This window comes from Molothrus ater, chromosome 1 (assembly GCF_012460135.2).
Source record: "Molothrus ater isolate BHLD 08-10-18 breed brown headed cowbird chromosome 1, BPBGC_Mater_1.1, whole genome shotgun sequence".
NCBI lineage: Eukaryota > Metazoa > Chordata > Aves > Passeriformes > Icteridae > Molothrus > Molothrus ater.
Genome location: NC_050478.2, coordinates 48,591,616 through 48,663,704, shown reverse-complemented (window position 1 = coordinate 48,663,704; position 72,089 = coordinate 48,591,616). Strand labels below are relative to the sequence as shown.

The 72,089-nt window shown below is 41.3% G+C and overlaps 1 protein-coding gene across 1 annotated transcript; it reads right to left on the bottom strand.

Annotated features, from left to right (window-relative positions):
* Window positions 1-37,928: 37,928 nt before the first annotated feature.
* On the bottom strand, window positions 37,929-68,245 carry DCLK3 (doublecortin like kinase 3). The gene is made up of 5 exons (XM_036406648.1): window positions 68,090-68,245; window positions 53,196-55,084; window positions 44,964-45,096; window positions 43,888-44,055; window positions 37,929-42,932 (listed from the first exon to the last, which is right to left on the bottom strand). The coding sequence occupies exons 1-5, from the start codon at window positions 68,148-68,150 to the stop codon at window positions 42,736-42,738; spliced, it is 2,448 nt and encodes an 815-aa protein (XP_036262541.1). The 5' UTR covers window positions 68,151-68,245; the 3' UTR covers window positions 37,929-42,735.
* Window positions 68,246-72,089: the final 3,844 nt, after the last annotated feature.

The following is a 72,089-nucleotide window of genomic DNA, read 5'->3' as shown; positions in this document are numbered from 1 at the left end:
GGATGTGAACACAGTCACCTGGACACAAACTCGACAAAGAAGCTGTGAATTCTGGGTGACAACAGCAAGCAGCCACATGAAGCTGAGAATCACAGAGTTGTAGAATCATTAGGGCTGCAAAAGACCTCTGAGATCATCAAGGCCAACCATTAACCCAGCACTGCCAAGTCCACCACTAAACCATGTCCCAAAGTGCCACAGACATTCACTAAACACTTTCAGGGACAGCATTTCTACCACTTCCCAGGGCAGCTTGTTCCAATGTCTGAGCACTTTCTCAGTGAAGAAATTTATCCTAATATCCAATCTTAACCTAAAGCAACTTGAGCCATTTCCTCAAGCTGCCTGTCCTGTCATGCAGTTGCTTGTTACTTGGGAGAAGAGACAGATCCTCACCTTGCTACTGCCTCAAGTATTTTCAGAGAGCAATAAGGTTGCCCTGAGTTTCCTTTTCTCCAGGCTAAACAACCCCAACTCTCTCACCTCTCTTTATTAGACTTTTTCTCCAGATTCGCCCCTGACTCTGTTGCACTTCTCCTGGCAGAGCTCCAGCACTTCAGCATCTTTCTTGTAGTGAGGCTCCAGAACTGGATACAGAATTCAAAGCCAGTTCTCACCAGTGCTGAGTGCAAGGGAATGATCACTGCCCTGGATCTGCTGTTCTTTTCCATTGGACAGCTTTCCGGACAGATTCTGCCCATATCTGAGGTTTGGAGAGCAAGGACACTGTCGTAGTGTACCACAGGAGTGAATTTATAAGTTTGATTGGAAAAAAAAAATTGTATTTGCAGGTTTAGGTAAAAGGAAAAAAAGGTTGATGAGGAAACAGAGCAAGTAGTACTCAAGGAGAAATACACATATTGGTCAGAATGAAAGCACAGGGATTTAGATCTGTTGCAGTCTACTTACCAGTTTACATTTCAATAAAATAACCTTTGCAAGGGGTGAATACCCTGACCTCAAGAGTGGGAATGAAACAGATTTCTTGACCAGGTTGTCTAGTTGTCTTTCCACAAAGAGAGACAACTAGACAACCTGGGGGACCACCTCAGGCCTGGAAGATGCACAGCCACACCCTGGTGGCAGGGGCTTGTGTCTGCCTCCTGCCCTGAGTTCTGTGCTCACAGGGGCACCTCCTGGTTTTCCAGGCCAACATCACACCTTCCTGCCATGCCTCACTGAGGTGTTTCTTGCCACCTCTGCTGTGCCTTCCCTCTCCATCAGCAGAGTTCCTCCATCAGGGTTAGGTCTGTGTGGGAAGGTTCACCCTCCTTCTTGCCCCAGGACATGCTTGCTGCAGGATGGGGGACAGGATGTGTTGCTGAGGGCAGGAGTGCCCCTGCTCCAGCTTCAGTTACTTCCCACCAAACTGGAATAAATAATTCTGGGGGCCCTTTCCACACCTCTCCACTGGAAGGGTAAGGAAAGGAAACAGAGAGAAGCAGAAATTAATTCCAGCTTGACTTCAGTGCACTTGTTAAGAGTGCTCCCTGCCTGCCAAATGAGAGCACCATGGAAACCGCAACAAGCAAATTAGTGAATTAGAAAACACTGATCTTTGCAAATTGTAGCTGTAGCCACAAAGCCCCATACAAGGAAAAAACACAAATTCAGAGGCACGCGACACAGATCTAATACAACTGCAGAGCTCCTTTGCCTGGCCAGAGAAGGATGTCTAATCACAGCTAAATGCAGGGATCTGAAGGACTGATTTCAGATAGGGGACTGGTGTTTTCTCCACTCTGATGTTGTGCTTTTGTTGCCATCAGATTCTTGCCATGGGAGGCTTTTGAAGAAAGAATTAAATCTCTTTCTCTCTAAACAGTTGTTGAATTTATAGTGAAAATCATAGAATTATTCTCCTTTCCAAATCACACTGCTTTTACAAGTGCCAGGTTCTTGCTTAAATAACAACACTAGCAAATTTTAGAAAAATAATCTGAATAATTTGAGCCTCAGCTTAGGAAAGCAAGCACAAGTCACTTTAGTTATTCATTAGGTTCTTGACTTTTTTTTTGTTGTTTCTTTGGTTTTTTGAGGTTTTTTTGGTTTCCTAACAAAAGATAGTTTTATTGGGAGATTCAACAAAAGATTAAATATCACTCTTCTGGATGCTTAAGAAGTATCTTCTAAATGTGAAGATGGAAAGACCAAGCAGAAAACTGAAAATATTTGGAAAAATACAAGACATGGGCAACCTACCAAACAGCAGAGCTGCCCTAAAAGAGATTGTTGATAACAGCTAAGAGTTGTGATGAAAGATGAACAGCTGAGTTTTAGCTTTCTTGAACTGGAGCCGGGGGTGACACATCGAGAGGAAATGCCAGACAGACAGGCTGAAATTTCATTTGGACACAAGCAGATGGGTCTGAAACAGAGAGATTGATCTGAGGCTTGTCCATATAAAGACAGTAATTAACTTTGTACTTACAGATGAGTCAGGTTGGTGAGCAAAGAGAAGGAAACCACAGGCGGACTGCTCTACAAGGCTCAAAGTGTGAGCTAATATTTTCCTTCCCTGTTTTCATGCCCATGAAATAATGTGTGCAGTTCAGATCACTTGCTTCAGTGATTTCTTAAGCAGAGAAATCAGATTTTCCACAAACCTGAGACTTCAGAAGAATCCTACAATACTAAAATAGGGTACTGACAACAGCACATATTGTCAGAAAAACAATATGTATTTCAATTTTTGGAACCTAAAGGGTTACTGGCATATGTACAAGCAGTGAGTTATGTATTAAATATTGCGTGTGAGTGAGAAACATTTTATATGACACTTTGAGAAGAGCAAAATAAGCCCCACTGATGCTGAGAGACCTGGAGACTGAAACAACTGATCTTCCTTTTCACTGACCAGATGTGGACTGCAAGTTATTTCTGGAGCCTGTCAAGAGAGCATCAGGTTGGTTTAGATGAGAGAGGGCAATTCCAACACAGGACTTGTGTGGGGCATGAAGAGTTTCTTTGACTCCTGAGATACTCAGAAAATGAGGATCCATCACAAGACAGGTTCTGAAGTGCTTTGTGGTCAGCTTATCTTCACAGAAACACAGCTTCTCCAGTGAAATTCCCAATAGGACATGAAAGGTGTGGGGCGATCCTTCATGCTAACAGTAAGACACCTTAACTAGAGCCAAAAAAAACAGCCTGATCTGGTTTCAACACCCCTCACTTGCCTCACTCACTGGCCAAAATCAGTCCTGCAAAAGTCCTTCTTGGACAACTTGGAGATAAGACTGTCTTGAGTCTGGTGCTTGAAGATGCAGACCAGCTGCAAAACCTCTAAAAATCTGTGCTTTATCAGGAACAGGCACATCCGTGTTTGCTCTCATCATCTCTGTCAGCATCTGTCTGCCTCATGCTTTTGCCAATACCCACCCACACGTAGCAGCCCTCAGCTGACTTTGACAGCTGCAGTCCTTAGCAGCCACCAGCTGGTCAACACCAATGAATGCTCTCATTGCTGTTGACTTCTACACATCCCCTTTGGAGCCTCTCCCACCTACAACACCTTTGGATGAAGGCAACACAGGTGCCCAGACTCCCTGGAGATGTGCACAGCACGTGTGCTCTGGCTGTTCTCCACAGGCATCACAGCACTCATAATGTCCAAGGGGACACCAAGGTTGTGAGATGGGTAAGGGTGTAGCTGTGCACCTGTACAGACAGCTAAAAAAGGGACATTCTGCTGCATGTGAATTTTTCCATGAAGGGCTGCATCTTTGGAAGACATCAATTTTAGCAGATCCAAATTAAGCATATACTGCTAATTTAGTTCGCCATTAAGCACATTTTGCAGCGATCTTAATTAGATATCTCTTGGCAAAATGTACTTTCACTCAAGTACCAGAATTTTCCTCAGCTTCTTTGTCTCCCTTTTTCTCTTCAGGTCATTTGATGATTGACAGCTCAATGTACTGCAGGAACATTGGAGGGTAAGAGATAACTGTGTGCTGCAGTCAGAAGGTCCATGCTGCATAAAAATGTATTCTCTTCATTATTACCTATTTGGCAGAGATTTAAGAGGGTTTTGCAGCTAAGGGCCACATATAAAAAGACTACAGATCATTTCCAAAAGACAAATTGCAAAAAGTCTGGCTAATTTACAGTGAGATATACTCACCTACTTTAAGGAGTAGATGAAAGCACATCTGCAGGGTGCACCTCCACATCATGGGAAGGAAATTGAAAATAGCAGACAGCAGTACAGCTGGTTACAAATTCTGGGAATTATATATGCTTCCACTGGAAAATGGTAAGTTGTTGAACTGAGGATCAGTAAAATCCCCAATGTTTGTTTGTTTCTCTGTTTTACAATTAATGAAAGGAAAGGCACACATATCTGCAGCCATGTGAAAAGGAAAATCTGCTGCTTTTGAGCTGCTGTGAGCACTGCTGGAGTTGGAGTTCATTTCCCCATTGCTCCCATTTTCCCCATGGATCAGACATCTCCAGAGCCACATCTTCCTTCCCAGAGACGCTGCTGAGCATCTCCCAGCAAGGCAAGTGAGAAAATGTGTCATTGGAGGCACAGCACATCTGCACCGGTGCCAGGAGCAAAACACAACCTTCTGTCCTGCTCTCCTCCTCTGTCCTCACCTTCCTGCCCTGGTGCTGGCCCAAACACTTGCAATTTCATGGTGGACATGATCCCACGTGGCACAGCCTGACAATCAGTGCTTGGCTAGAGAGCAGTACAGCAGGGAGGGGGGTCAGGGAGCTGGAGGTCCCATGAGGGTAGCTCAGGCAGATGGAAAAATTAATAACAGATCATAATGCACAAAGCACTCAGAGAAAGCCAGTTTTACATTCTTGCATGATGGTACAGATTATGGGAACCCCATTAAACTCCTATTTAATTCATGACTGCTCTGTAGCACCAGCCATCAGGAGCCTCATGTGCTCCCTGGCTCATCTACATAATCCAAAGGTGCTCGTAGGGGTTTTGATGACCTGAAAGGTCGAAGAGATACTAACCCACAATGCAGTAGATCAACTTATATGTTAAAGAAAATATAAAAGTTGTGAATGGTCAGATGACAGATGCAAGAAGGGGCTATCCACAAGCTTCTGAGTTCAAGCAGATCCCAGTGATATACATACCTTAGTCTGTGGGCTCCTTTGCAGAACTCCTAGAGATATTTAGATAAAACACAGCCAGCACTGCTTGAGTGCTCCATTAAACCAAGCTCACCTTTACAGGGAGCTGTGAAAGGCCTGTATTACTTTAGCCTGTAAATGCTTTGCTTTTAGTGTTTGTTTTTGAACAGCACTGAAAATATGTGCTTTGCCATTCTTTGCCACTCTGCAACACCAAAACAAAAATAACTACTATAAACAATATTATAAATAGATGCAGAAAAAAGTAGGCAAGTCATTAGGAAATTTCCCCTCTTGCTTAAATGGCAATGATTATACTCTAGAAATACTAGAAATAAAACTCATGAACAGTGTTTCCAGTGTCTCTTTACTTTTGTGACCCTCTGATGCCAATGTAGCACAAGCCTCTCCACTGTGAATGTACCCCTCTCCTCCACAAGACACTTTCATAAGACTTGTAGGACACTTTGAGACAAATACACTTCTGTCAGATATGACTGATGCTGGCAAAGAATTTGTAGGTAGGTGGACACATCCCCTGAGAGCGTGCTCACACAGGCTCATTTCCATAGGGACTAAATTGAAGAGGGCAAACCCTCTTCAATTTAGAGGGTGACAGGAGGCATTTGCAGCCAGACTGTGATGCCACCCCATCAACCTAGATACCTGAAAAAGCTTGGCCACTTGGGGAACCTACAAAATACAGAATAAAGGGGCAGAAAAAAAAACCCTGAGAAGTCTGGATGAGCAATGATTCTGTTATTTGCTTTGGCACATGCAAGGAAATCCAGAATCCTCCTCATTCACAGCTATCCCAGTGCCTGCATCAAAAACAATTTGCCACCTAGACCTCAGCTAACCCATGTTCAAGGCAGAAAAAGAGTCAGGTGGATTGGCTTCCTGATCCCATATCACAGCTCTCGCTGTTGTCCTCACTGGCCAGAGTCCATAGAGAAGAGGGGCAGGAATGGCTGTCAGAGATGACATCACTTGGCTCCCTCTCTGCTTTGCCATGCCAGTGACCTTTCCCCACCTCAGCCAGCAAACTGGAAAGGGAACATCTGTTGGGGGACTGGTGGTGAGAGCGGGACCAACACAGCACAGCTGTGAGGCCACTGAGCAGCAGAGAGGGTGAGCATGAGAGAGATGGGCTGTCAGAGGGCAGCTGAACAGATGGAGCGGCCTGGATGCAGCTCCTGGAGCAGCACAGGAGGCTGGGGGGCAGGGACTGCCTTGCACAAAGATGTGTGCAAGGGTTTACTTGCCTTGGACCTCCTGTTGTTCTGGTCATTTCTGAATGCAATAAGGGAAGCACATGAAAGAGGCAGGGAAAGAAGGGCATCTCTGGAACAAAGCTGTCACTGAGTAACTTGGGAGGCTTTGTCCTAAGACACAGGATCCAGTTCAGCTCCCTCTCAAATCACAGGAAAGGCTCTCATGCTCTGCTCCTTGCTTAGCAAACTACAGCTCTACAGCCTGGTTCCGAATATTTCCATTCCTCAGTTTTTAGAAAATTCTCTTTACGTTGAAGTCAAGTCATCAAGAGACATATTCAGGCCTTCTATAAGTTTTACCCCACAACTCTGTTGCCTCAGCACAGACAAACAGGGGTCCTACAGGGTCCACTAATCTGGTTTGTATCTCACTCACCTGGCCTGTGTCCTTCTGCCCAAGAATGGAATCCTGTCCTGCCCTTTCCTTCCCCAAAGACATCCAAGCAGAGAAAAACAGAGTAGTTGTTTTGTTGGTAGGACAAAAACACATGTTCTCTGTAAGCTACTAAGACAGATAAAGCTGTCTAAAAAATCCCAAACCCTCTAAATTTAATAAGTGTTAGAGCATTGCTGATGCAGTGCTCAGCTGATGGATGGGGTGCTGAGAGCAACCCAAAAGTCAATGCCACTCTGAATACCATCTGCAGAATAAACTACCCATGTCATGGACATCAATAGGCAGCTGCATTAATGACAGTACTTGGCCTTGTTTAAATCAGGGCCAAGCTTTAGTCAAGCAAGGGCAGAAAGGGAAATTAGAGACTGAAGCTGCTGCAGCTTGAGGACAGAGCATGACTCAAAGGCCATACAGTGCAATGAAGCAGCATGGAGATATCCTCCTACCTTCATCCCAGGCTCAGTAAAACTGAAATTATACGATCCCAAGCTAATTTTGATGGAACTATTTCACCCAGGCAAAGGACAGCACTAATGCAGCAGTATTTGCTCCATTATTGGAGCAAATAAAATAAGTGATTTGTGGAAACAACTTTGTCTTAAACAGGCTTGAGTACCCACTGGAACAGTGGGAAATTTGGAGTTTTCTCCATGCTCATATTACTTTGTCTGTCTTAACCTAGAATTTGGTAACAAAAGTAGAAAGTCATTGAGTTAGGTCTCATACAAAGGAAATGTGGAGACTCTGCTGAACATTCTTTCTCCATCATCTTTGCTGGATTTTTTTTCCATGAAGTGCTGTGGAGACAGTTACTTAATGGATGGCCTTTGATCAGTGTCCAGATTAGATCCCTGATTTGGTCTCCCAAGGGTTTTGAATGTTTCGCATTTGAGAGAAATTCTTTGGGTGTCTGGTAGGAATAAGTGAAACAGAAATTCTGTGTAAAACCACACCGGTTGGAAGGGTGAAAGAGAGTCTCATATGTTCTTAGAGCAACAACCAATGTGTTGCCTGGTTCTGGATTGTTGCACACTGTCACATACTCCTCTGGTTCTACAGCCCAAGTGGTTTTTGCTATCGCTACAAAACAAAGGGGAATCTTCAACTTTAGACTTTGCCTGCTATTAAGAGTAAAACCAGTGCTAAAGAAGAGTCCTACAGACAACCTCAGCAGAGGGTGGAGAGGACGAGTTTAAGTCAGTCAAGCAGTAAATTAGGATGCATTAATGGGAAAGCATAAGGAGTTCACACTACTGATGGTACCAAAATTATCAGAGCATGTATGTGCTTGACCCAAGATCCATCTCTAGGGTTTTCCTGGATTGTTCCATTCAAATACTAAAAAAAAAAAAAAAGGTTGGAATAAAATTAAATAAGTACCAGAAGATTCACTTAGGAGAGGAATAAAGAACACAAACACTAACAGATCAGTGCTCTCCATTGCCTAGATGACAGAAAAGTTTTGAGGAGTTATAAAATTATGTCAGAGAGTGTGAATGTCATGTTCTGCTTGTTAGAAGCCTTCAAGTTACATCACAAAACAGTTCATTAGAAATTCCTTCTCAGCTAGTACAACATGTCTGCATTGAATTACTCAAATATTCTTCAAACTTATTTAAAAACTCCAATATAAGCAGAGTGTGCCTATAGATGCAGTAGCAGACACAATAACAATTATTAAAGTGCAAGTAGGATCAGCTTCATGGCAATTATTATAATGTCAGTGTGGAGTGCTACTAGTAATGCAAGTCTGAGAGTGTGATAGTGTTGAGTATTTCATATTTTTAGAGAGCACTATATTCCACTTTTTGATAGACATCTGAGTTACCACCATCAAAAAAATATACCACATAAAAACATCACTGTATGTTAAATGGTAGATGTTTTAACCTTCTTTTTCTTGGTACCAATATCAAATTTTCTCACTCCAGTCTTTGACAGTACAAATCAGACCTTAACCTGATTTGTTATCCAGAGGAAGGATGTGGAGTGTCTAGCAGGCAGTCTAATAGTCCACACTCCAAAACACACAAGTGTCAGGCACATTGTACACCAGGAAGTTTGCTTTGCCAGCTCATCCTCTCACCCTTCTAGCTGTGGAGGGCACCCAGGCCTCATTGCCTAACATCTGGGTAACTACCTCCACAGAGCAGCTTTATTCCCTTCTCTAACTCTGCTGGCACCTGCCAGATGCCCCTGCTACATCACTGGCAAGCAATCTCTGCAACTGTGGCTGGCACAACTGCTGTCTTGTGCAGCTTTGACCTTCCCAGACAGTGCAGAGCAGATCTCTATTTCTTATTTGTCCTTGAGCAGTGAAAGTAATATGCAGCAACTTTCACTGGATGTCATTGATTTAATGCTTCTCCAGATTTACTTCTGCCTTATATAACTTCTGGGTTTTTTCCAATAAAATTCAGCAGGACTCAACATGCAGATATTTTCATGCATTAGAGCTTACAAAATCTGATCCTGTTGCCATTAATTTTATCTTTCCTTTTCAAAGGAAAAATACAAGCAATAATTAGCTATGGGTAATGGTAGAATGGATCACTGCTCCTTGTGAAGAGCACTTTTGACTCTATATTCAGAATTCTGGCTGCTGCAATTTCATTAAGGTTTGTAAATAGCTGTGTTTTCAATGGAGGTTCATCTCTGCCACGAGAAAGTTAAATGCCTGCTTACTGCTCAGAGTTACAGGTCATAGAGTCAAGCACCTTCTTTGCTCTAGCTAGCTGTCTGACAATCAGGAGCCACAGCATCCCACTGGAGACTAACACTTCTCTCAAACACCCAATGCTTATTTCCTCCCTGTAGACAGATCACAGGCAAGAGCAACACCACAGTCTGAGCAGCTTTCACTTGTTAAGGCTCCTTGACCAGAGTTCAACAAGCTCTGGAATATGTTGATGCCTGTGCAGTGAGGTATCAAACATCTACCTTTTTACTTCTTTTTTTTTTTTTTCTGGAAGCATACTCATCTTCCATTACAAATTATCTCTAAGATGTGAATGATGCATATTTTATGTTCATCACTCATCACTAGCCAATAAGATTAATAGAGATGGAGTATATCAAACATCATAGCCACAACCTCTGTGGACAGCATTGGATAAGTTTTTCTCCTAAAGTGTAAGCATTGGCACACCCAACACTGGAAAATCCAGAAAACAGAATAAAAGTCCTGTGAATGGCAGCTACCTGACAACTATTTAGGCCAAGACATGCAGAGGAAATTGGATACAGATGAAGTCCCAGGAAACATTAAATATGGATGGGATACCTTGAAAGAGGAAAGATAAGGTGATGTGTCTCAGCCTTAAAAAATGCAATGAGTGGAAAGATTCACTGCTAGGAAGATCCAGTATGATCAGAAACCTGCTGCATTACCTTGTGGAACATAGCTTGGCAGTCTTTTGATGTATTTCAGGGAAGACCTATTCATCTGAAAGGGTGAGGCCAAAAAGGAGAAAAGAGGGGGAAAAAATCCTGCCTGGAGACCTTTTTTTAGTGCTTGTATTTCAGAATGATGACAGCTAATTATAGCAACTGCTCTTGTTATGTGTGACCTGTGCTCACAGTGTGTGGTACCTTGTTACTGGAGCAAGCCAGGGAAATTAATTAAATCACCTCAGCTAAGTCCTCACATTTTCAAAGCATCTCAGAATCCGACCCCTGGTTAGCTATGCAGCCATCCTGTCCCCCCCAAATTTCCAGTAGAAAGCACTTACTGCTGTAAAGGCAAACTGCTGCAGCAGTTCATCTCTGTGTGGGCCATCTGAGCCTAGAAAGCTGCAAAAGAATCCCTAACAAAAAGGAAGAGGTAATCAACATACCTAAGACCTCACTTCAACTTACTGTCAGGGATAAACTCATGGTTGGCTTTCTGATAAAGCACTAATGCTTAAGGGAATGTCTGTATTCCTGACTTGTTCCTGTCTCCATGAATAAATTCATGTCACAGACTCATGTCACAGCTTGGTTAGCTGGCTACTCACAGACATCAAAGGAGACATGAAACTTCAAAGGGAGGGGCTGAGATATCACTGTGAAAGGTGGGCAAGAGAGATTTGTCTTGCATATTTGTTAAAAGGTCATAGGAAATTAATTAAAACAAGTTATCTTTTCTCTGGACAGAGGAGGAAAGTTGTGGCTACCTTTCAGTGAGCTAGAAAAATAGAATCCTATCACTCTTTGAGCACTCGAGCATTATGGAAGGAAAAAAAATCCTTTGAAACTCAAAATAAAATTTTTTTGAGAAATATTGAAAAGGTTATTTAGGCAATGTGATGTTTCTTGAGGGTTTTTTTCCAAACATAATGTTTTTGTCTCTGCTGCAATTTTTCTGCAGTCCAGTTTGACTTCCATTTTCATTCCATATGAATGAAACTGCATTAACCTCCAGGCTTTATTTTCTTATTCTAAGTCAAATTAATTTAATCATGTTTCAGACCTGTAGCTTTTTTGCAGAAAAACTGAGATAAAACTAAAGCAATTCGAATCCCAAGTTACTGTACACCAAATTACTCTGCTAGTAGAGAGAGGAGTCTGCTAGTAGAGAGGAGTTCAAAGTCTTTAAAAATACAGACTTCTTTTTCTTTTTTTTTTTTACAGTTTGTGAAATTGCTAAGAAGCTTAATGCACTGTTCAATATTTGTATTCAGTGATAAAACACTCAAATACGATGATGCACACAGACTTCAGAAGCAGTTTCAAAGCTTTGATGGAGCACTTAAGAGACTTTGAATGCAAGCAATACAAAGGGTTAAAAACTACCAATTTGACCCAAAAGGGGAACAAGTATGCTTTTGTATTTATTGTGCTTCACAACAAAGCAACATGTCTTTCCTTTTGGAAAAGCTGGGACTAATATGTTCAGAAAATGTTAGCAATGCTATCAACCCAGAAGGTTAAGAGAAGGATTTACTTATCTGTCATGATTTATTGGACTGACAAGACAGTGTACAAATGGGGCTAGGAAATGCATGCGCAGAAAATCTTAGAAGGAAATCATTGTGTCAGGGCCCTGAGCAGATAGATCCTTTCAGTAATGAAGCAAGTGTTCTAATTCATAAATCTTGTTTGTCAGGAATAAATAAAACCAGAAGCAAGGCTGGTACCTCCTTGTCTTTAGCACGCACAGAGCAAAAAGGTTCTCTCCCTGGAGCACAACAGAACATTATTTGTTGACCTACTCCAAGAAGGCATGTCTTTGTGTCTTTGTGCCATTTTGCACCTTTCCTGTTGAGTTTGTGCTGTATATTATCAATATTGGCCGTTGATGCCAAGGTCTCAGCTGTCACCTAAGTGCTCTGCTGTGACTTGGGTTTTAAGCAGCAAGTTGTCAATGTCCCTCCAAGAGATGGACACTGCAGTAAAACCTGTCATTTGCTTTAATGGCCCAGGTGTCAGACAGAAGTTTTCTCATAGCAGATGAGGCTGTCTTTTAATCCTCCCCCTCCACACCGAGACTGATGGGATTGCATTCTTACCCATCTAGCAGAGCTCCACACATAAATTAGCCAGAGCAATTTCCCAGGGGGTAATAAACAACCATCAGCCTCTCCCTGACGTTCACTGGATGGCATTACAGATGAGATATATCCAAGGACACTGTACTTCAGCTCAGCAAATTTCAACATTGGGGCAAGAGCAAGACATAACACAAGAACTAACCAGAAATACTTCTCAGATACACAAAGGATAAGCATGATTTGAGGCATACTCTTCGTCTTGTATCCATAACATGGTACAGTTTAGATCTTGGACCTGTGTTAGATCTTTCCCTGCCATTAAAAGTGAATAGCTGACAAACGTCACTACAAAAAAAGAATCTTCTCTCCTAAGTTTTACAATTTAAAATTTAGGCAGCTATTTTTAGGCAGCTGTCTGCTGGCCCTCCATAGCTGACAAAGAATCATCTCCATAATGCAATTCATGCCACTCCTTTTATGTATTTCTGCCAGAGTGTTCTTCAAAAATGCCTCCATTATACCTTTGGGAAGGAAGAAAATTCACCCACCCTGTTTGAGATGATTCAACATAATGCAACTGTGCTTTTGAGCAATAGATTAATTTTGTTTGCCTGAGACTGCTCACACTCTGCAAGTCTTCTTCAAACAAGAAGTGCAAACAATTATGCTGAAGCTATTAAATACAGAAGAGTGACGATAGTGGGTCAGACCAAAAGTCTAGCCAATACAATATCCTGAATCTAACAATTCCTCCAGGAGATGGCCAGGGTCATATATTAAAAAAAAAAAAAAAAACAGGATCACATAGTTTGATATTTCACTGATTTATCTAGTCACCATCTAGCATCATTTTATCCTCAGCACAGTCTTACCTCTTTATGTACCCTTTATTTCACCAGAATTAAATCAGTGATATTTTACTCCGAGTGTGTGCAGATTCTCTGTATATCTAACTCATCAATAGTACAATTTCTTGTCTATACAGGCAGTGTGCACCAGATCACCTATGCATTTGCACATTCAGGTAGATTTAAATCATGTAGGGATTTTTCCAAAAGTCTTTTTTTTTATGGAAGATGACATCATTCATTTGCATTTCTGACACAAAGAAAAGATTTAAAAGGCTCCCTATATACCAAACTACAGGGGTGTATCATGACCTCCATACACACAGTATAACAAGCAGTGTGAAAATGGGAAACCATTCCTGATGGAAAACACTCAAAAATGCAACTATCTTACATTGGAACTTGGTTGGGAGCAAATATACTCAAAAGCAAAGATGTTCACTGTGAGTCAGTGTGTCAGATGGGCTCAGATTAAAGAAAAAGAAGAAAAAAATGTAAGCCATAAGACACAAAGGAGAGAAGTTTGTGCCATCAGGAATAATCTTTTGTTTTGAACCTCCTGCCTTCACTGGACCTGCCACTCCTAGTAGGGGTGTGCCTTTAATACCATTATTTTACAGGTTTGGGGCTCTATTTCTTGCACTGCTGTGTAAGACGAGATTGAGAAAACAGAGTTCATCTTCCCTTTCACTGAAGAATAACTTCACAGTGATTCCTGTTAGCTTTGGAACAGATGTGAGTGAGGAGTCACAGAGAACACTGTGGGCATGTACAGATGCAGGAACGACTTGAGCTGAAGGTGTCAGTGCATTCTGTCTTTGCTCAGGACATGAATATGTAGAAAAGGTCCACAGCATCACAGTGATGGCAACAAATTTCAGGAGCTGAACAATGAGATCTACTGATGACTAGAACTTTTACGGGCAAGAGAGAGTAGACAGAAGAGAAATCAGCTCCTTGTAGAGGTAGATGTGTCCTTGGCCTAGAGAGGAAATGTTTGTAAAATCAGGGCACTGTCCATGTGCTGTTTCAGCTTGTTTCCTCCAGCAGCAGCAAGCCAGTTCACAGCCCCTGTGATGCTCCCACGGATGATTTACAGAGCTGTTGACAGGGAGTATCCAAGCACACACACTGCACTTGTCCATGCAGAGCTGTTAGGAGAGAGCTGTATCTGTCACCCTTCTGCAAGGCACACAGACACACTCAGCATCTGCTGTGAGCATGTGAGGGAAGTGAGACTTTTATTCATTTCCCTTTCTCCCTCAAGAACTTTCAGTATTTAGCCAGGCCTGTGAAAACTGACCAGGAATAATGCTAGGAAGCAGAAATATGTTCAGGGATGTACTGTGCTAGTCCTGTCACTAATGTTTCACTTCCATTCTTTCCAGCTGAGAAACCATGAGCCAGAAAACTTTTTTGACTATTCTAAGAAACTTTCGTTTCCCCAAGCACCCATTACTCCATACCACACATCACTGTCTGTCACTGGCCATTCTGTTCCAAAGAACACAGGTCAATTTGCAAGGGTGACTTAGCCCACTTAAAGATTTCACTCAGGTTGTTAGAGGCATTTTAGAGCAAAGTCAGTTGATTGAAGGGTTGAAAGAAAGCTTTTACTGAAGCACAATAGTGTTTCTTTTCTACTTTTCTTACATGTCCTACCACTCTTTGCATGTAGAGAACTTAAACTCCTTTCATATGTTAACAAATTATTTTTATTCATTCTAAATAATGTATCTTTCCCCATTTTGCAGAGGCATGAAAATATCAAATGAGTTATTCTGATTCCCCCCCTTCTGAAAGAGATGGGAACAAACTTGGACTATCCCAGTTCTCAATCCCTTCCTTGGGCCACATGGAAATATTTTTGAACCAGAGTTTGATAGAGGGTCAATCTATATTACACAAGATCAAAATGAATCCTTCTCTGCATGTGATGAGCAGGGTGGAAGATTCCTTTGTTCATTCTGGTCTATCTAACATGAAGAAATGAAGTAAGGATGGAAATTGCTCTGTCTTACCTCTAAGAAATAGTTCCAGCTTCTCAGGCTTAACCATGCTCAGACAAAAGTGGAACCAAAAACTCTCTACATCCAAGATATTCGTTGTATTTCCCCAGTTTTGCTCTTCCTCCTGTAGAGGTTTCTGAACCCTTCATCAGAGGAAGGATATATTGAATCAAGGTGGAAGACAATCATTGCCCATTTCCCCGCAGTATCTTTGTCATCCTCTGGCACATGCAAAGTTCTATATGTATATTTTTATGTATTATTTAAGGTAGTTTTCCACAAGTACTTCCATATAAAATCCCACTCATGGAGATGAGTTAAATTAACAAACCCACTAGCTGAAAAAAAAAATCAAACCTCAAATGAACAAACCAAACCAAAGAAAAAAACAATTTTAAAAAAGTCCCCTTTTATTTGCTTAAACTACCAACTGAAATACCAAGTAATGCCTAGGAGAAAGTGTGTTTTGGATGTTTTGCACCCTTATTTTTTCCCAGAGCCTGTGCTGGCTGGATCAAGCTACAGCTCCCAAGGTTCCCTACAGTATCTCTTGCTGCTCTAAAGGGACTTGAAGTGGTAGCAATTAGAGAGCAGCTTTGAGAGCCAGAGAATAACTGTGGCACTGGAGAGGGGTTTGGAGCTATGAGGGCTGTAATGTAGGGAAGAGTGGTGTTCCAGAAACGCTTTGAGTTCAGATTGAAGCATTTCAGTTTGGAAACAGGAAATGCTTGATTTTAACTTTCAGTTGCTCCCATTTTTTGAGTAAATAAAAGGTGCTGAAAGGCATACATGGCAGGTTTGAATCCAGCAGGGACAAAAACGTGCAACAAATCACTATTTTTTAATAATGTACTTTCCAGAAAAAAAGAAAGAGAAAGAAAAAGGGGATGGCAGGCTAGGAGTTCTTGACAGAACCCTTTCACAAAATGGCTTGTGCCCTTCCTACTCCCCACTGCATCCTGCTGCACCCGGAAACTTCAACTGCTGTCAGTCAGAGTGACACAACTATCAGGCTCCAGAAGGCAGAAGAGGAAGGTATTTTCCTGAGCCTGATCCCTTCAAAGCTACTGCCTGAGCAAGCACCCAGTGCTCCCATGGCTAATCCCTGAGGACACTAATCCTGCCTGTGAAGTTTCAGACCAGAGTTTGTTGATGGGGGATGTTGCAACTGGACAGGCAGTGCCATCACACTGCCCTCCACACACTGCTAAACTCACCTTCTGATCTTCTAGAGGGATGTTGTACCAGTAACACATCCATCTGTTATTGCTGCACAGTTATGAGGCAAGCTTACAAGCAATCCATCAAATTACTAGCTCTCATGCCAAACTCTTATTAAATTATTAGTTACTGACATTTAGTAACAGTCTTTTCTATGAAATCATAAAAACACCTGATGGACACAAGATTTATCTGTGAGAATTCTTGAAATTCTGATTTTGGAAAAATGAGGCTGTCATTCTCAGGCTTTGGTATTTAAAAATAGTTCATTCAAAGAATATTAAATTGAAATTTGGCTTATTTTAGCCAATTCAATGGCCCTTCTATCCTTCCAATATGTTAATGAGAGCTGATGCTAACTGAGAAACTTATTGCAAAGGAAGAGGAAATACTTCAAATGAGCAAAAATTTGCAGCAGTTTACAAAGCATGGTCCTCAAATAAGGTTTTGAACAGTAATGCCACCATCTCACATTTTTCCAACTGGTTAGGGCATGAGGGTTTCAAAACATTTCTAACCATTAAGATCTACAGCAAAATTAAAACTGAACGGTCAGGAAATATCTAGGACACTGTAGGGAAAGCTGTGTTTAAAGCAAGTTGCTGTGCTCTCCCTGAGATTCCTGTGAGGGCAGAAAAGCCATTACACAGAACAAAGAAAAATAATAAAGTGGCACAGCCCAGATTTAACAGAGCAGAGATGATACTCTTATATATTATTCTCATATATTATTCTTGTATTATTCTTCACAGTATCTGTTGACTGCAGATATTACCAGTAGAGCAAATCATCCTCCTTTAGAAAGCCATGGCTTTTTGGCCATGGGTGGCATCACTGGACCAATGTTGCACCTCAAGAACTTTGCCTCCACCATGCTTCACCCTGGGCGGTGGAAGAAGGCTGCAGCACACTCTCAATTACCAAAGCTCCTTTAGTCTTCCTTCTTGACCCATTTTTTCTCCCTTCTTTCCTTTTTTGTATCTTGTCAGTCCCTTTTCACTCCCTACTACAGACTGCAGGGCTGTGCCAGCCCCTTCCCACTCACAGGTTTTTTTGGGGGATAACATATTATGACTGCCTTCCACAGGGCAAACTTTTACTCCTGGGGTTGAAGAGCAGGGGTGGGGGAAATTACAGAAACTAAACACAGCCTCTGGTTTTCACACACTGGAACAGGCCTTAGAGCTTCCCTGATTGTTGAACTGCAGAGTTGTGCCTGGCAGATCCAGGAGCAGCAAGGAAAACAATGGAGGTTTTGCCTAAACATCAATAAAAATGCATCAGCTTCTTAAACAAACATTTAGGGAGATTTTGTTGCACTGCAGCCCTCGTGGCAAATATAATATTGCTGTTTAATGCACATATAGCTTGCTATATGTCATGAATTAGGTCCTTCCAAAATTTTTCTTTGAAATATTTTGTGTTCGTTCAAATAATTAAAAAGGTTATAGCCGTTGTAATAATTATCTCAAACAGAGGGCATTAATGAATCATTCATCAAAAGGAAGGGAACAAGTGTTATATAAAATGCTTTAGAAAACTTGCCTTTGTTCCAGTAATTTAGCAGCTGGCAGCTGCCTCATCTTCATGCACACACACATACAGGGATTAAAATGACCAGAGAAAAAATGGGGGCTTAGAGGTATCATGGACAAAAGCTAAAGGGTAAAATTTTCAAAGGACTCTGTGTGGTTTACACACTCACATCCTACCCAAGAGCACAACTTTGAATTTCCACAATTTTCTTGCAAAATTATCATGCAGAAATCCAGTTCCCCAGTTGGCACTGCAGCCCCAAGGCACAAAGATACAAGGACATCCCACCCACAACCATACTACACTGGCCCAGGAGTATGGGATCTTCTCAGAGTCTGCTCCCTACAGAGAAAGACTGCTGTGACTTGTATTGCACTAAATAGTTATTTAGCACAAAAGCACCCCATGGCCACAGCTGCTTCTCCAAGCTAAATGTGAGAGAATTTCAATCCAATACTGCAGCTGAAATGCTCCCTCTGCCAAAGGGTCAAAGCTGCCCACTTATCCAGTCACATTTGCTTGCCTCATACCTGTGCTTTATCATCATTAGCTACTTAAACAGAAGGCAGATGGCTGCCTTTGTGCTGGGCTGGGGATTTTTCCATTTCTCTCCTTAGTGTGATGGGTAGTGTGTTATTGAATAAACAGACAAGACAGATCCTGGGAAAGGTCAGAATTCATTATGAGCAAGAGGAAACAACTTATCCCCAACATGCATATAATTGGGCCTGACTTCCATTAACACCAGGCAAACAGGCAGCTTCCGACTGGGTACCTCGAGGCAGTGCTCTAAAAATAGCTGCAGGCTCCATCAAGTTAACTCAGACAGGAGTGAAGGCTAGCGCAATAGCTAACAGGGAACCACAAAGGAGATTAGGAAGATGTGCAAAGCAGACTGCAGGTGATTGCCTGCACTCCAGACAAATATTTTCGCCATTCATTTTTAAGCCCCCATTCATTGCTAAGTCCCCCAACTCAGTCTGGAAGGAACAAAACATGGAATCTTCCAGCTATTTTCACCACCTCTTTTGTGAAGATCTGATACTGAAGCAGTACCTTTTGTGAAGATCTTTTGTGATACTGAAGCAATATTACTTCTTCTTGCTAATACCCACACTTTTTTTTTTACCTGCACATTATTCTTTCCCTGCTGTTAGTTTTCAGACAGTCAGAGTCCAATTCAGTAGTCAGCATCTCAGGAGAATCAGCTGGTCAGATGCCTGTTGGCTTTTGGAGAACAGGAGCACCAGCACAATTGATGCTACAGCCAACCTTCCATTGTGGTGAGGCAAAGGCAATTGTAACTGATGCCTCCCAAAAGTTAATTGGAGTCTTAGGATGCCCCTGGAGAAGATAGGTGATGGCAATATTTCACCAGCACGTTTCTGCTTTGAACTGAGACAAAAGAGAGTGAAACTCAGGCATGACCCACCACAGAGTTTGCAACGTACCCAAATCCAGCTCAAATCAGGCTAAATGCACTATTGTAACTCCCAGGATAAACAGCTGCACCTGCTTAAGCTGTTTTAATTTAAGTTTGCTCAGCAGATGTTTCAAAACAGTGCAAGCACTCGGTATAGTCAAACCAGCCTGGCTTTGTACCAGCACACCAGAACCATTCTCACTGAGAGAGTCATTCGTGGGAGGACAGGGGAACTCAGTGTCAAAGGTCTGGGCTTTTCCTGGCATTCTCAAAATCTCTTCTGCCTCTCCATTGATATAATTTGGACAAGGACAAATGCAGAAGACTGGATTTTACTCTGCATGGGTCAGAGGCACTGCAGCTATTGTGATGTGATATTGTGGGAATTGTGAGCTCATCCACTTTCCCGGGCATAGAAGTGGCACCAAAGGAAAGTGGAGGCGCTAATCAATTGGCAAGACTGGTAATTACAATTGATAAAATGGGTGATAAAATGAGGGGAGTAAAGTACAAGCCCTGACTCCTACCTTAGCTACTACACGGAAGATTCTCAACACTGAGAAAGCCAGATGAGAGCTTCCTGCAGGTTTCCCACTGACAACAGAAATGGTAGATTGGAGAAAAAAAAAAGTGTGTGTCTGTGTGTATATATATATATATATATGTATATATATCTGTCTTATAAAAATGTCATAAGAAATCCAACACAATAGTCTGCCAATGGTAATTGATTTGAGATATTACTCTGCCCTCCAAAGCACTTTGGTAGCTTTCCCAAGAGAGGTGTGATTTTTTTTTTTAAATCTTTAATGACTCTCAAGTCACACAACAGGCAGTTCATGTAATTCATTAAGTTACATTGCTGCTTGTCTTGCCAGCAGCAAGCAGAAAAACACAGACTTGCCCTTGCTCCATTTCTGTGCCTATTGATTATATCATTAAGTAAGCAAATTGGTTACCTCACTTCAGACTTGATGCTAAATTACAGTCACTCAGGTTTGCTATCACCTTAATAGGGTATTGACTGCCATGAAAGTAATATGTTCAAAATCCCTGTATCCCAGGAGAAGTGATTGTGAAGGAGTGCTCCCAGCTCAGACATACTCTCCAGCATGACACACATTGTAATAAGTTGTCATTTATATCAAGGTCAAAATTCAAGTCATTGTATGTACTGCAAGTATGCATTTTAACAGATCAAGTAAGCCACCCATCAAATAGAGATTTCCCTAATTTCCCTTGGTTAAATTGCTCTGTCAATGGACAGGACACTGGCCTCTCTGCAGACAGAAGCCCTCACAATGTGTTAGTGATAGCTGAGCATCCTAAGAAACAGAGATATGGCAGATTTAGGAGAGCTTCCACCTGCAGGGATGCTTCTCTGATCCTGCAAATCTGACTCTTGGGTTTCATCTCCAGCTCTGCCACTCCCTTTGCTGAGGATTTTTGGCTCTGATCCCTCTGTCCTGGTGACACAAGGGGACTGTACTGCTTTCACCCACCTGTGAAACAGTCCCAGTGAGGGGAAAAATTGGTCAATGTGACTAAACCTTACCAGGTACAGGAGTAGCCTGGCCCCAGGTCTGGCTCTTCCTCCTTCCTTATCTCCTTTGAGCTGTAGATATAGCCAGCAAATAATCTACTCCAACCAGTCCTCAGACCCAATTTTCACCTTATAGCATACATATATATAACGGGACGGTTTGGGTTTTTTCCTAGTCTGAGCTGCTTAAAATCTTTTAGCAGCTTCAGAAGGATACAGTGAGTCTGGGCTGAAAGCACATCCTGACTTCAGCCTCAGGAAAAGCACATTGTCACTGCTCTGCAAAATGCCCCAGCCTGTATTAAAGGGACAAAGTCACAAGGCCAGTTTGGTTAGGTCCTGAAAGCAGAAAGACAGGCAGAGGTGGCCTTTGCTTGGATCAGGATGATACCAGCATCCCAGAGGTAATGTCTCCATCCAAGGAAAACACACACCCTTCTTCTACCAGGTTCCTAGTGAGGAAAAGGTAGATAGAGTCTTCTGAGAGGACCTCTCTGTTAGTCACAGAAAGTGTTCATTGATTTCCATCAGCTTCTAGATTAGGCCCTTAATTATTATTAACTATGGTTGGGGGCTGCAAAGCAACTTAGCAAAGCAGCTTAGCAGCAAAAAGGCTGGCAAATACTCAGACTGCTCTGGCCCTTCAAGTTTAGGCTCAGTTCAAGTTTGGGGCAAACATACAGGTTATCACCTGCTTAACCTAGAGAAAACAGGTTGTCTGCTTTCTGGCTCTGTTGTGTAAAAAAATCAGCATTCCTTCTCCATGTGCACATCCATGTAGAGTTTCCCTGGAGTTTTGCTGTACAAGAGAGTTAGCCAGTGAGTTTTTTGCATTTCCCAAGAAGCAGCATCAACAGGGTGTCAATAGTGACACCCCTGCCTGCAGCCTGTGATTATGGTGCACCCCAGAAGGCTGCACAAGCAGGTTATATACCACAAACCCCACAGAGGAAGCAAAACATAGAGGAAAGAGGTGGACATGGAGAACTTTGCACAGCTGTGCTGCTAAGCCTGGAGGAAAACAGCCCCTTTGCCATTCTCCAGGATCTCAACTTCCTTTTTTCCTAAGAAAGAAGCAAAGCTGTGATTTTCCCCGTGCAATTAGAAAAATTGGTGGAAGACAACAGACAAGTAGCTCCCACCATGGGAGAGGCCACATGTCCAAGGCAGGATGTTGAAATAAATACACCAGGGAGGTGCCTTATCCCCTGCAGCTTCTCCCTAAGCTCAGAACAGACATTAGGAAAATCCATCAAGGAAGAGCCTTATCACAACTACATAACCTCTGAGTAGTTTATTGCAGGATAAATATAGCCTTGGCTCTCTGAACCACAGTAATTCGATGATTATAAGTATAGTTTCTTTGTAAAGGTATTAAAAACTCTTATCATCATCTCAGACATTGAATTCAATGAAAGATTCACTCAAGCACAAACAAAATTCTAAGTAGCTTCAAGGAAAATAGATAACTTAAAAGACCTGACCTGGACCACAAGAATTTAAGAGTTTGAGGCATATTTATTAGTGGAACATATACTCCCAAAAGAGTGGCCTAATATTTATTGAACTAGTGTCTAAATAGCTTTATCAATACTGGGTGTATTTAATGGACATCTTTTATGATTAAATTTCCAGGCAAGGATCTGTGGATCCTGTCAGAAAACAATTCTGAATGTCAAGTTGATACATATCAGATGTGCTTATTTCCCTGACATTTGAATTTCAAAGGAAATTCATTTTTTATGCTCCTCATTTTGTTTCTTTCCATATTTCCAAGAAGTTGCAAAGCTCAGTGCTTTTTCTGGCAGGGCAACCTCAGCCCAGAGCAGGGAGAGTGTCTTTCATGTAGTCTAGAAAGGCAAATGCAGGCAAGAACACCTGCACAGACAATCTGCAAACACTAACTTCTCTCTTAAAAATACAGCAGGAGACAGCAATTGTAAGAACTGTGCTGCTGCTTGGGGACCTGATTGTTCCTCAGGCTTCAGTAACAATCTGTGCCTGAACCTGAGTGATTTTGTAAGGAAGTCATCTCACTCACAGCTCATTGCTGCCCTGAGGAAGACTGCAAGGACACTTAAGCCATAAACTGGGCACTGGCATGAGGAATTCATCCCTTCTGGATCATGGGCCAAGGCTCCCTGTGTGCATGTGTGGTCATTCTGCCACCTGAAACAGTGGTTTCCATGAGCCATCAGTGGTTTCCATGAATCCCTATTTGCAGTGAGGAAGCTCCTTCCCCAGCTCCAGCCAAGGGCAATGCACAGCTCTGGCCAGGCTGAGCTGCTCATCTTCTGAGGGCAACCTCTTCACATTCCTGTAACGTCAAATGCTCCAGGATCCAACCTGTTCACTGGGCTGGTGGGCCCTCAGCTGAGCTTACAAGACCTGAAGCTGCACATTCTTCTGTATGCTGAAGAGCTCACAGCATTTTTCACTCCAGGTGCTCTTTGCTGAAAGAGTCCTTAGAAAAAATCACAGCAAGCATCTTTCTCAACAGCATCTTGGGATGTTGAGTCCCAGTTTCACAATGTGACATGATTTGGTGTGTCTAGGCCACTTAGGTGCTTTGAAATTCTCCATCAAGTGATCTTTTTTACTTCCGATTTTAGGAAGAAGCAGAAATTACAGCAGCAGGGGGGTACCTGCCCCTGGATAACAAGGGATGATGTGAAAGAGACGCAGGAGTAAACAGTGCTTGCAAGTAAAGTCCTGAGAACCTTGTGCTGAGACTGCCTCAAAACTCACATTGCCAGGAGAAAATTAACAAGAGTTCACAGTTTGCCCAGAACAACTATCAGGTGGATCAAACAGAAATGGATGGGGAATTTTGTAGAGACTTGAGGAAAGGCATCAGCTTGGAATCAACTGTGAAAGATGAATGAAAATTCACAGGACTGGGAAGAGAATGGTCACAGAAGCAGGTAAACTTCAGTTCAGTATTGCCATAGAGTTAGAAGGGTTAGTTATAAGAGGAAGTTTAGGCACTTTTAGACTCTAATTAGCATCTTGAAATATCTAGTCCCATGGTTTACCTGTTGTGCTGTTGATACTAATGCTCACCAATTGTTGGTTTACTAGGTAACCGTAAGTGTTTGGATCCTGATTTGATTTAAACCATGTGAGCCAAGCAGCTGTTCCCTACAACACACCAGAAACTTTCCTGACTGCAGGGGACAACATAAGAGGAGGAACAGACTTCTGGGTCCAAATCCCAAATCCTTAATCATTTCTGAAAACATGACTCACCCAGCAGTAATTGTCCCCATCATCTGGAATTTTAGAGCACTATTTCAGTGCTTCATGGAGTGCTTTGAGATAAAAGATGCCATATAAAAATATTTTATGTTTAACACTTTGGCATGTGTGACATTCCTTCTCATAAAGGACAATCAGAGTGGTCTGCAGGATAACATATTACAATCTTACTTTATGAGTCACCCCATCAGAATTTAAGTGCATATCTAGCAAATAGGATAGAGCAAAACCAGAAACAACCTAGAAGGGGTTTTTTCAATGTTAGATTTAATTCCCTTTCAAACCCTTTTTTTTTTCACTATTTTTTAAGAGCTGAAAGAATATGATATGTAGAATAGATATGTAAACTCAGATGTCTTTTCAAATGGGAGCAGTTAAATTCAGAGCTCAAATTTTAAAACCTACATAAACGTTAGGGGTTTCTGGAGCTTCAAGTAGAACCATATCACCATTTATGCTCCATTCATGGCAAGACAGATGCAGTCCCAAACCCAAAAAGGCCTGGATAATACAGATTGCACAAGTCCAGAAAATGTCTGAATGGGAGCAATCAGCTGTTTCTCTAAAAGTAACTACTTGGCAGCCTTTTTTAACACACATAAATGACCCAATCCCGAAGTGTTATTCTTGTGAATTTGTGAATATGGCTGATCTCAAGCCTCATAACTATGTGTTGAGGTTCTTTTCCTTCAGTTAGTTTCTTACTCTCAATATTTTGAGTGGGGATTTTTCTTTTTGTTAGGGTATTTTGGTTTTCTTTCCAGGGAATTTATAAAACTAACATTAAAATAAAAGAAGGAAGAGAGGAATTTGTACACATAAGGCAGTGTATCCAGTAAGTATCTACCCAGATTTGAAATGTGATGGGAACCAGTAATATCTGCAGGTTTTTCTATGTTGGAAACAAACTGCAGGAAAAACCTGGCTCAAGGCTATATCTGCATACAGGGGCAGGGATAAACATTGGGAAAGCACAGGAGTCTCTTGTTTGTCTTCTGAAGCTTCTCTGCATCATTCAAGGTTGTAACCAGGACCCAGGTAATGGACTGCAACAAAATTTGTTTGTACCCACAATTCTCTCTTAAGCTAAGGCCTGAAGCTCTACAGTCTTGGATGCACTTCCATTAAAAAAAATTAAGTGTCTTTCCAAAAGGCTTCCTTCCAAAATGTCTTCCTTGGCTTCCTACACAACTGAATGCTATGCATGGTCTATAAAGCTGGATATGAAACCCACCTTTCAGTGGTGAACAAAAGGAGCAGACCCCCTACTTGCTCACAGATCATGGATGTACACAAATGCTCAGCACATTGCCAAACCCACTACAGACACAAGGTCATGCCTGACACCTGTCAGCTACTACCAAACTTTCAGGGGGCACAATAACCTCTTTTTGGACAAAATCTGCACAGCAGATCTAGAAAATTCATCCTTATTCTCTTTGTCTGAACATTCAGACCGAGGTAGCCACCACTAATAGAAGAAACATATTTTCATGGTTTCATAGAGTTCTGGCCATTTCTTTTCCTTGACATGTGCAAAGCATATTACATTTCATGTCTAGCTTTTTTCCTTCAAGTTATGCATGTGAACAGCTTCTGCAACTCTTTCACAAGCATCTTCAGAGCATAATTTCTTGTTAAAAATATTTTTTAGACAGGAACTCTACTTTAAATATAACTACTTACCAACAGTTCAAGACAGCCTATTTAGTGTCCAGAACACCAAATTAGAGAAATTATGATCCTTTTCAGTACCCAAGTGTCCTTTTATTTATGCCGCTACTCCTCTGATGTAATCCCTTACCTGTGCACACACAGTCTCCCACATCCATAGATATTAATGCCCACAAGAGGATTTCTCAGACAACAGCCTATTTGGAGAGCCCAAGATCTTGTGCCTTTTTCTAAGAAACAGCCAGCAGTGCCAAGGAAACTCACACCAAGGAGGAGAAAGCAATGCCAGCCCAGAGCAAACCTCCTTGGCAGCTCAGGGACCACCTCTGGCAGGGGAAGCAGGTCACCCCCAGCAGGTGACCCCAGGGCCTGGGGCGTGAGCACTTCCCAGCGTCACACAGGACCCTCAGGACTGTGTCCTTCAGACACTGCCAGCACAACAAGGGCGCCAACTTCCACCCACACGTGAGAAGAGAAAACATAAAGAAAAATCAATTCCCGTTTTACTTGGTGCCTTCATAGACCTTCCTCTCGCCTTGCTTACCCTTTATTTTTGAGACATGTTCACAAGAAAAAGCATTACCCATAAGGAGTGTTACAGCCCATGGTCCACCTCAGGTCACAAATTCCTGCCTCTGATTTCTTCACTCCTACATCAGACCCCCTTCTGGTGCAGGGTTTCCACCAGAAATGCTGATAGTTCAGGGTCTTGGGTTCTGCTTTTTGGCACATGCTACAACTAGCAGCAAAGCACAAGGCAGAGAGGTGCTGAAAAAGCAAGCAGTGTGTTTCAAACTGCTTACAACCTAAACAAGTTCCAGCTGCTGCATAGCCAGCAATACTGTCATTTTGGTAGTTCGAGTTTCTGGGAATAAGACAATTTTTTTAAATTGTTGTTTCTCTTGTTGTTTCTGTTGTTGTTGTTGTTGCAACAGAATAGCACATTTAACCCCAGGAACTGGAAAGTTTTGATCTCCTATAAGGAGGAGAGGGTCTAGCAGATCCCATAACTTATTTCCTTGCCAAGCATGATCACTTGAATTCCATTTGATTTTGAAATTCAACAATTCTAATGGTATATGTTGCTAGAAGAGATGGTTAATGAAAAGAAAAAAAAATCAGAGTAGTGTACACATTTTCCCTGTCCCAGTCTAGCACCATTTTATGTATCCAAAGCATTATTTAAAATAATAATAATCATCATCATCATCTGCAGAGGGGCTCCCTCATAGCTGAACTTTTTATTAGCAAATTCATCTCTCCCAAGCTTTGGAAGACAACAGAGAGACCTCTTGTGAAAGAAGGATGTACTGCAAGCATCCACACCACACCTTCTAGGCAACTTCCTTGTCTTCCTCGACTTTCCCTCTTTCCTAATGGGCTCCTTAAGTGAACAACCCCACCAGTCTTGTCCTCAAATAACAGAAGGAAAAAACCTCCTGCTTCTCCCTGCCTGTTTGTTAGGACACCCCTAGAGGAAGGTCAGTTTAACTCAAGAAGGAGAATGAGTTTTCATCCATCATAAAAATTTAGATTTATTTCTACAGACTTGAAATCAGACCCACATACCTTTGCAAAGTGCACACTGCCACGCCCAGAGAGGCCATTTCTGACACAGGCTCAAACCCTGGATTGAAGAGCACAAGTCCTGCACTTAGTGTGGGACAGGGACCTGCAGTCTGTCCCTCAGTGCTGCCCTGCAGCAGCAGTAGAACAGCTGCAATCCATTACTTGGGTGATCAGGTCCCAAAACTTGGGCTAAAATAATGCAGCAAAATTCCTGACATGGCCCAAAGAATCAGGAACCAGAGGTGGCTGTAACTGTTTTACAGGACATTGCAAGGGCAATATACATACCTGAGGCTCCCCAAATGCATTCTGGAAGTAAAGAAATAAATTTGTTGCCAGACTCTGGCTGTTCATCAGCTAAGAGCAGCAATGAGCCATTAAAGGATGGCTTCACACAGACAGTCTAGTGTTTCATGCTGGTGTCTTGTTTGTTTTGTTAGTGTCACCTGTTACAACAGCAACACCAGTGATTGATTGGTTTGATTGGGTTTTTGTTTATTTGATTTTTTTTTTTAATATAGGGGCAGCTGCTTCTGCAGTAATTTGGAGAGGCCAGTGCTGTTGCAGCACCTGTGCCATGCCCAAAATGAAAGGCAGTGACCTCGTACTGGGCTGCCAGCAGGAAGCGAATTGCTCACCAGCACCTCAAAAGGCTTTGCTTTGCCAGGTGCCTCACCCTCTTGTGAGGGTGCTGGAGGCCATGAGAAGAAGCTGAGTAACTTGAGAGGAACTTGAAGAAGCAAAATGCTATAAAAATTCAGTGCGTCACCCAAAAAGAAGTAAAAAAAAAAAAAAGAACAAGCTGAGGAAAGGGAGGTTGCTGAGGTCCCAAGTCCTGCTCTGACACTGTGCCCATTTCAGCTGACTCCTGCATATCCCAGCAGTTTCAGCTGCAAGGGAATGGCTGGTCCAGGACCAGTGTCCAAGCTCCAGCAGCAGAGGTCAGCTTTAGTAATAGAGAAACAAAGCTCCTCAGCTCTGACTCAGAGGAAAGCAAACAGCCCACACTGCTCAGTAAGAGAACAAAATAACACATTTTATCTCAGCATCTCCATCCACCCTCAATCTATTTATCACCTGGGGACATGACTTACAAGACTGTCCCCTGTTCATCTCCTCTTGGATCCTTCTTAGTATCTGAGGTGTCAGATGGCACATCAGTGACAACAGCTCTGCTCATCTCAGCTATAGGCACGAATCTTGGATTTCATCTCCAAAACAGACAAGCTGAATGGGAGGTGAGAGCAAAACAGTGGCCAAAACAGCCAACTCTTCAAATAGTGAAAAACACAGGGTGTTTTTTGCCATTTGCTGCCAAAGGGTGACTGCTACAGGCGCGGTTTGCAACGGGAAACCATTCCAGAGAAAAAAAAAGGGCTGTAGAGTTTTCCAGCAGGGAAGAGTTAAAGGATTCTCAGTAGGAAGAGGAGAGAAGACTACCTTCATTCAAGGTGTCAGCCCAGCTCCCACAAAGGCAGCCAAGGGCTGTAACTGAGCACTGGCTGCCTGGGACCATCCCTGGGCCATCCCTGCTGGGAGCTCCCCCAGGGCAAACCCTTGGGACCAGAACACCAGAGAGCTTTCCCAGGGAAGCAGGCAGAAGGAAGACATCTTTGTGTTTTTTCCCTGGGGAGATTCAAAACAAAACCACCAAATTTCCACACCCACCACCCATGGCAGCTATGATACACAAAACAAAAGCTATGCTAGCACAACTGATCTCCCAGACCTCCTCTCCTGTCCATGAGTCGAGGCATCATCAGAGCCATCCTCTGGACCACACTCTTTCTGAGGGGGTGTCAAGAAGATTCCCATTTCGAAACTGGTGGCTTTTTCCCCTTTGGGAGACATTGTAAGAAGACGTCTGTATTTAAAATGTTTTTCCTGGACTAATTTCAAAATCGGGAAACTTCTGTGCATCCTGGAGAGGAACAGCTGTTGGTGTCGAAGTCCATTTGTAAATTTTTGCTGCAGCCAAGCCCAAACCTTTGCGTGGAGCACAAACCAGAGTGGAGAGCAGCATCCCAGGCTCCCCATTTCTGTGCCAAGAGCACCACCCGGTGGCCTCCCCGGCCATCTCTCCCTCAGAAACGGTGAGAGTACTGAAATATTTGAAGGGGAAGGAAAAAAGCTTGTAGCTGCGCACAGAGCTATATGGATAAGGTGAATATAAACCCTGGTGTGCTTATTGAATGAAACCCAGCCAGAATAAGAGCAAATTAAAAAATCCTGTGTTACAGGTGTCTTGAAGAAGAGGAAAGGGTGGGTTTTGCTGGGACCAGGTGAACGTGCGGGGCTGCAGAGGCTTTGAGAGAGCAAGCCAGGATCCAGTATGGCTGGCACTCACCTCCTCCTCATCCAGCACCTTGCCTCCCCAGACAGCAGCCCTGCTGCTCATGGGGGGCAAGTACCAGCACCCCAAAGGTGCTGCACTGCACAGCAGCTGTCCCTGCTCCCTGCACCCTCAGCCAGCCACGACAGCTCTGGTATTGCTGACCTGGGCAGTGATGGGTCACCACCTCCCATTTTCTACCCTCCCTTCACTACCAGTTTACTTCTACCCAGTGTGTTTAACAGGGTCACATCAAGTTTTTGTGACGCCTTGATGATCCTGAGGCCTAAAAGAGAGGATTTAACACATATTCATGAGTAATTTTCCATATAAATTTCCAAAGCTCAAAGGCTCTGGCTGCAGTTGTGCACTCATTGGGTTCCCTGGGGCATGCTCACCAGAGAAGACCTCCCTGAGCACTGTGGGATTTCTGTGTGTATCCTCCTGCTGCCTGGAGCAGGAATACATTAAATAATTCAGTTCTGGCAAGAAAGACAGCCCTGTGGGAAACAATTTATACAAAGGTTATTGGCTCTTAATGGGAATCTTTGGGAAGAAAAGGAAAATGTACACTTCTATTTAGATGAAAAAGGAGCATGTCCATATAACAAATAATTCGCAGTAGCTATGCCTCAAGGCCCATGTGCAAAGGATAAGAAAGGTCCGTTGCTATGTTCTGAAGGTTTTATATAAGAGCTGAATGGATCAGAGAGGAAATTAGAGAGTGTTGAAAAAAGTCATGTTCTGCCTGACACTAGAGACCTTGTCAAGCAGGCAAATGAACTCACCAGCTACCTGAAGTATTAACAAATAAAAAGAGTTCACAACAACATGAGCAGGAAGGGGGCAAAGATCAGACATGGCTAATTTGGGAGTGAGCAGCCTACACCAAAAGCCCATGGGCCCAGCCTGGCAGCACAGCCTGATGTGTAGGATTGGGTCACCCAAGGCACCTTTAGCTCAAAGATCAAAAGCCACCTGTCAGCTGAGACAATCCTTCACCTCTCTTCCTGCTCTCATTTCTTTTTGCTCTCCTGTCCTTTCCACTTTCATTTTCCTCATGAGTTTAGGAAGATCACTTTGTCTCCTTTGCAGACAGACCAGCTGGCAGGTCACACAGCCACAGCTATGACAAATACTCCAAATGTGGGATGAATAGATCCAGCATATACTTGTCCTGCTTATCTTCTGGATGTCACTTAGTCTAAATACAGCAGCACCATGAGAGGTGTTTTCTTGCTAAAATATCAAAGCTGCTTTAGTAAAGACAGAATTACCGAAAAGGCTCTTCACTTCCAGAGACACTTCAAGACACCACAGCACTGTAAACCTTTATCATTTTAATAGAAAAATCCTCTCAATCGTTGTGTACTTTGAGGTATAGTTTCTGGGACAAGTCAGCATCACTGGAAAAAATGAGGTAAGTACACGTGCATGAAGGTGTTGTGTAACAAAATGTAGCATCACTTTCATTTCCTAAAATTGCAAGGGCCCAATTTTATTGAGAGACACTGGAAATTCAAGCCCACGCTAATTAGAAATCTAGAGTGATATTGCCTGTGTACATACTCTTTTCCAGGTTTACCAGATGTTTGATGAACATTATCTAAATTATCTGTCTTATGCTTAAAGCTCTTTGGAAATGTATTCAATTTTTTCTGTTTAACCACCCTTCCTTTGTTCATAAGAAATGGGTGAACACAAAAGGAACATCTGTGTTTAAAACATAGTAACATTATTTGATTTTACTTTGACATAAAGTTTCTTAATATTACAATATGCAAAGCAGCATTTTTCACTGTTAATACAGCTTTGTGGGTCATGTCCTATTGTAGACATCCTTTTTCTAATATTTTTTTCCATCTGAAATGAATTTCATATTGCAATCCTTGTCAGCTTGAAACTCTAGCCATATCTCTTTTTCAAAGCTGTTTGCAGATTGTAGAAAGGGATAAAGGCAAGAAGATGGTTTCTCTGTAGCACTTGCAAAAACAATTACCTGCTGTTTACTTTCACTGTGGATTTCTACAAGGATTGCTTTCAGTGGTGAAATTTTGAAGAATGGCATTGAATTTTTTTTTTATTGTTTCTAAAATTCTACTTATACATCCCCTACCACAATAAAGAAGGTCTCTGGATGCTGCTCCACAGAAGGTATTTTAAACAATCTTTGTTAGACCTCCTTCTCTTAAAACTTATAGCACTCATCTAAGGAAAGTAGCTAAAATATTCATATAAAGTACCACTAAAACTCAGTTCTCAGAAGTATTTCTCTAGCAGCAATATCCCAGGCTATAAAGGTTTGCTTGTGCTGAAGCCACACAGAAAGGAATGAAACTGCAAAATAGGAGAAAGACCAGATCTGGAAAGTGTTTGCAGCTTACACACAGCTCTGTAATGAGGCACAGACAGTGAAGGAGGGTGAAACACGAATTCCAGTATAGACAGTAATCCCACTGCAGCCTTGATCAACACAAGCCATTGTCAATGACTGAAAAGAGGACAGGATCCTTTTCCTCGAGCTTTTGAAGATCAGGCTTGCCAGTGGCCATAGGGAATGCCACAGGAACCTTACCTTGGCAGAAGATAGAGGTGTGACTCCCTAAAACAATTTCTAGTCCCCTGAATTGTCACAGAAAATGCCTGGAGGAGACATGGCACAAAAGACCACAGCACAACACCTCTTTGAGCCTGAGGGTTTCCCTCTGCAACACCTGTCAGCTCAGGTCTCCCATTTGCAACTTTTTCCCCTTCTCCACACCCCCATGGCAATGTGGGCCTGCAGTACATTTAGACACTAACTACCATTCAACACCACAGAAAGAAGTGTTGTTAGAATCATAGAATGGTTTGGGTCAGAAGGGACCTCTAAAAATCATCTAGTTTCAAAATGCCAGCCTCCTGCAAGGTGCAGAGGGCAGCTGTCATTCTCTAGACAAAGTGCAGATGAGAGAGTGGGAACTCATGCACAGAGTAGCATCCCTCAGTGCCTCACTACTCTCCTTTATTCTGCTACTCATTACACTACAAGGGATTTTCTCTTTGTATTTCTCCTTTTGAAACCAACCCATTTACAAACACTGACTGTTTAATTCTAGGTTATTCGAGCTTCTTTGAAGATACTTTGCAGCAATGGAAAAATAGCTCCTGTCTCCCCAGCTGCTTTTAAAACCACCACTGACAGTTGTCCTTGCCTTTCCTTGGTTGAGGACTTCCTCTTGCAATGTTTTTCTCCCTGCATAATTCTCTTCCCCAGGCTAACCTTTCTTAAACAGAACTTACTTGAGGGAATCTACCCAATTAGACCTTTAAATCAATTAGGCTGATTGACAGGAGGATTAAGTAGCATATTCTTGATTGCAGACACAAACACTCAGCTGGAAGAAATACCTGCCTCACATAAGGACTTGCTGAGGCTTAATTAGTTAATGTTTGTGAAGAGCTTTGAACACATGAAGTGCTGTATCTCCTCTGTTATTCTCTCTGTTCCTAGTAATAGAGGCTTCAAATTTGGACATGGCAAAAAACAAGGATGGTGGACAGGGACCTTGACCCAGTGCCACTGGGGACCACAGCTGCAGGAGAGGACAGTGATGTCTGACAGGGCTTTGCTCTAACTAAACATCTCTGCTGCTCTGTGCTCACGAAGCCTCTCTCATTTCTCTGCAGGATGGCAGCAGCTCCTGACCTCCAGACCTCACACCAGGACTTTCCCCCTCTCTGGAACCACACCAGCATCAGATCAGCAGGCAGGGCATGAGTGAATTCTGGATCCCAGTTGTTCTGCATCCTGTTCTCCAGCACTCTTCCCAGGAGGGAATTCAGGTTGTCTGTGCTTTTAAAGTGCTGTTCAGTAAGGCATCAAGGCACTCATTCCTAATAAATAAACAAGAGCTCAAGTTTGTGGAGGCCTTTGAAGCTGCCCAAAAGCAGCACTGGTATTATTACCAGCTAACACACACCTATGAAAGCTTCACATTTACAGAAAATCTCTAGACACCTCAGCAATACAAAAGATCTCTTTTCAAAGAAGCATACATAAAGTGTCACCCTGAAAACCTAAATTTCTCTGGTTATATGGGCTTAAATACAGATTTAGTTTTGCAAGTTGTATGCTTCACCAAAAAAAGACTGCACCTGAAAGTCAGTAAAATAACTAAGTGCATTGATTAATATACCAATGAAAATAAGTAGGTTTTTTCAGCCCACACAGAACTGTCTTACTCAAATTGCAAATGTGTACACACACGTGAACTGAAAAACTTTAAGTTTGGGACTCACAAAATATAGTTTGGACTGGCATTAAAATAAATCCTCAGAGTCCAACCATTGTAGCATGCCGGTACGGAGGTTTCCATCTAAAAAACAAAGCTGTCCCATCCTTACCCTTTCTCTGTCAGCCCATTTGACATTGAAAGCAAATTGAACAACAGTCAGTCCTGGTGATTTACCTTGCCAGAATGAAGCAGCTGAATTCTTTCTGTTCTCCTCCCAGAAACCCTTGTACAGGTGTAGCATTCACATTCTCTGAAAAATCCCTTTGCCCAGGATTTTTCTCCTGGGAAGCTGAGATGCCTCAGAAAAAGGAAAACCATTCTTATCTCATTTCCTTCTCCTCTGTTTTGCTCATGTGGAATGTGTTTGGAGATTGTTTACCCACAGGTGATTGTTTCATTGGATTCTGTGTGAGTTGTTTTGGCTCATTGGCCAATCAGGGCCAAGCTGTGTCAGGGCTCTGGAAAGAGTCACGAGTTTCATTATTATCTTTTTAGCATTGAGTAAGTATCCTTTCTGTATTCTTTAGTATAGTTAGTATAGTATTCTTTAATATAATATAGTATTATAAAGTAATTAATTAGCCTTCTGAGAACGTGGAGTCAGATGCATCATACCTGCCTTCATCAGGACATTCCCAGCTAATACAATATACAGGATCTGTCCAAAAGTTCATCCAAAGTCCCCCTGATGAAGGCTGTTTAGGTTTTGGTAGAATTCATAAAAGTCCCATCACTGATTCATTAAAACAATGACCTGAAGACATTGCCTTTGCCAGGGCATTTTGAGTAATTGCTGAGGATTTTTTCTGCTGTGAGGAGAAGTAGTAACGCTGGCAGATAGCCCCAAGAACCAACACAACAGAGGGCAGGCACAGAATTCACACTGATACCATTAAAATACATGTGCACAGACACAAGCTGTAAACTTGAAAAGCCTCAAGCAATCGTTATTTCCAGCTAAGGGGAAAAAGTCTCCATCACCAGCTCTAATCAATTTAAACAGAGAAATGCCCTCAGAAACACCAGCAAATGCTTTAATTTCAAAACAGACGTTTTTGAAGGTGCTCATGAAGGAATCTTTGCTACTGGCAAGTACATAGGAACTAAGTTTAGTGTCACAGAAATACAACACTAAATGTTTGTTTTCCTTAAAACCTGGATTAGCAAGCAGCAGAAAATATTCTAAACAAGGGTGGGATTCTCAAGGCAAAAGCATAAATTGTACCATTGCTTCTCAGGAAGTGATAATCTAAAACCCACGTTTGTGTCTTTTAAGATTCCCAACATTAAAGCTTAAAAAAATACTAAAATAAATATTGTACCATAAAATAAATACAGGTTCACTTTCAGCCACCATCACATTCAGTGGTTTCTTTTGGAGTTTAGAGAACCAATTGTTTTTTCTGGTCATTAAGGGATTTATCTGAACACCCTTGTTCCAGTTTTCTTGATATATCCTGCTGCCTTTCCCCAGGTAAGTCTGCACTTAAACACAGGTTTTGGAATATTCTGATTTTGTAAACTTACTAGTTATCAGTCAATAATTCATGTAAGGCTTCAGCTGTTAGGAGGAGTTTATTACTGTCACTAACATCCTTCTCTAACTTCTGTCCCTTCAACATTAACTGTGTGAGTTATGAAAGCATGTAAAAATAAACTTCCATAAAATTCTCCTGTGGATGAATAATTGCTCAAAGTTACTTACATGGTGGAGCAGTTTTGCTCTTATTTCTTTTAAGGGATTCTTCTCCTATCTTGTCATTAGCAAATTATGATCCAGGTGAGATAATCCAGTGGTTGCCATAGTATCTGCATGGAATCAGCTATTCCTTGACACACAGAAGTAACCGGGGAACCACCACAGGAATGTCACACACCAGCAAAGGCAGATATTTTTTATTTCACTCATGAGGCTCTGGTAGATTTGTCTAGAGCATTGATTTACTTCAGAAAATAAAACATTTTAGAAAAAGGTTATGTTTTCCTTCAGCTTTTCCTCCTGTTTCATTTTCCACTTCTTTCTTTCAGAATCTTGTTTGTTTCAAATCACAAGGGGCTGATTTAATATGGTGTCTCTCCCTCTCTCTTTATTTGAAGAAATAATACCTTAACAGGACACATGCTGGCTTTAAGCCAAACAGCCAACATGCTCCCATTTTCAAGAACAATTTTATGCTTCCATTGGAAACACTGGTCAATAATACATTTTTCATCCATCACTCACCATGTGAGCAATATTTTGGCCAATATGTTTCCAGGCAAGCTGAAATTATTAAGATGTATTTGACCCATTTAGTTTCAGCCTTACACTAGGCACAAAAGTTTCTTCTGAGCTGTTAAATAATACATTTTTATGCTGTAGCAGTGCCATGTCATTGAAACTCAACATTGCAAGCTGGGTAGTTGCAAATGCTTAGGTTCACAAAACTGAACTCTTCTTGAAAATCCAGCAATAAGGTTTTCTTGACAATTTACCATAGCAGGTTAACAATCACACACTTCCATTTTCTAGGCAAATTATCTTCATTGCTGAAATCCTTTATGTTAAACACTATATAAAATGTTTTATGCTGCAATTCTTCATGGGAAATGCCTTCTTACAGTAGAATGGTTGTCACTGAAATTTAGAAAGCTTTATAAAGACAGCAATGACAATTCAGGATTAATCTTTCATATGATTCAATGCATTTTTCCAGTGGTTATAAGGAGCACCCCTTTTTCAGACCTACACTCCTTATCCAATCTAGCAATCTCACACAGCTCCAGTTACAGCACTTGCTCAGCCCTACCAAGGTACTTCATGTTCTCACTGCACCAAATATTCTTATTGCTTTAATTTTTTTTTATTTCTTATTGCTTTAATTGCTGAAACACTCTGGGAATAAGTCCTGTATTTCTCTGGTTTTTAAAATGCTTCCAGCTCTTCATATCAGTTTCTAAATTTGGAAAACAAAATATATTTCCAATGACAGTTTAAGGTTATTAGCTTTACTTTTTCTGATTTTCCAATTTCTAGTTTGTCAACAGTTCTAATTTAAAAAGAAAAAAATCTACAAGAATACAACATACAACATCTGATTTTTATGATAATCACACAAATTTGTTGCACTGCTGGACTCTGCCTTCAACTACTTCTGACACAGAAAATACATCTGAATCCCACTCCTTACAGCAAAGCATTAAATCAGATTTAATTAGCTGCCTATACAAATTGTTAAAATGAAGTGCAATAAATTTGTGTGATTATCATAAAAGTCAGTCATTCCAAAGAGTTTACTGTTATTCTTAGGGTAATGAGGAGGCTGTGATGTCTTTAAGGACCAATATGCAGTAAAATTTTCTCCCTGGCATCCACTTTGTCACACATGCTCACATGCAGAGAGGGTAGCTTCTTCAAAACCACCACCAATATCCTAGACACAGTTTTATTTCCACTGCTTCAGTAGATACTGCAGGCGTGCAGGAAAATACGATTTTTAATAACAGAACTGAAATGTACACAAGCTACTAAGAAAGAGTCTCCTTTGAAAAAGCCACTTTTTGCAAGCAACTCCATTTCAAACAGAATGCCTGTTTCCACAAAGAAAGCAAACCTTTTTCTAAACAAACTTGAATTTTACAGAAAATGATTTAATGATGGGAGAAATCAGTCCTGTATGCATTAAGCATAAGTGAAGCTGAGTCTGCTTGTCCTGATGGCTCTAACAACCCAGCTTATAAGAATAAGACAATATAGGACAAAAAATGTAGTAGGATAAATCTCAGTTCCAGTTCTGCAAAGATTTGTGCTGGTTTTAATGGGATTACATGCAGCAGCAAAGAAAAACACAGCTGTAAGTATTCAAAGGACTGCAGCATTAGAACAGGTTGTGCTACTCATAAATGAAGGTATACACAATACTTAACCGAAATTGCAAACCTTTTAAAACAAGCATTTCCAACTAGATACATTGCCAGAAGGTAAAAAAAAAATAACAAAACAATTCAAAATACTTGGCCACACATTTGTTTCGCAATTTATTGGAAAGAACTGAAACATAACATTTACTGTATAGTTTACCTTTATTGGAGGTCAGGGGGAGGAATAACAACTTTTCTGCTGAAGTCTACAATGTATTTTAATTTAGAAAATTACACCTTCAGCCAAGTTACAAATAAACCATATTGTAGAACAAACAGTGCCATTATACACTGTCAGCCCAGTTAAAGTGCCCATAATTCCTTTCAGGAACAAGAATGTCAACAGTGAAGTATTACTTGTGGACTTAAAAAAGACAGAAAAATGCATGCCCAGAAATTTAAAAAGCATTTTCCTTACATTGCTTAAATTAAAAGAAATCCAGGTGACAGAAGAAATTATAGGAAAAATATTTAAGAGTGATACTTATGTGTCTTTGGGAAAATCACTTTATAAGCACAGCAAATTTACTATAATGTCAAGCAGACTGAATACCTCCCCAAATCTGAGTACTTGCCAAAAAGCAAGCAGTTGACTCCTGAAAGTTCACTTTAACAAGAGGACCAAATCCCAAGAGGCCTAAGCTCAGGGGATAACATCCCACTATCCCTCCATCACCTTACAGCCAAAAGTTGCAGTAACAGAGATGCAGGAAATCCACCTCTAATTCCAGTCAGAAGCGAGGTGGCTGATTTGATGTTGGAGTCTAGCTATTCTACACAGCTGCTAAACAATCTTAGATTAAGAAGGTCCCTGAATAAAAGTCTGTGTCTCAGAGGAAAGAGACTCTGCTGTACTGCCAAGCTTCAATCACAGGTCTCCTGGGCACACATTTTTAAATATTAGGAGACTAAATATATGAGCAATGACCGAATTCCCATTGTACATTTTCAGGCAGTTATGCACCATGCAGTGTGAAGAACCAGTCTTTTGCAGTTTCACATGCCTAAACATTTCCAAGATTTTTTGCTCATTCCCATTTCTAATGCCAGAATTTCCTGAAGAAAAGCATATTAACATGTGAAGATTTCACCATGTTTCAATAATGGGAGTGATCCAAGGGGATAAGAGGCCAATGACAGGAGGCAGATGACAGTTAATAGAAAGTATGTAGGTGAGGTCTAGGGGCAATGAAATGTAACAGCATATGGGAAAGTGAAGAAGCTGACCTTGGTGGCAAATGGAGGGGATACCCAGGGACCACTTTATCTTCAGGCAGTTGAAAAGCTAAAAAAGCAACTCTGTCTATTAGGCATGTGTTTTACTACAAAATGAAACACTGATGACTCAATTCTACATGCCTGGATCTTTGTGCTTGCTTCAAGTCTGAGACATGAAAATATGCAATCATGCTTAAAAGCTGCAACCAACTAAAGAAGAGCCAAGTCAATGGTTAAAGTTGATGGAGAGCCTCTGGTTTCTAAAAGGAGAATATTTTTTGAATAGTCAATACGAGATAGCAAAGAAATAACTCTGGAATAACTAGAACTTGATCAGTATCTCCGTTTTGAGTTAGGAACCAAACAATATCTTTTAAGAGGCATGAAAGGATTCCTACTCAGCTAAATTGCTAAAGCTTGCAGCAAACAAACAGGTTCTTGCCTTCTATTGCCTTAGACCCAACAAATCCTCTGGAAGTAGAACTTTCCTGTTGAGGTCTGCAATATTAATTAATATGTTGCACTTAGCTCTTGCAGGCAGGGTTGTTTTTCCTGGTGACATATTCAGACTCTCTTCATTGTTAGTATTTAAAGAGATGAGGACACCAAAACTTGTTTTATTTTCAGTGGAATATAAAACCTAATCTAATCTAATCCAATCACAAAGATTTAAGGAGGGGCAAGAAGGGATATCTTACTAACATATCAGCAAGAATTTCCTTGGAGTCTATAATCTCCCCCAGCTCTGAGCTTCCTCAGACATACTGTAGAGAAAGGAACCAATCAAGAAATGAAAATATTAAGGGGAAGATGACTCCAGAACCCAAGGAGACAATATACCTTAGAAAAACCTCAGAAAAAGAAGAATAGTGATAATCCTCAATCACAGAGTGTGAACATGGTTCATATATTGGAAACCCTCTTACAGAGCATAAAGATCAGGTCTTCATTGGAATGTCATACAGAGGGAAAAGCCTGAGAAAAGGCAGTAGGAGATGAGAGGGGATTTTCACCATTTTTTGTCTTAGTCCAGCCTAATATTACTTTCAACACCAGCAAGCAAAGCTTGAGGCTGAGCTCTCCAAAATCATATGGGTTTTCATTGCTACAAATAAATTAAACCGTAATGTTCGGGCACCTGGACTCCCTTGGACAGCACAGAGGCAGAGCAAGAACAGTGGAAGCAACAAGAGAAAAGAAGGAATAATGAAGCAGGAGAGAAAGAAAGAAGTAAAAACCCTGAGAAGCACCTGGAAGCTTTTTCAGCCTCCAACCTGAAGGAGGAGGGCCTAATGCCACACATCTATTAGCAACAGTGACAAACCTGTGCCTCAGCACTGCCACAGCAGCATCTGCACTTACAGGTGCCCTGCAGTGACCACCTGGCACAGTCCATGTTTAGCCTGTCTGGAACACAGAGAACATGAAAGAAAAACAAAATCATTGAAAAAATAATTACTTTTATAATCACTACAAGCAAATTCTCCATCTTCTGCACTATGAATAAGGCTGCAGACAGGTTCTTAAAGGTGAAAAAGGCAACTTGTAACACAATCTCTAAACTTTCAGATTCATTGTTGATTAAATACTTTTTGTCACTTCAGACTTTATTCCTAAACAACTATATTAAAAATAAGATAATTACAAAATATAATATTGCACATCAGAAGCTATTTTTCCACAGTTTCCTATCCAAAATAGACTTAAATTGACAGAGGATACATTATTACTAGTACTCAATTACAATGTAATGCTTTTATAATATAAGGTTACATTAGGTTCCCTTAACTCAGGGAAGCACTTAAATCCATTCTTGTTTTCAGGAAAAGGAAAAGTCTTCCTGACTCAGAGACTCCAAAGCAGAAGTATGACATATCACAGAGCTACTATTTGGGCATACAGAGAAGAATTGATTGGTTTGTTTCACCAATTCTTGAACTCCACAGCAAGTCTTATTCCAGTAAGTATTAGAAATAAGCTAATTCAATTTAAAGTGCAATTCTCCTTTAAGAGTCAAGTGATCTCTACTTTTATACATAATTCTTGCAGAAAAACAGTCACAAGATGAAACAGAAACGTGATGACAGCACCCTACACTTTTTGGTTATTCAGCAAGTTCACACAAAATATTAGCACTCACCAAAAAATAATATTCTGGTTTTATATAGTTGTGAAAATGTTCCACTGATTCTGAAATGCTTCTGACATTTCTCACTATGAAATACATAGGCAGAGCAGCAGCTCTCCAAGTGTAAAACACCTTCCTTCATTTCTACAGGCTGTGTATTCAGTGCCAACACCCCTGACATTCTAACATCAATATTATTTGCTAGCACATAGAACTTGAGGATAAAGAATTATAAAATGGAAAACTCAAGTGCTTTTTGAATTTAATTAATTAATCAAATGTTCTGAGATTCAAAAGCTGGTCTAGGTCAAGGCCCCTCTCTGGGCTGTAATTTTCCCCCACAGAATTTCTTTAAAACTGCATCCAATAAAAATATTAAAAACCACATGCAATAGAGCATCTGACGCTTCCCCTGGGAGACCTTTCCACAGCCAACAAGTTGTTTTTCCTCAAGTTGGATTTTCATTTAATTTCATCCCATTGCGTATTCTCATGGAAGCAAGGAGAAAAGGTCACAGTGAGGGCAAGAGATGGAAAAACCCAACCAACTAAACAAAACAATTGCTAAACTACACTGAAAAAGTGTGATGATGAAAGGGAAACTATGAAGGCAAGGGTTAATTTTAGTCACAACTTCCAAGCTTTTTCTTCTCCACCAGCATGGAAAAGTCACAGATGCACATGGATGTCTCCAAGAGGGAAAAAATTCAATATGGAAAATTAACTGAGTTAACATTTCATAATTATGATTTTGGGAAAAGAAGCAAAGTGCCCTTAGAACTGCTTAACTTCCTACTGCCCAGAGGAGGAAGAAAACCTCTTTGAAACTTGTTATTATTTGAATCTTGAAAAGGTGTCAGCCATATCTTCATTTTCTAAAAACAAATGAAACCTACATAGTACACAGCACCACCTTCTTGTAACAGGAACATTGGACCATCTATTACCCTGAACAACCAATGAAAGATGTCGCCAAAGGAGATTTCATAAAACATCAGATTTACTCAATAAGGGTTTGTATCCCCTCACAACCTAATAAATACAGTATCTGGCTGTTTATTTACTATATCCTACAGCTCAACAATTTATTTACTTTTTATTCTTCCTTCTCTGTGGCTAGAAGGAATTAGTGAAAAGACTCTTTAAAGAATTAGTGCAAGACGTGTATGCAGACAGCTATTTTGAAAACATTACAAACACAAAACTCCTGGAGGATATCATACAAAAAGGATGAAAGAAGATTCACCACTAGTGTGAGTCACAGAAGCAAAATTTGTAAAAGATGTAAAAGCCCTAATAAGTAATTAAAGAAAAAGAATAGACACCCTCCAGAATTTATCTAGACCCCGCTGCTTTCAACAGAGAGAAAGCAAGTAACATCAGAGGAGGTGGATGTGAATGTGATCTCTGTCCTTCAGAATCTCAGAATCAAAAAAAAAGGCATGGCAATAGCCACCAACAGCTACACATTAAATTCCCAATTCATTTTGAAAAGAAAACATAAATGATTTGTTAATCAATAAAAAGAAGACAAAATGAGCTTGAAAGATTTCATGTGTCCTCATTAACAACTTCCTTTCGGCGCTGGGCCCGGAAATGGCGCTCGATGTTGATTGTCACTTCCCTCTGCAGATTCCTGCTGTTGGTTTTCCCAGCTGTTCTGATCCAGGGGTGCTGAAGTACCTGACGTGCTGTGTAGCGCTTCTGGGGATCCACTATCAACAGCCTGGTGATGAGGTCTTTTGCTGCTATTATGGAAGAAAGCAAAGGAGAGAGGGGTGAAGCACGGTGGTGTGCAACATGCTCCAGGATGTGCAATCCTGTGCAATGTGCTCTAGCACGACCCTGCTTGAGCAGGGTGTTTGAAACACATCACCCACTGTGGTCACTTCCAACCTTACCATTCTGTGATGGTGACAGTTATACCCACACAAAATGTCCTTCTTGCTTTTTTCATTAGTTTTACCATGGTTTTTGTAACTATCCCCAGGAGCTATTCTAAAAACTGCAGTTAGAGTTAGTGACAGAAAATATTAAATCTCCATGACTGATGTCATTCTCCCCTTCAGAAACAGAGGAGAAAGTGAAGGGAATTTAATCTCAAAAGTGTGCTGGAGGCATCTGGCTGAGTGTTCACATTCACAGGAATGAGCACTGGCTATCTCATCTATTATAAGACATAAATGTTGTAAAATGCTGTGGAACGAGTCCTTTAAAAGACTGTACAGGGATTAAAGGAGTTCTAGGGTTTCTGATTTTGAAGAGTGCACAAAAGACACTGTACTAGACTGTGAGAAAGAAAAAACTACTATGTGCAGACCCCACTGTCAATAGGAAATTGACACTGTGTTCTCCAGGACAAGGGTTTCATTCCCAGCTTTTGAGATTTTTTTTATAACATTCTTACAATCTAACATAGCCCTTGAGATTATTTTGACACCTTTTTCTGCAGAGACACATACACAAGATGAGGAAAATCCTTGCTTTTGCTTACAGAGGGAGGAATTGAGGACTCCATTAAAGCATGCTGAACTAATATGCAGAAACACAGGCATTGATATACCAGAGTACTAAATTCACATTTAAAGCACAGATTCACACAAGAGAGACCCATAAAACACCCCAAGTTGATGAAGCTCACTTCCCTGAAAAAAGGAAAGAAGACTGCCGCTTCTCAGATCTACTGTACGTGCAGAATCTTACCTGCAGAAATATTGTCCCAGTAAGGGGATAGGAACTCGTAGTGACCCAGCTGTATGATCTGAAACAGCTCCTCTTGATCACGGTCCTGACTGCGGAAAGGGGGAAAACCGCAGAGCAGGATGTAAAGGATCACACCAGCTGCCCACATGTCTACTTCGAGGCCATAGCCTAAGGAAGAAGGGACAAACCATGTCCTGTTTTAGAAAGAAAACTCACAACTGCAAAGGAACTGTTTCTTCGAAATAGAATGAAAAAGCAACACAGAACCTCTGCTCAGTTCCTCAAAAAGAAGAGGTGAGCAAAAGAATGAGTGGCTGGTACACCACGCTTACAAGCTGCCCATTATTAGCTACAGCTCTCACAGAGTCTCTCTTTTCCACAACATGTTTCACAAACACTGTCTCACAAGGCCAGTGTCAACTGGAGACTAATTGAGAAAACAGGGCACGTATTTCTAAAATAGTCACCCTCAGATTCCCTTCAAAAAAGAACTAAGAGTGCCAAGTTTCCATTGAAATTGGATATAACCGGAGATGTGCAACCCAGCTCCACAGAACAAAAGCCAGAAATAGATTTGTTTGAGTCACCAACAAAACTGACTTCTTTCCAGATCTGAATCTTTTTGGAGATGAAATCTTCAAAATTCCTTGTGATGCAAAACATGTTTTGAAATGTTAAAGAGTTTTAACATACATGTTCACAATGACTTGGCATCATCAGGGGATTTGGAAAGTTGTTTGGATTACAGTTATGAAATGGGGCTGGCTACTCTTAGGTTATAACATGAACTTTTGGTCATTTTCCCCCCTTCAGCTATTATTATCTATGATATTTTATGGCTTTTCTGCTTGGAAGTGAGTGATATATTAGCACAGACACTAATAATGCAAATATAACTGATGCCATGCTCATGTTTGTTAAAAACTAAGAAGTTTCCTTTCCCAAATTACACTGCTAGCCAACCTCCTACCCTGAAAAGATATTTCAGTAGGTTGAAACATTCTGGACTACTTCCATTATTAGAAAGTTCAGCATAATTGAAAGATTTATGACAAATTAAAAATATATACACTCACCCTTCTCAGCAAGTATTTCAGGAGCAACATACGTTGGTGTTCCACAGACAGTAAATATGGGTTTTGTAACCTGCTTAGCAAGGCCGAAATCTGCCAGTTTCAGTGTAGTAGATTTATCTGCATTGTGCTGAACCTATATCCAAACAAAATACATAGATATGTTTAGTCCAGATGCATTTTAAAACAGCAAAATATAAAGGAAGCAGAAAATTAAACAGGAGGGAGTCTAATAATAGTATTAATAATGGAAACAGTCTTCAGTACACGGCTCTTTTCCCCCCCACACTAAGAGGGTTCATTTATTTAAGAGGATAAGTATTTATTTAAGAGGATAAGCAATTATGGAAAAAAGATAACTTTGCTCTACAAACTCTGGCACACTGCAATTTCCAAGAAATTAATAGAAGGAACACAAAAAATAATTGAGAGTCAATTAAATACTATTATTTCCTCTTGAGAAAATAAACTGTACTTTTTCCCTGGGAAAGCAAAGAAGAATGCTGTGGACTTAAATACAATGAGCCCATGTAAACTGCTGATTTTTTTTTTAGCCCCAGAGAGCAACTAAGTACCACACAACTGCTCAGTCACTCATCCCCCATCTGCCCACAGTGGGATGGGAAGGAGAACCCAAAACACAGTGGGTTAAGATAAGAACAATTCAATAATTGAAATTATTAAAGTATTATAATAATAATAACAGTAGGAATGGTAACAACTACAATGAGAAGGGGGACAGGGAGAGAGAGTGAGAGCAAGAGAAAGAGAAAGGAATAAAACCCAGGAGAAAAACAAGTGCTGCACAATACAATTGCTCACAGCCCACTGATCCCCAGCTCAGCCTGTCCCCCAGCACAGCCCAGCAGCTCCTGGCCAACTCTCCTCACTTTATTTACTGAGCATAATGTTCCATGGCATGCAATATGCTTTTGGGTCAGCTGCCCTGGCCATGTTCCCTCCCAACTTTTGGTACACCTGAAACCTGGCAGAGAATGTGACACTGAGAATTCCTTGACCTAGGATAAGCAGTGCTGAGCAACAACCAAAACATCAGTGTGTTATTAACATTATTCTCATACTAAATCCAAAGTACAGCACTGTACCAGCTAAAACCAAGACACATGGAAAGTGTATCTCCATCATGCTGGTCTAACAACAAAATACAAACCAACAAAAGCTTATGTTCTTTCCAAATTACTCTGCTACTCTACCTGCTGCCCTGAAACTAGGTTATTAATGGTCACCACACAGCAAGAGTTATAGAAATAGTTTTCGTGCAGAATGACCTTCTAATTGGGCCTTTTCAGCAGTTTTCATCTCCTACATCCACCTGGCAAGTAGTCAAAACATCTTCTCCAATTCTAATTTTGTATGCACTGGTCTTTAGCATTACTTTATAATGCAGTTAATGAAGGGTTATTTTAAGAAACGAAATGTTAATGACATAGACAGTGGGATTGAGCACACCCTCAGCAAGCTGGCAAGCAACACCAGGCTGAGTGATGAGTTTGACATGTCTGGAGGATGGGATGTCATCCAGAGGCACCTGAACAAGCTCAAGAAGGTTGAGCCTTGTGAGGTTCAACAAGGACAAGTGCAGGGTCCTACACCTGAGCTGGAGCAATCCCAGGTATCAATACAGACTGGGTTATTGATTGAGAGCAGCCCTGTGAACAGCAATTTGGAGTAGCTGGTGGATGAAAAACTGGAATGAGCTGGCAATGTGCAGTTGCAGTCCAGAACACCAACGATATCCTGGGCTGCATCCAAAGCAGCATGGCCAGCAGGGCAAGGGAGGTGATTCTGCCTCTCTGCTCCGCTGAGACCGCACATGCAGAGCTGCATCAGCTCTGGGGTCCCAGCACAGGAAGGACATGGACCTGTTGGAGTGAGTCCAGGGGAGGGTCAGGGAAGAAGGATGGAGCACCCCTCCTGTGAGGAAAGGCTGCAAGAGTTGTGGTTGTTCAGCCTGAAGAAAAGAAGGTTCCAGACAGACCTTATTGTGGCCTTTCAATAATTAAAGTAAGATGGGGACAGGCTTTTTAGCAGGGCCTGCAGCAATAAGACAAGGGGCAGTAACTTTAAACTGAAGGAGAGTAGATTCAGACTAGACACTAAAAAGTAATATTTTAGGATGAAGATAGCAAAACACCAGAACAGGTTGCCCACAGACGCAGTAGATACTCTATGCCTGGGAACATTCAAGTCAGGCTGGACAGGGCTCTGAGCAACCTGGTCTAGTTGAGATGTCCCTGCTCATTACAAGGGCTTGGGCCAGATGACCTTTAAAGGTCTCTTCCAACTCAAATCATTCCAAGATTCCATATTCAAAGGTGAAGTAATAAACAATGCAGCAGTATAATTATATAAATCAGTATGCTTAATACTAGTGACTGACACTCAAATATTCTTTGAGAGGTAAAAAAAAGTAATTCATTTCCTTTAAATGAAAAACTGTTTGTCCCTGGAACTATGGGGAACAGACCAACAGCTAAAATGTCGACAAAAAGGCCAAGTAAACCTGGAGGTGGTTTTGAATGGACAAACTGGAATGTAATGTGACAGGTATACTCTGTGCTTTAATTCCTCATAGTTCATCATCATGGCTTAAGAAAGCCAAGAATTCAGGATGGTCTTTATTACCAGATAACTAAAGGCATAGATGTGACAACATTTGCTCTTATACATTACAATTGACTAATCCCCATTAATCATCTTTATAGAAACTGTAAGCACGCATCCAATTTTGATTGAGCAAAATGGGTTCGGACTTCTTAGTGGGGCTTTTTTCCTTTTCTTCTTTTTAAGAGAAAAAAGTATTGCATTACAAAATAATACAGTAAAGCCTACTAATCCCTTTTAACCTTTTTTTTTTAAAAATGCACAAAACTGGGAGGAGTGACTGATGCCCCAGAATGCTATGTGGCCATTTAGAAGGATCTCAACAGACCTGAGAGACAGGTAGGGCAAAACCTTTTGAAATTTAACAAAGACAAGTGCAGGCTCCAAAACCTGGGCAGGAATAACCCATGCATCAGTACAGGCTGGGGGCTGGCCAGCTGGAATGCAGCTCTGCAGAGAAGGAGCTGGGGGTCCTGGGGGATGAGAAGTTTTCCATGAACCAGCAGTGCCCTTGTGTACTCTTCTAGTCTTGATTAAGCAAAATATTTTGGCAGGGTTTTTTTGCTGCTCTTCCATGAAAAAATATTTTTCAGTATGAAACTGAAAATAAAGTTTACTACAACCATGCAGTCAAAACTTCTGCAAGAAGAAGCTAAAATGACACAGCCATTTTCTCTATTATATTAGGAAACTATGTGACAATCTTTTGCCATCATGCACTGTGGACACAAACTGACAAAAATGACAAAAAAATTATAAAAGTAACACTTGCTTTGTAGACCATCTATCTATAGAATTTATATTCTACCAATTAGGGGTAATACTAGTAAGATGTTACAAAAATTCACAATTGAAATGCTCAATTTTATATGCAATACAAAAATATGAGCATGAATGTATTTTCCTATTCTATATATATATTTTTTTTATTATATAAAAAAAGCATGTCACATGGAATTTCAACTACCTCCATGCTACTGTACTAAGACAAACAATACTGAAACATTTATATACAATTTTAGAAAACATCAAGGTGGTGGGAAGGGTGGAGAACACAATGGTCTTAATCCCAAAATCTTCAGGAGATTTCTTGCTTTGTTAAATGCACTGCTGCACTTTTTCTTTTCTCAGAATGCCAGACTCCTAATCTCCCATTACAGCACAAGGTGGCAACACAGCACCATCTGTTCTTTCAGGACAAAACCACTGAGCTCCCACTTTACTTAACAAGGGAGCAGGTAGAAACAGCGGGCATGGTGGCTATATTTTCACAACTTTTGACAATCACTTCAGAGACAGCATGTAGCCTGTCAGCAAGCCTGAAAACCTCACCCCAGAACTTCTCAGCAGCTTCACTAACACTGTGCTCAGAACAACTGAGTCAGCTCAAAGAATTCCTTTCATGCCCAACTTCCTACTGTCCAGTCTACCTTTCCATCAGCTGGCATCACCTTGAGCATGCAAGTATGCTTCACTGTAGAAACAAAAGCTTCTCAGATTCTTTTTAATCATTCCCAAGGCCAGACTACTTCCTCATAGCAGTATAACAGAAATGCACAACCTGCTCAAGAGAAATCAAACCTCTGACATCCACGGTACGTATTCCATGCAATGGTGAGAACAAAGCAGAAATAGTGCTGCCTGCCTATAGACTTAATTGAGGTAAGAAGGACCAGTACACTTCATACACTTTCTATAGACAGCCAACTTAGGCCATACAAATACAGCATCTGGTGGCCTTGGACTAAAGGCAGTCAAGTCAATTGCACACTACTTACTCAAATACAGATGACATGTCAGAATATTAGGATATTGCCTGAGGATTTCTAGCTATGCCAGCCATAAAACAAGAAGATTATAACATAAGGGCAAATTCATCTTCAAAGGGGAAAAAAAAATCTTTCTCCTTCTATCCTGTCTGTGGATGACTCCCAGTACTTAATGCTCTTGTTTGAGTTCATATTTACCTTGTGAAATCCATCGGTGTGTTTAGATAATGATCTAAGATATAATAGTTCTCTGTCTGCACATGTGTATGGTAGCACATATTCTTCTTATGGACATCATGAAAGCCAGTTAGCCCATCTGACATTTTGTATACAGGAAACAGAAAGAGCTTAAGAAAAATTACTGCTTACACATTTGAGTTTCAGACATCCCCTGCTGCTAGCTAGAAGAATCTCTATGAAAAATCTTACAGAAAATTCTGGAAGTTATGACAGGTAAGTGGTTAAACAGGAGTTTGACTCACATGCACTCAGGAAACTGGCAGTGCTTTGTATGTATGTAAATAGTGTTGGAAAATGGACAGTCCTTTGTATATATGTAAATAGTGTCACAAAGTTCAAAGGCAGAAAGTTCTCACACATACATGAAAACTTGCAAGACAGAAAAAGGTGCAGGGGGGCAATCTCAAATGCATAAAAAGCTATAACATTTATGAAGTTTGAGTGTTAAAGAATTAGCACATTAGTTGAGTGTTGATTGTTGAAGAATTAGCACATTAGCATGTGAGGGAAATGTACAACGAGATGAGTACACAATGACAAATACAGCCCTCTCCCTTCCCCCTTTATATCTTTTACAGCTACAACATGGAAAAACAACACCACATTTTGGGCATTAATTTCTCACTCATGAGTGAAGAAATGCCAGCAGCTGTAGAATTAAACAACCCCTTACCAAAAAACCTTGCCAGAAAATCTTGCTCCATGAGGTAGCATGAAAGAAGTGACTGGCTTCATTTGTGAGACCAAACACACCACATTGCCCATCCTTGGCAGCAAAGGTTTTCTTGTTGAACACCTCGTCCTAGATGAGGTGATTCGGCTGGCAGATGGGAGGGAGCCGTAGCAGCTGTCTTCACACCAGCTGTCAAACAGATTTTGTTTTTGTAGCGCAAGTCACCACCCTTCTGCCTCACAGCTACGCTGCGAGGAGCCTGATCAATGTGGGCAGACACGGCAGTGAAAGAGGGAGGGGAAAAAGCAGAGAGGATGATGGTGGCCTGGCACAGAAGTTTATAACTAGAGGACAGTTCCATAAGAGAAGCTGAAGTGTAATGAAGTAATAGCTACACCAAGTTTCCAACCTTCTCTTGTGCCAATAATTTTACAATTTACTAGACATCAAAGAATATTTCTATCTTTTATTCTGTAAGGACAGAAATGGTTTTCCTTCTTTCCCTAGTAGCTTATTTTCATGAAACTTTGGGAAATATTTTTTCCCAGATTGCTACTTTGTAATCTCTTATGGCAATTAACCAGTATGTTTAAAAGTCATTAGGAACAGGGTTAGATTCTCACACAAAGCAGGTTCAGAATAGACATACACATTTCCTTAGTAATATAGACCAAGGATCCTTACTCTTCCACTTCCCATTTTCTTGAAGGGGAAAAACAGTAGATGAAAATTACAAGATCACCTGACCAAAAGAAGACCCAAAGCAGGACAAAAAAGTCAACAGCCTAAAAGTACATACTTACATTTTGACCTTTGTGTACAAAGTCTAGGTAGACTAATTCAAATTTAAACATCCTTGGTGTAAAAAGAGGTATCCCACAAACAGGAACATCTCTGCAGGATGCTGGAACTTGAAGCACTTTGCTTCATCTCCTCATGCTCCTGCTCCACCAACAGCCAATGAACCCATAAAATTTGTTTCAATGCTGTTTGTTACTGTTCAGCACTGGCTGATGGTAAGATTAGTGGCAGCTCTCCTTCCTACTTTGCTGCCCCAGCCACTCTAAGGAGACAGAGGCAGCACACTAAAAAGACAGAAACCCCAGAATCTTGCTCAAAAGGCCTGTCTTTGTAGGAATACTTATCAGATAGCAGGTGACCTATCCAATACTATCAGGACCTTATAAACTCACCTGGCATGGTTGAATAGACATGCTTTTCAAAAGTATACTTTGTGTACATGGTCTCTAATATTGGTGTGCACAGAAAGTTAACAGCAAGTTGAAACTAGAACAGATAAAATTTTATTTCCTGCAGTGTTTAGGTAACACTGTTCTTGCATGGCAGAATACCTACAGTCTGGGAGCTGCTCTGTCCTTCAAAATTGTATTCTGACTTTCAGAATGGGTAACATGATTATTTCAGAGCTACACAATGCTGCCACTGCCCAGCATTCTCTGTTTTGCACTTCTGTGAACTAATGTGAAAACAACCGTAACAGACCTTTATCTTGCCCTTCTTTGCTTATCTACATCACTGTGATGATTATGTATTATAGAGGGAAATGAAGCATCAGATCTCAGGTGTTTCACTGAGCACTAGCTTATTTTCAGCAAATAGGAAAGAGCAGGACCTGGTTCATAATGGAAAATCAGCTTCTGGAAAAAGCCATGCAGTTCTTTGTGAAGTTTTGTTCAAACTTTGTGCAAACAAAACACAAAAGCAGGGCCTACAAGCCCACTTCTTCCTGCAAACTAGCCAGTTGCATTCACTGCATTCAGAGTTGCATTCATTCTTTTATTTACACAGAAATCACACACCAAAGATTTTCATTAAACTACGCAGGATTCACAGCAGGACCTAATAAAGATGCTATTGCTTTGTTTAAAGGTTTGGGAGCAAACTGTTCCAGCCTGGCCTTATGCAGCCTCTGCATTATCCTTGAGGCTACCCTGCTGCTTTTCTCCAGAAATTCACATTGATCTCTGTGCAAAATTAATTCTCTTAAAAGCACTGAATGGCCCATAGGACTAAATAATCTATTACTTTTTTTGTTTGGCTAACCTTGAACTTCCAAAAAGTTGATAAAATCCAATTTTTTAGAGGCTGGCAAATACTTGCTATTTATCTGTTTATCAGGAAATTTGGAACCCTAATACAAAAGTGTAACACACGCTTAGCAAGGGAGAGTTGTTTACTATTACAGTCCACAATGTGAAGTTCTACAATTGTGAAGTGTCAATACTACAAACATTTCTATGCATATTCACACATGTCAATAACTCTATTGACTTTAGTGCTGGATGCAAAGAATGCAGCCTCAGAAATGTGACGGAAACAAGAATTTTTCTCTTTGGCATGAAGTTACTGTTTGAGCTGACTTTAATGCTGTATTCACCAAAACATTTTACTGTCAGATCATTCAATCAACTGTATAATATTTCTGCTTCTAAGCAAAGAAATTGTCACAAGATAGAAATCACCATATTAGAGGACTAGCACACTAGTCTGCAAGATATACAAATGCAGTGGACAAAAAGTCCAACAGATAAATAAGATAATTTAGCAATTTTAATAACCTTTAGTCTACAAGGAAGATGCTTTATGATTCATCCTTGGACACCTAAAAGTCAGATGCTAAGTAACAGGTTTGATGTCTAAAAAATACAAATGCTCACTACCCCTGAACATCTGATGATTTTTACTTTAATTCCTTTCTACAACCACTGCTATTTGCAATGCACAGCAGATCTATGTAAAGCAAACTGCAATTGTAATTTCACTCCAAAATTGTATCCATTTTTTTAAAAAGCCCTGCCACAGCACATTATTTCTGTATGGGATTTGCTTAAAACAATTCAAAGAACCGTAATTGGAAGGAAAACAAATTCAATTCCTGCACAAATGCAAATGTTTGACAATACTTACCAAGAGATTCTCTGGTTTGAGGTCCCTGTGGACAATGTTCTTGCTGTGAATATAAACCAGGGCTTCACACAGGTCAGTGATCATGACAGCAGCATCATGCTCTGTGAACTTCACACTTTCTATGATTGCATCAAATAAGTCCCCTCCTGGGACATACTCTAAGATTAAGTAGATCTCAGCTTCTGTCTCATACACCTCAATTAAGCTTACTATATTGGGATGAGAGAGACTCCGAATAATGAGGATTTCACTTTCCATCATGTCCTCCTTCCCCATCAGCTTGGATTTATCAACAATTTTCATTGCATAGATCTGATTGGAATCACAGTGGCGGCATTCCTTCACCACTGCAAAGTTCCCATCCCCAATAGTTCTGCCAATCTCATAGTGTTTTTCCACATCAGTTCTGCTTTTAATGGCGTGCCTCCGGCTTGTGCTTTCCAATCCCTGAGTTTTGTTGTCTTCCTTACTCACTCTGCGCTCCCCTGTTTTTTCTCGTCGAGTCACGTCACTCTCTCTACATGTGCCATTCCCCTCTCTTCTGGCAGCTTCCTCTTTAGCCCTTTGTCCCTCTCTGCCCTCTCTATGTGTTTTAGACATTTTCTCAGCATCTCTCAGAGTGTCTTTCTTTAGCCAACCACTTTGGTGCATTACACAGCTACTTCCATTATCTTCCTTCACTTCATGAGATAGCTGGAGCCCTTCTACAGCATTCTTCCTGATTTTTACTACTTCCTTCCCATGGTTTTCATGCTTCTCCACATCCCTTTCTTTCTCAATGCTCCTTTTTTGTTTCTCCAGCCCTTCATTAACAATCCTATGTAGAGGCTTCCACATCCTCCTACTGCCATTATCTTTCCAGCCAACTTCCTCACCCTCCAGACAGGTTTCGGGAGACTTTCGGCTGTTCCTGACTTTTGTATTTCTTTCCACGTGGTACCTCTGACACACACCTGTGTTCAAGTCTCTATTCTCAAATGAGGCCTCTGCCTGCCTTTCTCTCCGTAACTTTTCTCTGGCCTGCCTTTCCTGTTCACATTTCTCACACCTCAACACCTCCTCAGAACTGTCTTCTAAGCCTTCCTCAGGACTCCTCTCATGCTTAAGGTACCTTTCAGATTCTCGTGTTTTTCTAGAAGGCTTCGCTCCATGCTCACCACCCCAGCTCTCTCTAGTCCACTTTTTTTTGGTTCTCATTTTTTCCTCTTGCTTTGTCTTGGTTTGACTTTTTCCTTCATGTCCAGCTACCAGCTGGGAAGACAAGCCTTCGCTGCAGTTCTTGGTCATTTCTGTCTCATCAAAGCCACTGTCTACTTTCGAGGCCTTGTCATACAGCCTGCTCTTCAGTTTTTGGGACTGCTCCTCATTCGTCTGAATGGCAGCACTGGCAGCATAAGGATTTTCAGGATAAAGTTCTTGTAATACCACCTCCAGGTCCTTCAAAGTGAGGGGCTCCTTCCCCATAGCTATGAACGCATCACCTTCCCGGAAGAACTCAGATACACTTCGGATCTCTCTACCTCTCAGATTGTACAGCTTTCTCACACGGTCATTCTTCCAACGAGGAAATCCCAGAGCTTCTGAAATGTCAGCCATCAGCTGCTCAAAGGTCTGCACTGATCTCCTGTTGAGAAGCAAGGTTATCCTCCGGAGCGTGCGTCCCCCGGGCTTCACCACTGTAATTATCCTTGGCTTCACAGGACTGTGCTCTGAATGTATCGTGTGAAAACCATTGTGGGGACTGAAAAATGAGGACCTGTGGCTGCTTTCACCCAAACATGGTTTTTCATAGTTTCCACGACCAACAGGAGGACAAGTCCCATGCAGCTTCCTCTCTTTTGCTTTTGAGCCTGTGTTGCGTGGTGAATGGTCCAACAAGCCTTGGCGTCCTAAGGCAAACAAAAAGCAGAAATATTTATCATTTTGCATCATCAGACCTCTTGCAGCAAGTTTTCTACGTGTCAGTGCGTGTGACCTCAGAGAGTAAGGGTAGGTGACTTCAAGGTTTATAAAGAACTTTTAAATACCACTGAGGAGTATCTCCACATGGTTGCAACTCCGACATTGTCAACTTTGTGAGAAAATCTAAATTCATTTTGTGACAGAGGAAGGTCATTAAAACATAATAATATTGAACAGGAAAAGATATTTCTTCTAAATCCTCACATCTTTCAGAAACCCTCAAAGACTGGCAGGATTGCATCCAGATTGTTTAGTATTCTCTTATTAATACATCTCCCATACACTCACTCAATTCCTTTCTGAACCCAATTGCAATTTTGGCCACTGCAAACCCTGTGGTGACAAGTTGCACAATCAGACTGCATGAAGTAAGATAAACTAATTACTTGTGTTTTAAAATTACCAGATGGCACTCTGTATGCAACCTTACATTTTTATAAATAATTATCTCCTCTTCATTTTCCCTGGACCTTCTATAGCAAGTTAAATAAATTCTTTTTAAAAAACATTACTTTTGCTATAATTTTTACTGTAATTTTATAGGTCATCTAACTGCAATGCAATTTAACTTTTTGCCTTAAAGAAAGGCCATCTTATTTTTGTTTGATAATTGCAGTCATGGTTTTCAAAATTTTGGGTTGACTTTTTACATCTAAAAATTATGTGAAGTCACACCAAGTTCTGAGTATTCTCTGGGAACATTGACATTTCATCTTAGAACATCATCAAAGAAAATGGCACCATTTGTTACGCATAATTGCAAAACAGAAGAACTGAAAACATAACATATGTTTATGGACAAACCAAGCCATAACACAATTCCCTGTCTATCAACAATAAGCTCAGAATAAAAACGTCCCCCAAAAGTATTCTGAGCTGTTGTACTTGCTAGGATTAAAACCTGCTTGCAATGCATTTATTTTCAGCCTCAAGAAATGTACTTTCAGAATGAGATTGCAGAGTGTTTCCACCTCCATTTAATAGCCTTGCTCTTCAGCTGGGAACAAACATTCAATATATACATGCTAACAGGACCAGGACAAAAGGAAACAGCCAGAATGTTTAACGAATCATTACAAGGAAATTTCTGTACACCAATGGCTTATCCCCCAGAAAATCAGGTCCATTTTTGTAATTACTGTGATTCCATAGTCACAGAGCAGTGGCCAAATCCTCAAAGGAAAATCTGCACATATCAGCATCTCTCTTGGTGTTAGGCTCATGCCTACTACACTTTGGGTTTCAAGTGCGAGAAGCCATTTTGGGTATTCCAGGCTACATATTTTTATTTGTCCTTTCCATCAAGGCATAATAGAGTGAAGAAGAAATACACCTCCTTTCCTAGAACAACAAACAAAAGGGAAAACTGCAGAAATGCTGCAGCAGAGCATTCACTTGCTCTGCCTCAAAAAATACCCAATAGGCCGAGGCTTGAGTGTGGAAAGCACAGGAGGAGACACAGCTATAGAATCCACTCTGCTGTTGACTCTGCTTGATGCAGGATGATGGACACTTCTTGGTTTTAATACTCTCACCAGCTAAGCACTGTGTGCCCCCCAGCATGTCCCTTAACTCTTGGCTTCATTTTCTTCCCCTGCCAAATGAGATAGATGCTTCTTCTCCAAACAAATATTACAAAGAAGCCCAGCTGCCAGCATGCTGATTGAAGACGTAAGCATTATATAAGAGCTACGTGTGACTAATGCTTGGTGGTTGTACAGGTTATTTCTGTCTTCATTCTGCTTTTTAAGGATGATCTCTTGTTATCAAAAGATGACTACGTACGTGTTAGTGATTTCTCAACATTCACGTATTTACATTCCACCCAGAATAAAGCTTGCTGTGAATGGAGGGAAAAAAAAATCAGCTGTAATAACAGTTCTCTGAAATCTAAATCAACTCCACAACATGTTAGTTACCAGGAACTGAGGAAGCTCTGAATTTAATCAACATTTCCAGGTTCTTGCGTACCAACTGCCATCAAAGCTTTATCTTGCTTATGGGAACTGTGAGTGACATTTTTACTGCTCATAATCTTGGCACAACATAAAAACAGTGGTGCACAAATAATGACTTTTCCCACAGATTATGTTGCTCCCGGTTATGCTGCTATTATCATATCTTTCTATAAACCATTGATTTTAAGTGCTTGGTTGTACTGTTGATTGTTTCAATTACCCAGGCATCAATTATGTTTCTGTTCTTCACTAAATTGGCTAAGCCTTAAGGAGAAGACAAGCTTATTTTTTAATTCTGTAACTAATGGAATAAGAGCAGTTTTATGTCATTATTAAGAACAATACAGGAATGCTTTGTTCTTTCTAAACTAACTTGATTCCTAGCCAAAAACACTTTTACAAAAGCCACAAGTTGATATATAACAATGTTCATTATAAGAGTAGAATTGCATATTCTTCTATGATGAGAAAGGAAGAAAGGAAATAACTGCTTTCATTGCATGAAAGAATCTTCTAATATTTTCCAAGAAAAGGGGAAGGGTCAAATTTTGTCAAAGTGGTGGTCACAATGACTATATATTACATACAATTAAAAATTCACTTCAGTTGCCTGTTACAACTATTTCAGTCATAATTTCTGTTATTTTCCAGTTATGCTATATTTAACTGATACACAAGAAGCAAGCCTCAATCTGTCAGGAAAGTGCATATGCTTAAAGTGGTAACAAGCATTTCTAGAAAGCCTTCAAAGGTCACACACATACCCAAATCCTATAGCTACAATTTATATTGCTTCAAAATCTTGTTTCCATATTTATATACAAGTGGGAGAAGGAGGAAGAGGGAGGTGGTATGAAAAACACACTTCAATGAGTTCAAGCACTGGCAAATTATACCTCTGTGAATAAAATGTGCTTTTTCTTTTGCTGTCCTCCTGAGAGCTAATGATTATTAAATATAAATATTCCTTAGAAATGTTAAGATGGATCGATGAGCGTGTCTGGTTTTGTCTGTATACACATCTATTCATATATTCTAGTGTATTATGGATTATCAGTGGCGCAGCATGGCCAAGGAAGATGCTGAGGCTGCTGCTGTGGACAGGCAGGGGCAAGGCAGCACAGCTGGTCACCCTGCACACCACCTAAACTGTGCACATGGGCACAGGAAAACAAAAACTAGAACCCATGGAGCAATACAGAGCTCCACATGATGAAGACATGATGGTCTTGTAGGGCAAACACTGACACCAACTCTCTAGAGAAGCATGGAGGATGGAACAAACTGGCATTTGGGGGCTCAAACATGTAGCAGAAACAAGAAATTTAGCACCTATGACCAAAGCACAGATGCTCCCTACTGTGAAAATGTGCCCCCCTGCAGGGAGCACAGCTTCTGTGACTCATTTTTAAAATTTACAAATCACTTGTGATCATCACAGTCCATCCCACTGTGGGGGTGGGGAGGGTGGGAAAACACCAGGAGAAATCACAAAAATTCCTCTAGAAGACATTTCCTTGGAGTGTTTTGGATCATATTCTGGACATGGAGTAAAATTAAATGAATTCTGAAGACTTATGCTCCAAAGAAGTAGGGTATACAGAGTAGTGTATAGATCAACATCTGTATCTTAAGGAATTGCCTGGCTACACCAGCTAAAACAGCAGAGTAACAGGGTTTGCCAGAGGTCACCCACTGCAACTAAAAATGTATTGCTGCCATTTGTCTTTCAAAACTTATCCCTTCCCTTGGCCAGTGCATAAGCTTTTGTTCATTAATTAAAATATTGCCACTCAGCTTGCATTCTTCTTGGCTCTCCTGCTGGAGAACACAGTTTCAGTAATTAACAGAATGGTTCACCATTCTGCTATTAAGTCACAGGTTGAAGGGGAATTAAATTTTTACAGGGAGTTTTACAATACAAAACAGAAGGCAGCAGTGAAAGAGGATCTAGGCACGGCATTGCTGTGAATAAGATGGGGTAATTTGAGCCTTCCAATTTTTTTAGAAGGCTTCCACTTACAAAAGCAATTATAAAAATGCCCCAAAGCATTAGCAGCAACTAAACTTGCACATGACAGAAACCACGTATCTGGGAGTTGTTTTGATATACTGGTCCAAATATAGGATAAACAAAACACTGTTTAAGTGGGTAGAGAAAGGTAAGCAGTATAAATGCCTGTTTTTTCCTTAAGAAAATTCCTGCTGAGGAAAACAAAGACCATGGGGGGAAAAAAAAAGAAAATGATCTTACTTGGTACAGAAAACATTTGATTCATTTCACAGTACTAACAAGTATCTTCAAGTACTTGAGTATGAAGAATGCCTCTGGTACTGAACTCGGAGCAGCAGAGTACGCACCTCACACAGGTTAGCAGTGTGCATCAGCAGTCAGCTCCAGGATGCAATCCAAGTCCTCTAGAAATGTGCCATCTTGATCTCCTCTCCTTGCTGTAAATTATTTAAAGTTGCAACTTCTAGGGCTAGTGCACACTATTAGTGCCCAAGACTGAAGCAATAACATGGCAAGTCTAAGTTCACTAGATCAGATGCACAGAAACAAAACATGATCGCAGGCATCCTTTTACAGCAAGTAAATTTTACATTATCTACAGCCCCACTGCTGGAAACACTACTGGTAAACTTTTCTCTGAAGACTCATACCCTCTCTTTCCTTCTCTGCCATGTTTTACATCATTTTAGGGCAGAGATTTTGTTTGAGTCAGGACTGGTGGTTATTTCAGCAACAACACTTCAGGCAGACACACTGCATCAGTTCTGACCACATAAAACCCTGAGTAGAAAAAGAAAGTCAAATTTCACAAGGGCTGGATGAAGATAGTGTCAAATGTCTTGTTACTGTTGCTGTTAGTTGGACAGTCGCTGTTAGTTCCAGCCTGAGCAAGCTCCAAATGCTCCCTCAGCTCAGAGGTATGGAATTGAAAATGGAAAAGGAAACCTAGTGAAGAACTGGACAGTGAGGATAAGAGCAAAGAGAAATTGTGACTGCAGAGAAGGAAGCCAATAGTGCTATAGTCAGGTACTGTCTGACACACAGCAGTACCTACAAACTTTTATACCTGCTGATAGCAATTCCCCTGGCCTTTACTGACACAGTTGAAGCAGATAGAGACTGTAATAGGGAAGCAGTAAAACATAAGAATAAGAGTGGATCAAGAAGTCAGGTAGAATGCCAAACTTAGACAAAGAGATGGGATTGGAAGTCAGCAACAGAACTATCCTCAAATGGTCTGCTCCTTTGCAGTTCTCAATAAAGAACATCTACCTGCTTTTGCTGTCACTTGCCATGTTAGCTTACGTTGATTTATATTTTTTTAAATAACAGGAAGAACTACATACACAGAAAGAGGGGGATACATTAAGAGAACATTAGCAAGGTCCTCAGTGAGACAGGAGAAAATTAAGGGTTATCACTCACATCCTGCATTGCATCAAAAGCAGCATGGCCAGCAAGTGAAGGGAGGTAGTTTTCCCCTGCTTTTCCATTCTCATGACACCTGGAGTGCTGCACCCAGCTCTGGGGCCCTTGACACATAAAGGATGGGGCCATGCTGGAGCAACTCCAGTGGAGGGCATGATGGTGATCAAAGGGCTGGAGCACCCATCCTATGAACACAGGGCTGGGGATGTTCAGCCTGGAAAAGGCAGCAGCTCTGGGAATACCTTAGAATGGCCTTTTAGTACCTAAAGGGACCTAGGAGAGAGCTGTAGATAGATTTTTACAAGGGAATGGAGTGATAGGATGAGGGGGAGTGGCCTTAAAATGAAAAGAAGAGACTTAGATTAGATATGAGGAAGAAATTTTTACCGTGAGGGTGGTGAGAGAAGCCTTGGATGCCCCATCACTGGCAGTGTTCAAGATGGTGTTCTGAGCAAGCTGGGGGCAGTATAAGGCTCCCCTGCCTGTAGCAGAGGGCTTAGAACTCAGATGATCTTTGGGGTGACTTACAACCCAAATAATTTCTTTTGTGAATTCACTTCCTCCTTGCATACAAAACAGTTTAGATATATACACAGTTTTTCTTGTGTCCACTCCAGGGTACACTGGACCCTCTTTTTCAGGTAAACTGGATTAAGGACTGTGTTGTAGAGAAAAATATGTAACTAGAAGAGCTGAAAAGTGTGTGAAAAAATTTTCTCTACTTAAGGCACTGTGGCCCTGAAGAACTGGATTCTGTCTCAACCAATTCCATTGAGTTTCAAAGCAATTGACTTAATCTATACTTTCCAGAGAGGATCAGAGTCTGGTAGCCAAAACAAGATTCTGAGACCTGGTCCACAAACCTGCTCAGTGCTCACAGCTGCAAGGGCAAATACTGGAAGAGTACTTCAGACCACAAGATAATATAACACAACACAAAGATAACGTTAAATTATCCCAAAATTCAGGACCTGGACATCTCAAGTTGCTTTCTTGCCCAGATTAAAGTACTTTTGACTTTATTTTCTGCACCCTGACTGCCACTGAATCCAGCACAAGCCTTCCCCTTGGAGGTATCACAGATAGGCTAATTCATATTTGTTACTGTAGAAACAACCGTGACAAAAAAGCCCAGAAGCAAATAAGCCTGTATTAACAGCAGGGCTCAAAAACCACACAGCAGGAGGCATGAAGAGCCAGGGTAAACAGTAGAGTAAGAGGCTCATTAGGAAAGCTTTGTCCATCACATACACTGATGGAGACAGAGTCCCTGGGGATAAAAAAAGCAGCACCTGATAATGCAATAATGCATATATCTTAATGCATAGGAACATGGGTTGGGGGAACAGCAGTTCTAATCAATAGTCATAAAAGCTTGAGTTTGTAACCTGAATAATATTAGATTTTAACTACCTGGCCTCATAGAAATAGATTTTTTAATACATTGAAGAAATACATCAAATAAGCCTTACATGCTCAGAATACATTTGATGGTAAGGCAGTTATAAACTATACTAGGCAATAAAATATTATTGTAAAGCATATGGTATTATAACCATGGTTTACAAAACAAAATAAAAGATGCACACTCTTTTTAGAGACCAAAGTGTATTTTATTCAATTACGTTAACTGAATTTGAAAACAAAAACAAAACAAACCACAAAAACAAAAAACCCAAACTCATCATGGTATTTGCATTAATTCTTATCCGCATTAGCTACTGCAACAGAAGAAAAACAAAATCGTGTTCAATATGATTTATCAGCTGGATTATTTCAAAAACAATTTTAATACTATAAAAATGAAAAAAAAAAAGGGGGGGGGGCAGAGGAATCAGTTTAATTTCTGTAACATCCCTTCTGCTACCCTAATGGGCATTTCCAGTCATACTCATGCCAGCACTTCCATGTCTGATATGCACCAGTGTAGGGGAGATCCATCACTGACCCAGTCTAACTCAATCTGTAGAAAATGAAAATCACTCAGCAGTTCAGAGAGTGTTCTAAGTTCACTGAAGAAAAACTAATTCGGGCTCACATACAAAAAGAAAAAAAAAATCAGAATAATATCTCTATCTCATAAATATACAGTCTTAGCCCTAAAAGATCATATAAAATTAGTATGATGGGATTCCAAGTTCTTTATCTTTCACAATTTCACATCAAGCATGCTTAAATTCGCATGCAATATTATTTTTCCTTTAACTGTCAGCCCTGCAAACTCAGCTATGTGTCAAGTTGGGTTCCTTCTGTCCCACACGTCACCAACAGAACTAAAGTTTCTCCCGGCCAAATGTGTCTGCTCCCATTAGGTGAGTTTCCAAAGTGTCAGCTGCAAGGAAAGAAAATGTTCTTAGTGGCTACACCTGGACTGCAGGACTATGGGAGACATGCACCTCTGGACCTACTCTCTGGCCTCATGAGGGCAAACAAGAAGACTTCAAAACTTTGCATTGTACACCTTATCTTCAGTACATCTGCTTTTAATTTTACGAACAAACATACATTGTGTTACGCAAACTGCAAACCAGAGATTCCCAAAACTTTCAGCCCATAAGTGTCCATTCTCATTCTTCCCCAGTCTCTCATGCTAGAAAGAAATGAGTCTCCTCTCTTCCTCCAGGCCCTTTATCTCACTCCCTTTTCTGGACACAGATTTCAGAGTTGATGGCAGACCCTAGAGGACAAAGAGCACCACCAGAGCAGCTAAAATCAGGCAGACATTGAAGGACTGTCTAGAATGACAGTCTGATGGAAAAACTTTGCAGCTGGCTGGACTTCAGCAGAGGAGGGAGCCTGAGGGATGCCCACATTGGAAAACCCTCCCTTGTGGCTAAGGAAGCTCTGGACTTTTCCATTCTGAGGATGGAGGATGGATGGTGCCTCTGTGACACCCTCAGCCCCAGTGTGAGTGTCATCCCACAGCAAAATACTTGTGGGAGGCTCAGCATGCCACAACATGTGACCATATTTACTGTATGAGAATCACGATGGATAAGTGACATTTAGCAACCACCTTTCCTTATTTCTCCTCAAAGATAAACTTAGAGTTTGCTTTGCCTTATTCCCCCCACCCCCTTCTCCTTCACTAAATGTTCAGAGCCCCTTTGGAGTCTGTGCTGGTGCTCTCCTGTCCAGCTCCTCCAAGAAGGGAGCAGCAGGGACTGGACTGCTGCAGGGCAGCCTGGGTTGCTCTCTGTGTTACACTCTCCCTTCCAACCATGCAACAGTGCTTGGGCAAAAATTATCTTCCCAGGTGCTTATCTTCTTCCCCTGCAGGCCCACAACCACCCCACTGTACCACTGCAGGCTTTCTAAATCAAGCCATTTGTAATTAAAAAATAAAATATTTACAGCAAACACAGATGGTTACTGCCATGTGCTAGTGTTAAACTGAGCTGAATCACACCCAGAGCGGCAGATGAAGGTAAAGATTTCATGGAGACTGGTAATGACTCACAAGTGCCATCATATTTACTTTTTTTTGGAGCAGAACCCCACTTTCATTATCTTCTTTCTGACATTTTAAGGGTAGCAAATTAAGAAGCGAGCAAAAAGAGAAGTCTTGTAGAGAAGTATACAGATGCATAATCTGTAAAGAACTATGTGAAATGTAAGACTGCACGTGAAATGAATCAGTGCCTTTGGAGGTGTGAGGCTTGGTTTAAGCTGCATAAAACCAAAAAAAGAATATTATGAAACTGCTCATTTATTTAATTTCTTTCAAAGATGACAGGCTGTGTATTTTATTGGGAACAGGCATGGCTGCTTCCTGCAGTTTTCCTGCTTTAGGGTCTGCCCCAGTAACCAGGGAAGTCACTTCTGCAGTCCAGGACTTTCCATCAAGGATCTTTCAGGAGAGAGATAGAACTGACAGAGGGAAACAAAAACATCTTACACAACTGTGGCATTTGCCAGAATCCATCTGGCAAAGCCCTCCATGTGCTTCTCAGGGCTCACTGTACAGGGAGCTCTTGACTGTTGATGCTCTTGACTCCTGAAGTACCATATATTTCAAATTAATTATTCATGTTTCATTACAACGTAAGCTTTCAACTGCTTTTTAGTCCTGTTAGCCAACAATGCCTCAGTCAAAGGAGCAGGATTCTGTTTCTTCTTGTGGGAGACATTATTTGCATTGCTTCCTAAATCTCAACTTGATGACTAATCGGTTGCAACTGAGCAAACCCAGTGAAAATAAAAGAGCCTGCAGAGGTGTCACTGAGAGTTTAATTAAGCTTCCAGATCCTTTACTACCAATAACCTTGTTGCATAACTGAAGGAAAGACCCGCCAGAGCCTGATTCTCCATCTGGTTTGCAAAAGGGGAAATCACACAGAAGTTTTCTTTGTAAATATAGCACATTTAAGAGATGTTAACTCACATACAAAAGCAGAATTCCCAACCCCATTATTACAGAACCACTTTTCCAGAAGAGATTCATATATTGAAGTCAACATTGCAAAACAAATTGTTTCATAGACATATAAAGGAAGATGGGTTTCTCAGGGAAAACTGTAAGCCAGCACTAATTAGACTCAAAAGCACGATGACAAGCAGATCATGATTTTCACATCACCAGACATTTCCCAGCATTTTCATTAACTACATTATTTGGAGTGATGAGGAAACTAAAACCTGGAGAATACGTGCAGGCTAGCACTATTGATGGAGTGGGAGATGGTGTTTGCAGAATGTCTGCTGAGAGCTTCCTCCACGAACATGTGGCATAATTGTTTTGCATTCTTACAATAATTAGACAGTGTAAACAATGTTAGCAACAGAGGGAAGATGGTAAACATGCCCAACTTTCATTTGCAGTGAAAGTCAACTACTGCTAGGTAAGATGGACAATGTGCAAGCATTACCAAAACTCCAAATTTACATCAGAATCAATCAAGGCAGTAACTCCCACTCTTTCCTCATTGTTTCCAGAATCTAGTGAACACTCCAAAAGGACAGAGCCCATATCCTGAAATTGAGAAAAACATGGAAAACAGTATACTGTTATGAAGAGAAATGTCATATTCACCTCTTCAACTACCATATTTTCAACTCTGATCCAAGTTGCATTGGAGCTAATTAAAAGTTTCACATTAGCTTCAGTGAGATCTGAGGCAGCTAAGATCACCATACTATTCTGATTCTAATTATATTTACAAGAAAGATTCTAATTTTATTTACAAGAAAATCTATGTAACACTAATTTCAAATGTTGTTAAATGTCAAGGAATCATCAGTTTAAAGGAAACGTGAAAATCAGTGACAGAAACCAACTCAATTCACCCTAGAGCTGTTGGAAGAGAAGGAAAGACCATGAACCTCCCTTATTTTTACAAAACTATAGATGTTTCTGCAGAAAACAAACCAAGCTAGGTAATCCTAGAAATGGGGAAATGAATCCCACACAACTTCCCTTAGTCACCACACGCTGTAAGTCCAGCTGGTGCCAAAATCGTGACGCTTTGCGGAACATGACCAGAAAAAGCAGCAGTGAAAACAGATACAAAGCTTGTAGTGACACTACCAGATAAAGATACATTCAAAAGTCAGCCTAGCATGCCCAAGGGAATTAACTTGAGTATTAAAAAAACCCAATCTAGACAAGGTAATTTAAGCGCCGCTCAAATTCAGGGGTTTGAACAGCTGCCACTAACTTGAATTAAACCAACTTATCTTATCTTCGCTGACAGTTTAAGTCCAATTAGCCAATTCAGGATAATAAGTCACAGATGGAGATTTATCAGAAGCTAACTCTCAGCTGATGTGCCTGAACATCCTACAAAAATTTTCATGGAAAAGGTCATGCTATTTCAGAAGATCCACACCCATTATGCTACAAGAAAGGGACTAACTCAGCAGGATCACTTTTATCTGGAGAGCTGAAGGGTGGCTTCCTGAGATATAAAATTCAGTTACCTCTTGAGAAGAGCATGAGTTGCTATAATAACTGCACTTCTACTACATAAAGCAGCTGTAATATATTTTGTAAGCTTCATTTCACTTGCTGACTGTTTTGGGAGTCTGCTGAGTTCTCAACATTTCAAAGTGTCAAAACTGCATTCAGATTATAGAAAAAAAACACAAGAAGCATCAGGAGAAAAAAAGAGGGGCTAGAAGAAAAGGAAACAAGGAGGTGGGAAGACAAACTTGCATATATGCATGTTTTCATTTCTCTATAAATTTAATATCAAAAGCATGCATAACAAATTATCAGGTTCAAGGATAAACTCAGTTTATACCCTCACACAGGATAGGTTTCAATCTTAATGCTCAGATGAAGGGGCTAGAAACTTTTTACACTATTGCAAGTCATTGGGATTTTTTGTTGATTTTGGGTTTGTCCTTTTTTTAAAAAAGGAAACCTTTTAGTACTCAGTGCAGCAAAAGTTTCAGTTTATGGGGTTGCTCTCAAATACTGTGTCTCACAACCTGAAAATTGCTCCATTAGCTCAAACCAGTGGCCCGTCCAGTCCTGCTGACATTGCATACTGAATGTACCCTGAGGAAGGCAGAAAATAATGCTGCAAAGGGAAAAGTTATGGAGTAGTTCTCCTATAAATACCTACTCAGTTATTAAACAGAAGCAAACACAACTGATATAGCTACAGAAGGCAGGGGATGCAAGGGCACAGCCAGCATTCTTCCCGAGAGAGGTCTGGCTACCACACGTCACAGCATCTCCATCTGACACAACAGCCCTCCCCACTCTGAGCCCCTGCCTGTAGCCCATGTACCTCCAGCCGTGGTGATTTCCCAGCTGCGGGAAGTTTCATCAGCCTCAAGCGTGTTTTAACACACACGTGTGCAATGGTTTTAAACCCTTACACTGCATTCTATTCACTTTTCTTTGCAGAGCATCAGTGTGCTCTGAGCAGCCCACAAGCATTCGCTCCCAGTGAAGTACTCTCATGCCGACTATCAAGAGTGCAAGTTACTTCAGATCCTCAATTTTCACGGGGGCACAGATGACACCGTGCCTGTCTTTCCGAGCGGCGAACGCTGAGTTCGCATTCAGCCTCCAAAGCTTGCCCCGGTACCGGCGGGCTGCTGCGGCAGCTTCCCAAAGCAACCCGCTTCCTTCCCAGCCAGTCCACTTCGCTAGTCTCCCCTACAATACAAAGCTGTGGGTGCGAAAGGGCTCCTCTCTAATCCAAAATACAGGCAATTAAAAGAGCACGGTGAAATAACCACCCCAACTCCGGACCTTCGGGGACCTCTCTCCCCTCCCAAAGCCCTCGGGCCGAGAGGCATCGTACCGTCCTTCTTCCGTCAGTCTCCAGCCCTATTTTCCAGCCCAAACGCCCCCGAAAGCTTCCCCCGCTCCCCACAGGGACCTGGGCAGGAACTTTCGCTTCCGCCGCCCGCGTTCCCCTCAGCCGGGGCGCCGCGCCGCCAGCTCGCCCCCTCCTCCCGAAACCTGTCCGAGCAGGGTCCTGCTGGGGCGGCGCGGGGGCTGCCCGCTGGGAAGGGGCCGAGGGAAGGGGATGGGGCTGAGAGAAGGGGAAGGGGCCGAGGGAAGGGGCACTCACCCTGGCAGTGGCAGCAGGCGCCCGCCGCGGGGTGGAGCGGGGGCGGCGCGGCGGCCGGCATGGCGCGGGGGCTCGGCTCGGCTCCGGGCAGGGGCTGCCCGCACAGCACCGCACGCTCCGTCCGCGCCGCCTTCCGCCTGCGAGGGCAGTCAGGGAGCTGGAGAGAGGGAAGGAGGGGACCCGACGGAGAGGCGGCGCCGCACACCGGCGGTCACACCCCCGTAGCCCTTCCCGGGCTGCCCCGCCGGCGGCACCGCCCCGCCGCCTCAGCGCCCGCCCGCCCCCGCACCGCTGCTCGCCCGCCTCCCGCCTTTCCCCGGCGCCCGGCTCGGCCCCAGCCGCCGGGGTGTCCTCGTTTGCCCCCCAGCCGGGTGCCCGCCGGCCGGGCGCGGGTGTTTGTTGCGTGCCCGGGGGCTCCATGCGTTCCCGCGGGCGTCCCCAGGTGGCGGGATGCGGGGCATTGCTCCCAGCCCGCTCATGAGCGAAAACGCTTTTATTGTCGCCCGGTAGATGCCAAGTAGACTTGGTAAATCATTCACAGAATCACAGAATATGCTGAGTTGGATGAGGTCCTTCCTCAAGTATCATCGAGTCCAACTCTTGGCCCTGCACATCACCATCCCCAAGAGTCACACCATGCGCCCGAGAGCATTGTCCAAATGCTCTGGAGCTCTGTCAGGCTGGTGCTGTGACCACTTCCCTGGGGAGCCTGTTCAGTGCCCAAGTACCCTCTGAGGCAAGAACCTTTTCCTGATACCCAACCTAAACCGCCCCTGACACAACTTCGATTTCACTTGGATTAAAAAAGACAAGCACTAAGCAATGTAAATAAAGTGCATACTGGACGCATGAACAACTGGTTGCCCAACATCTATATAAAATATGAGGAGTTTATTTCATCCAGACTGCCCATGGAATGCTGGCTACATGGCCAGCACACCTGAAAAGATATGCAAGTGAAGTGATTAGCCACAAAGCTTATTTAAGGGTTGTATAAATAGAGATTGGTCCCCATACCATGCTACAAAAGAAGATGCATCTTAATAACAGCACATACATACCTTCATAGGGGAAAACACCACAAACTAAAAGGCCCTTCAAATTTGTAGTTGAAATGAACAAGATAGTCAATGTCTGGAAGCTGAATGTGGGTAAATTCAAATAAGAAATGTTATCGATGGGAGTGAATAATCACTGGCACAAATTGTGGAGGGAAACTGAATTCTATTCTTTGGAAACCTCCTAATAACACAAGTTGTCTCTGTGTAAAATAATATGTAAATACTGTATGAATAACTGGTAAATACAGTATCCCAACAAAGAAATTGGACTTACATGCAAAATTTAGTGGCTCGAGATATCCAGTAGGTCAGACTAAAAGATGTAGTTTTTGTGTCATTCTGGCCTCAAACTGTATGAACAGGACAAAGCAGAACATGCTAAACATTTATCTTATACTCTTATTTTTGCCATTTACTGAAAGTATTGTCAAGCTACCCTGTTTAACAGCTTATCTTCTATGATTTTACTTCCAGGGTATTTCATCATTTTGGGGGCAAAAGAGTCTAATACAAACACCTTTGTAAAAGTAGATCTTGAACAATATTTTCCCTGAAATGTATTTCACTGTGCTTATAAAGAAATGGGTAGAAAGCTGAAATATCTTAATTCACTCTTTGACATGGAGAATTAGTATTTGGCTAGACCGTGTGGTAAGTGAAACTATGTAAAATAAAAGCATAGACAAAAGCTGTCTTATAAACAAGTCAAAACTCAGTTTGTCAAAACCCTGCAACACATTATAATACCAGAAAGCATAACTTCACCATCTTTTGAAATCTTCATATTTGTTTAAAATCTCAGAAACTTTCAAATCCCATACTTATTTTCTTATTTTTGCCTTACTCCCTTATCTAGAGCTTGTTGCTTGCTACAGTCCTGCAATCATCATTATCTTCTTAGTTTTGAACAAAAGATCTTCAGGATTAGAGCTGCCTGGAGGAGCATAACTAAGGTGTTGCTTTTCAGTCATTTTCACACATGCAGTTTGTGTTGTGTCGCAACACAAACCTCTTCTGACACCTCTTCTGACACACTCCGTGCCCATGTGAAATCCTGGCTTCAGTAAAGGCAATGCAGGTGTCTTCTGCTATTCCCCATTTTTCACCCGGTTCTTTAAGCAGTGTAACAACTGATTTCTGCAGTTGTTGGCATCTCAATTATTAACTATCTTAAGAAATCAGGGACTGTGTTCAGTTCCTCTCTCTGGGAGTCCTCCACCAGGTCATTCCACCTTTCTGTGTGTAACCTTTTCAATGTTGAATGTCAATAACAACATCAGTTAAAGGGATTTGCTGTTGTTGGATGCAAAATCCTTAGAACAGCTAAGTATCACTCTGCAGTTGGCTTCCAAAACAAGAATGCAACATGACCCAAAAATAAACACTAGATCAGTGGCACCCTCATTTCTTAACCTAAAATGAAAAACAGATGAGGAGTGAATACAGACTTCTGAAGACACCTCATTTCTATTTACCTCTGGAAAATTGTCATCTCTGCCTTCAACAAAGTTCTGTGAAGGGGTTTTTCCTTTAATCCACTTTTTAACCAGCCAGTGACATCAACCACTCCATTCCCCTGTTAAACTGTCTGCTACTTCCTTACCGTTTCTTAATAAGTGTAATCAGGAACCACGAGATTTGCTTCTCAATGATACCTTTTTAACCTGTAAGAAAGCTGAATTTCACAGACAAATCAGCAGGAAGTTGCCAAATACACATCTCTATGTTTTGCACACCAGCTCATGCATAGTATCTACAGATGGCTATGACTGACAACAGATATGGTGGTACACCCTTGGAAATGGGATATTCAGTCTCTTTTAGTAAGAAATCCTGATTTCTTTTGGCCTTGTCCTAAAATCAGCAATTTTCTTCTGCCTTAGAAACCACCTCTTTGTCTCCCTTTTCTCCTCCCTTGAGACTCAGGATTCTGCTGGCACCTGTTCTGTTTCAAGGGCTGTACTTAAATTAAAGGAGATATGTAAAACAAAATTTCCACCTGATCTTCTTGAGGAATTATTCTTTCTAGGTGATCATGCTCGGAAATTGCATTTTGTTTGCTTCTTGTTGTATTCTTATAAATATATCACTAAAAATAAGTCCACTTTTTTTCATGGTGGACCTATTAACCAGATAGGATCATCTGGTTATACCCCAGATAGGATCATCTCTTCTGCTATCACAATACATTGCTTTGAAAGTGATAAATCACCTATACACACCATACCAAGTGAGGAAGAAGTAACAAGAGCTACTATATATATTTATTTGCCACTGTTTTGCATAATTTAAAAGAAATTACAATTGCTTTGTGACAAGAAAAAATCAGCTACTTTAAACTTAATCTGTTTATTCACAAAGTCTGATGAGAGCTGTCTTCCAAATGTCCAGAAATCTAATCTAGGATATTGAATAAATTGGCATAGAAATATCAGTTTCATAATGTGGTTTCAATAACAGAAATGTTAGTCTATCATTTTTATGTGAAAGTCATTCATACACAGTGGTTTTCCAACTTGCTAATAGTCCCTGAGGTGGCAAATTAGGCTTGAAGTCTCGGAGCCCAGTGCTATAATGTAATTTTTCCTTAGTTTAGAAAGAAAAGTGTGTGTATTGTTTTCAGACGAATATGAATATCCCATGACACCGGGATATTCCAAACACCCAGGAGCCAATGATTGCTTAGGGCACATTAAACTTTGTCACATCATGTGGTGTAAGGCAGCTTCCACTGACACAGAGGCTGAAATACAGAGGCTGAATTGCTGTGACAGGCAACCTGACCCTGGTGCTTCTGGCAGAACTATCAGGGATTATTTCATATTTGCCAAAAATACCTATATTGTAAATAAGACAGCAGTTAATATAGCTCCTTTAAAAAAAAAAATGAAACCCAGTGCATTTGATATAAGAATGAAAGACAAAAAAAAAACCCTGAC

Excerpts from the sequence above, each read along its gene's own strand:
- DCLK3 (XM_036406648.1), bottom strand. The coding sequence starts at position 68,150 with ATGCCGGCCGCCGCGCCGCCCCCGCTCCACCCCGCGGCGGGCGCCTGC. Across the intron at positions 55,085-68,089 it reads CGCCTGCTGCCACTGCCAGG|GACGCCAAGGCTTGTTGGAC; the intron begins GTGAGTGCCCCT and ends TGTTTGCCTTAG. Across the intron at positions 42,933-43,887 it reads CTGGGACAATATTTCTGCAG|CAGCAAAAGACCTCATCACC; the intron begins GTAAGATTCTGC and ends CTTCCATAATAG.